At 41.4% G+C, this 72089-nt stretch overlaps 2 protein-coding genes across 2 annotated transcripts; one reads left to right on the top strand and one right to left on the bottom strand.

Moving 5' to 3' along the window:
* Window positions 1–12999: 12999 nt before the first annotated feature.
* Window positions 13000–50897, top strand: st6gal2a (ST6 beta-galactosamide alpha-2,6-sialyltranferase 2a; the record flags this gene model as incomplete). Its single annotated transcript, XM_079170175.1, has 7 exons — window positions 13000–13140; window positions 29311–29368; window positions 29450–30520; window positions 37034–37131; window positions 37862–37963; window positions 42018–42192; window positions 50650–50897. Exons 3-7 carry the CDS (start codon window positions 29530–29532, stop codon window positions 50895–50897), a joined length of 1614 nt encoding a protein of 537 aa, XP_079026301.1. The 5' UTR covers window positions 13000–13140; window positions 29311–29368; window positions 29450–29529.
* Window positions 50898–51463: 566 nt separating this feature from the next.
* Window positions 51464–69519, bottom strand: tmtops2b (teleost multiple tissue opsin 2b; the record flags this gene model as incomplete). Its single annotated transcript, XM_079170243.1, has 4 exons — window positions 51464–51475; window positions 54492–54725; window positions 59525–59850; window positions 69153–69519. 4 exons carry the CDS (start codon window positions 69517–69519, stop codon window positions 51464–51466), a joined length of 939 nt encoding a protein of 312 aa, XP_079026369.1.
* Between the last annotated feature and the right edge of the window lie 2570 nt (window positions 69520–72089).

Raw genomic sequence — 72089 nt, 5'->3', positions numbered from 1 at the left:
ATTATCCCAAACAATAAACCTGCTGACATTTAATATATTTTTATTGTTCCATGTTCAATAGTACTGACAGAGTAGCTAAGCCTTCTGGTGACTAGTAGTTCTCTTGAATACCTATGTTGAATACACTTATTGTAAGTTGTTTTGGATAAAAGTGTCTGCTAGATGTAATGTAAGCCGGATATGTTATCTCTCAAAACCACAGAGCGCTATTAAAAACACATCCTTTAGCCACGCTGTTGCAATGAGTGACATGTTTCCTCTTTTAGGTGAACATGGGCACTGAAGTTTATTATGAGTCAATCCACCATACACCATATTTCTGCTTTAAATACTCACTAGCTCACCAAATGTGTATTCATTCGCAGCTGAAAATAGTTCCGGACAAATGTACTCTTAACTCTAGTTTGAGCAACATTTGCTCAGAAATACAGTGCAAAGCTGTCTTAAGAAATTACAGAGCCTTTGTATAAATAAAACTAGATATTTGTGACCTGTTTTTAAAGTGTCATGTTTTCTGTAAAAAACAAATGGGCTTGGGGCTCGGCAGCAGAGACGGCAAAGAGATTTGTTGACAACTAACCAATACAGCCCAGTCACCCTGAATTAAGGTTGGCATTGTACGTTTCTGCGAACCACAAATACGTTAAATGTGGATGTTTTTGCATTTAGTCAGAGCAAGTGAAGTAGTATATTGAGTGAGTACGATTTAGAGTTCCGCGGCCTACAAAAGTCCACTACTGATGGGTGGGAGGGATAGTGGATGGGTCAAACAAACACAGGACTTTCACCCAGGAGAAAGCTGTTGTTCTGGAAGAGCAATAAAGTTGTTAACACTGTCAGAGGCTTAATAACCGTCACTGCAGACATGTTAATGAGGACACCACGCAGAGACACATTGTTCTGGCTGCTACCCCAACTCAGCTTTCTCCTGTTCTGTTTGTTATTGCCATACCACTCTCTGCCTTCTATGCATTTCATGTGACAGGAGTCTGTTAGGTATTGTTCTGTATAGCCGAGGGAGACTTATTGAGTTCCTAGATGAGTCCTCTTCTGCTGCTGTATTTGATTGTGGATCAAGTACCAATTTCACTATAGTAAAATGTAGGCAATAAATGATACAAGTGTGTGATGTAAAATAGTTTTGAGTGTACAAAAAAAGACGAAGAAGATGGTAAAACTATGAATTCACAAGTCACATTCTGCACAATTTATAAATAACATTCCTCTCTGTCACCCGCTAGATGTGTTGTTATGAGATCATCTGAAATGAGACATCAGGTGACTTCAAATTCTAACCCTGAAAGTCACCGTTACATGGCAGGCTTCTTAGGTTTCTGAGGCTTCTGAGGTGCTTCTGCTTGCATTAAAAATTAAAAAGGTACGTAATTTCAGCCACATAAGCAGCATTGCTTTTGAGATGGCGGTTGGTCCAGCATGGCTGCAGACTCTGCACTGATCAGAGTACATTGTCATAGTGAAAGAAGATAATATGCAGTGCTTTTAAAGGTGAGCGTTTGCCACTTGATACAACACCTACGCTGTGAGGTCAGAGGGCATGCTGGTGGTGTCAGCTGTCATATGAGCATCATGCTTTTTTTTATGCATTTAGAATTAGTGTGTTAGCCGCAAGCAGACACTGAGACACAATCTGTTGTCCACGCTCTGCTAATTAGAGTGACAGTGGGAGATACAATTAGCTGGAGAAAACTGTACATTCACATGGGCTTAAAGGCGTCTTGTGAGGCTTTGTGTCATGTGGTCAGAGTGTAAGTTGTGCTAATGACGACAGAACAAGGATGACATTATCAATTCAGGACGACTTTATGTTACAAAACGAAAGATAACAAAGCCATTCAGTTAGGTTGAGGAAAACCGTCACCAACATAGCTTTAGGCTACAAATCAATAACGACACGTTGGGACATGCGGTGTTAAACACCAGTCTCATGGTTAAACGTCCTGTGTTTATTGAACCCATCCGCCTCCCCTCCTGCTCACTATAAGTATTCCATACTAGCTCACCATCTCTGACCGTCATGTGGTTGCATTTCATTTCGTGGGTCCACCACAAAAAAGGACCCTAGAATCTTAACTCACTCTCTTCCTTCTCTTGGTCACCACAGCTAAATATATGACTGCCATCTATATGTGTCCTATTACTGTCTTCCAATCTCTAACTCTGCTGTGCAAAATCAGTCCTTCTGTCTCTTTTAGTAGCAGGGAGTCTTTCTCATTACGATTTCAAAACCTCTAGTTTGGGTTCCATGTTGCCTCATTATATCTGATGGGGAGTCGGGCTAGTTTGGGAAAAGGGAGGCAGGCATTTAAAGCCTGTACAGAGCTCAATTGAAATTACACAGCGCTGTTCAAAACCACATACTCGTAAAGCAACAAAAGGGGCCTTCTTGATGGTCAATGTGGTGACACACACGTGTGTGTGTGTGTGTGTGCGTCTCTCTGTATTTTGTGCGTGTAGTTCATTTTGCATACATGTGGTGGATGCAAAGTCGTTTCACAGCAGGAATAATCGCGACTGTGCTCTCTAGCAACAGTGAGCCGCACTGGGAATGAATACTGCATACCAACAACACTGACTACCAATCGCGTTGCACACGTCTGATGCTTTACCTTTTCATACTTCACAATAACAACAGTTCTTGCTGTGAAATTATGCAGGAGTCCAAGGCAAATTCATTCAGTCCTCCACTTAATCTTAGTCGCATTTCATGATATTTGTTTTGTCATGCAAATCTTCATCGCCCTGAAACTTCTTGATGGATTAGACAGGTTCTTTGTCAGCGAGGATTACAGCACATCGCTACACTATTCTAAGTAAGCTACCTGTATCACAATAAGCCGAGGAGAGGATGTGCATCATGGAGAAGAATGCTTTACCTTGTGTGCTAAATAGAAAGCCATCAAGTGATTGAAAGGATGTGTTCTCCATCCTAAATGTTTAATTTGGATTTTGCAAATATGTAGCTATTGGTGATGATCATGTTGCATAAAAACTCCTCTCTTGTGTGTGGGTGTGGAAGTCCTGCTCTTCTTGTGAATCACTAACCAAGGCATATGGTGTCTGTGACCTGCAGGTGTTGAGTCACAGGTGTGCAGAAAGTAAAACAGGAGGGGAACCACACCGTCAAACATGAATTTGCTGCGACGCTGTCCAATTACAGTTGCTTCCGCTGCAGTCTTTTTTTGATGATGCTGTTATTGGTGTGTACCGAAGCGAATTGTTAATATTGTTACCTGAGTGGGAAACGAGTGATAATAACAGCATGGTTTTCATGCACTGTGCAGCTAGAGAGGGACGATGTAGGGAAAAGAAGTAAAAAAGCTCATCCTACTTACACAGTAATCCTTTAAAGAGGGCTCTGCTGTCTTTCACACTTTGATACATCCCTTTTGAAAAATAGCTGGAATAAAGGCTGAACCAGGGTTATTTTAAGGGGATTCAGGAAGATAGAGAAGTTTAGAGTTATTTCACATCCCTTGTCAGCATGAAAAAAAAATCTTTGCTGACAGACTTTGAAATCTTTAAGTTTATCCGTGTTGATACTGAAGATGAGTAAACCTTTCTACTGTGTTGTTTTGGCATTAACTACAGATGAGTTGGAGAAAATATTCAATCGTTTACTGAAGTAAATGTAAAATACATACAACATACACTATAAGAGTACTCTATTGCAAGTCAGAGGACTGCATTGAAATGTCACTTAAGTTTTGGTATCATTAGCTAAATGTACTTAAAGTATCAAAAGTATAAGATTACTCATAATGCAGAAAAATATACCCTGTTAACGTTTCAATATGTCCCACTGAAATGAAGTGGTTTAGAAGAATAAAGTAATGTCAAATGGAAATACTTAAGTAAAGTAGAATTACCTCAAAATTGCACTTAAGTACAGTAGCCAGTAAATGTACATAGCTGTACATCTTACTCAGCGATAACGTCACACAACACATGAATATGCATAAGCACACAGCAAGAGGAGGCTCAGAAACGTAACAAGCTGCCATGTTTGAATCTGCAAGCTTTGTGTTTGTTTATTTTCTGTGTTGTCTCATAAGACGAAGCCAAATTTGGTACACGAGCCAAATTCCACACGTCTTTTGTGTCTGTATGTACTGTACTGTGTGAGTGTAGGACTGGCTGTAAAAAAAAGACATGATGTGGGCGTTTGTACCTAAAAGTAGACGAGCTGAGTTCGGTGTGTGAATGCAAATGTTGAATTTCTACAGAGTAGCTTAACAGTGAAAATATCTCAGCACGTGAGCTACAGACATGCTAAATCCTTAGCATCCCGTTTGGATGACAGCAGACGGTGGAAACTCCCACCGCGGACCGGCCACCATACACAGGCCCGTCCATCAAATACTTGGTCGCCATGGAAACAACCTAGTTCCAAGCTAGCGCGAGGCGGGTGCAGCGATATAATGGAAGACCAGACAGAGCCGTGCCTGCCTGGGGATGTGTTGCTTTTCAAGCGACCACCCTCATCCTCGTCGTTTCGACAGAATGAGAGTGGGGGAAAGAGAGAGTGACACAGTATCTGGCTACAGTGCCAGAAATATGCACAGCTAGAAAACAATCCGATGTCTGGCGAAATCACGAACACACAGCACATTTATAAGTGGTTGCTTTTTATTGACATTAGGCCGAAGCCACATGACACCTCTTCCCCCGTTTCTCTGGAAACGGTACGTAGGTTTAGAGAGGTTAATGCAAGAGTTTCAAAGAGCTCAAGAAGGCTTATCTTATCAACAACACGTAATCATTAAAGGTATTACATCCCGCTTACATCACTCAGATAACAGGCAGAGATTACAAGCAGAGCCAGAAAAGAAGAGAAGAATAGGGAGAACACGAGAAAAAGAAAGACAGAGTCAAAGAGAGAAAGATGGAGCCATCTCGCTAAGCTGCAATTAAAAATGTAACACTAAAAGGAAGCAGACAGACTTGGTAAGCTTGTGATGGGATGACGTAGAGTTTCTAAGGAATTGACATCAAACTGTCATCTTATCAGTATAGTGAAGATTGTGACCTCACACTGTCACACATGTAAAAAGCATAATCGCTGTATCAAAAAGTGTGAAGCCTGAAGGAAATGCTGTGACGAGAAAATAAATAGGAAAACAAGCTTGAAGCCCGGGAGACACATACAGAGAGACAGAAAGACAGAAAGACAGAGAGAGAGAGAGAGAGAGAGAGAGAGAGAGAGAGAGAGAGAGAGAGAGAGAGAGAGAGAGAGAGAGAGAGAGAGAGAGAGAGAACTAAAAGTGACAAAAGGTGAGCTGTTGGAGTCTGCCATTGCCATATGGTGAGGCTGTGGGAACGGGGCTGCCATCTCCCATGAAGTGACAGGTACAGTGTGAAGAAATCTCAGGGAAACCTTATGGGATTCAACACTGCTGTGAAAGCAGCAGCACAAATATTTAAAGCTGCAAGTGACAGCCTCTGGCAGGGTTCAAACCCTCTGTGGATCAACTTTAATAAGAATATACATGACAATGTGTTGAACTTTACAGTTCGAAATATTTTCATCACAATGGCACCTTCACATCTGTTTAATAAAATAGTGGAAATGATGTAAAGCAATATTTAGTGAGAATTTCTGCACACAAGAAGAAGAAATGCCCAAGCAATAGAAAAATGGCTGAATCTTTTTACTGCTGAAACTGTTTATCTGTTAATCAATTAGTTGATTTACAGTAAATGAATCGACTGCTTTCCACTGTTGTAATTATAATGGGGGGTTTGGGCTGTTGGTTGAACAAAATAAAACATTTGAAAATGTCCCTTTGGACCCCAAGAAGTCTGTCCATGAGGTCCATTCAGTAGCTGTTCTGAAACTTTTCATACGATTTCCTCAGCAGATGCAGTTTGTCCAGTTGCCATAGAATTGCAAATCTTAACATTTTTCTGATCACTTTTAGGATTTTTTTGAACATGTTGGCACGGCTAACGAGAGTGGGATGGATACAACGCTCTTATTGAGTCCCATGTTTCCTGTCTTCACCTACTGTGTACTGCGTTTTAATCCAGACAAGCTTACAATTTAAAGCTGTCATTAAAATTGCTGTTGTACGGGGCGCCCTGGTAGCTCACCAGTTAAGCTGTTACGGCTGAGTCCTTAATGCAGCCAGGGTAAGGACCCAGGGCCATTTGCTGCCTGTCATCCACACTTTCTCTCCTGCCCTTCCTGTCGGTCTCTCTCCATCAAATACGGCAGAAGTGGCAAAGAAAAATGCTGTTTTATGATCATGAAGTCATCTGACATATTCAACATAAATACGGTTTATGACAATGTCTGCATTGTGTGATTTGCTGCTGAAATGTAAAAGTTGGTGTTGGATCCCTTCCACATCTTGATCTGCTAATCATTCCCTATCTTAAGCAAAACCCCAATGGATGCAACTTCAAAAGAGAATTCTGACTTAACATATAACAAATATCTTGTATTTATCAAATAAATTGTCAAGTCTCTCTGGCTCTGTCAAGTACCCATCACCATAACTAGTATTCCTCTGTTGTGGCGTCAAGTAGCCAGAGGATGGAAATCAGTCACAGGTGGAGCAACAAAAGAAGAACACGGTTGTTAATCTGCATTTACATCCAAATTACTTTCAAGCTTTTATTGGCTTTTATGAGCTAAAAGCGTGTCTGGTGAGTCACAACCAGGTTCACTGGAAATAAAAAAAGCTGCACCAGAGATTTGATCAAGAGTCATAAATGCTACCAGAGTGATTGAATTGTCTCAGGTGGCTGACTGGAAGAGGTTGGTTTATAAAACATGGCTGATCCAACAGTCTTTCCAACAGCCACACTGACAGAAAGTGTTTTATTACATGGTAGCGCTGGTTATTGTCAGGAGATCTAGAGCAGAGGGTCTAAACATGGGATAATAGCTCTTATAAGGGAGCACCATAGAGGTCTTTGTTACATGTGGAGAGCATGCAGAGGTGTCCTGATGACGCGATTTTCCTATATTTTTCCCTCTTGAGTCGTTGAGTTCATCCTGCGATGTTGAGTACCGGAAGAAATGTGGAGAAGAGCAGGTGTAGCCGGTACCACATCGCATCCATCATCCAATGGTCTTCCTAATGCACATGCAATATTTAGGTGGAAAAACGAAATGTGGGAGCAAAGACAGTGAAAGGGAGATAAGAAGCCAGACAGCCACCAGTCTATCTTATTGAATAAATCAAAGAAAGCTTTTTTTCTGTTTGTCTATTCCTTTCTATTTGATAAGTGGCTGGGTCTCAGTAATGGGTTCCAGTGGTGGTATTTCGGGGATGTCTTCAGTATTTTTTATCCATGAATCAAGGTGTGGTGCATCAATCCAGTAAGCCCTTTGGCTCTGGTACCCCTCAGAACAGAATGTATGGAAGGAGCAGTGTGGACGAACATAATCATATCATACCTTCTACTAATTCTGTCTTTTTCCCCGGCTGAAACCCAGCAGGCAGAATCAATCTCTGAATGTCAGGCTGACATCTCTCCGTGGATGTCTGCACACCACCTGAAGCTCGACAGTGACAAGATTTCAAGGGAAGGCATCTCCCGTCCATCACCTCCCTATTGCCGTTGAGAACTCTGTGGTGTCCCCAGCTCGGACTGTGGAGGAACCTGAGCGTGACGCTGAATGATCAGCTATCGATCACTTAGAGGGGGGCCCAGTTACCTTTGCTGCTCTGCTAAACTCTCTCTGTTTCTAAATGTAGCACTTGAAGCAGATCACCATATATAATGAACCTGATATAATTGCATGATTCTTGCAATTGTCTATCCACCTGGTTGAATGCAGTTATAGTAAGTCTCTTTGGATAAAAGCATCGGCTAAACAAATGTAACGTAATGTAGTTGTGTCTTCCGTTATATTGATCTTGAACTTGTGCCTCAGGTATGTTTTAGTCTTTCTATGCCCAAAAAAGCTTAAACTGTAGTTTGTTTAGTGCCAATTTGCAAATGCTAACATGCTTAACTAAGATGGTGAACATGGTAAACATAGCATTGTCATTGTGACAATATATTACAGTGCAGCCCCACAAAGCCGCTAACATGGTCATAGAATTAATCGAATGGCTCTGTTGACTCTCAATTGATCATGGATAATAGTACAACAACTTATTCACACGTTTACACTTAAATGTGTATTAAAAAAACATAATAACTTTGAAAGAAATGCGTTCAAATGAGACACAGAAAGTGATAATTAGGTTCTAGACAATTCACAGCCAGTACCAGCGATCATTTGGCTTCTCTTGCCTCTATATTTACACCACAGAGATGATCTCATCAGGCCCATCAAACGGCCACACGAGAACAACTCTTTGCCCAGTCTGTTAAAGGCAAAGTTACCCACTGGCTATCATTTCAGTTGCTGTTTACTTATCTCTCTGTAGTGTGTGAGGATTGAATATAATCCTGATGAAATGCTCTCAGAGGCTCCATCCTTCAATCCGTCAGCCCTTCCTCAAACACCTCCACCAGCATTCTGTTGACGTGAGAGCAAGCCCATTAAGTCAGCGAGGCTTCCGTGATGTGTTGACTCACATAATTCCCATTTATCAGTCTAGCTATATAGCAATCAGGGGAAACAGATGGCATGAAATGACCAGGACGTTTAAGGCACGCAACAGCAGAGCACATCAGCTTATCGCCATGGAAACCGCCACGCTCTCACAGGTTTCTAATGGCCACAATTAGTTGAGGGGAAGAGCAAAGTGGGGTAGATCAGAGAGACGGCCAGATGTTCGAATACGATTTCAGCAGAGAGCTTTGACTGCTCTGATTCATCTAAATCACACGGTTATGTGTCTCAATGATGATTACGCGGGTAGTGATGATGAGGAGGGTATAGTGCTGGTGGCTGTGCTTTGACTTTAAAGCACAGACAAAAGCCTACACAGGAAACAGCAGAGGGGATGTCAGTGCTGGCTTTACGCACCTTTTGTTGCCCGTCGGAAAGAGCTGTCTGGCAAGGAAGCGACTAAATACAGGGTACTTTTAAACATATATAAATTGTTTTAGGTGGGCCTTTTTTTTTTTTAGGTGGCTAAAATATGTTTTACATCTTCCCCCATCCACAGCAGCTTTCCTCTCGTGCTGGTACTCCTGTTTGTTTCTCAGAACTGGGGGGCGTGCGGACCACCTTCTACGCGGACTGTGAATAAGTGCCTCATACAACCCCGCTTCATCCCTTTAACACCATTTTACAGGTTTTAAAATGAGTCTAGCAAGCAAGAGACGACACTTGTCATTTCACACGACAAAATTGACGGTGTTGGACGAGAAATGAGAGGCTGATTTTGTATCCTTCTGTATGAAATCAGGGACCAATTGTTTGAAAAATTATATACCATACATTTTGAAATTTCTTTTCACTATTATTGTAGACTATATGCTAGAATGGAAAGCTTGACAGCGGGTTAGTCACTAGGGGAGCGGGACTTAGCAAAGGGTTAATTGGTCCTTTTGATCACAGTCATCAGTCATTTTCAGTGGAAAAAGCACTGCAGCTGGGCTGAAAAAAAGAAGAAGCAAAATACACTTTCAGGCACACATACACACACACGTACGCTCCTCTTCTGTCATAACACACATTTCATACTTTCACCTCTTTCTTTCATTGTGAGATTCTTTTTCTCGGTCGTCCACTACAAAGGCAGCTGTATAATGAAGTTTGGCTGACTGACGCGCACCTGGAGAACGACGATAAGCACCTGAGTCATGTGTTCAACAAAGAGCTGCTGACCTGCTGGGGAGCGGTTGGGACGACTGTAGGAGACACTTCAGCACACAGGTCTTACCATATTGCTCTGGGCCAGAAACACAATTCCCACAGCCCACTCACACTCTGCATATTTCCGTCACAGTCTCTGAGCACACCAGTGAGTTTGTGTGAGTCATCTGCCTCCAAAGGCCCCACTATGGAGCTTCACTTTGAAGAGATCAGTATGTGCGGAGCCGATGCCTGTGGTTGCATTATTTTGTGGCAACAGTTTCCGTATCCTTGCTAACCACCGAATCCATATGTATGTGTATTTGGATATGTGTGTGTGTGGTTGTTTGTGGGGAACATTTTGGCATTTTCTACCACTGTGCCTCATTTCCACTTCATGTTTTGCCTCGACCTGACTCAACTCGCTTTTGGTACCAGGTTGTTTTTTCCCACCCTCTCAATGTAGGCAGGATTCTCAGCTGATCGCCACTGTGAGTCAACGGGAAATTGCCCTAACATCATCTTTAACCTGACAATCTTTTCTTCAGCAAACAAACAGAGATCTGCACTTCGTCATTTATATGCCGTAGTGTACGCCATATTTTGGGTTACCATTCTTAAAAATCTGGGTGGAGTGAAAACAAGAGTATTTACTGTAGACGGTATTGTGGCTAATTAAAAATGTTGAGTTTGTGCAGGATGTCCTGTGTCGCACAAGTGACGATTCTAGTGACGATTCTCTCTGACCAATCAGTGGTCTGCAATGTTTTAACTCCACCAATATCAGCTCATCTCGCTTGGAATCTCGACCGAGGTGGTACTTAAAAAATAGTTATCCACAACTTTTGCAATTGGAATACCAAAACAGAGCAAGTCGAGTTGAGTAGAGCCGCACCGCATGCAGTGGTCATCTCTGTCTGTGGTTTATGAGAGTCCCTCCTCTGTTCTCTGATTGGCCATCTGAACATCTTCAAGGGTCTCAGTGGTTAAAGAGGATGTTTCTTCTGTAAACACCATGCATGTTTACTGTATTGGTCTTATGGTTCACAGACAGCTGGTTAGATCTCTTTGTGTTGTGATTTATTATTCATTGGCACATTTGGCTGTGCAGCAGTAATTGCAGCATGCTGCAGCAGCAGCGCCTGCATCTGATGGAGCACAAATGAATAAATAAATCTAGATGGCGGAGCCATTTGAACGTTTGACATTTACTGATGAGGTAATTAAGAGAGCAGGGCACAAATGCACAACCCATATTACACTGGTTGATCCGAGCACAGCACAATAACACAAACTACTAACTACTTTCTCTATCTTACACACACACACACACACACAGACACACACACACAATCGCCAATGGAAAAAACAAAAAGGGTGGCCCCAGCACCAAAATTCTAGATACAATTACAAGATATAACATACATTTAGCAGTATGTTTAGTTCTCATTTAGTTTTCATCAAATTGTAAATTTCCATGTTTGTGTGCACTAAGCTCAACATTTTAGAAAATACCTATTTGCTTTGTTGCGAAGACTTAGATGAGAAGATTGATATCACTGCCATGTCTGCTAATCCAAATTTGAAACTTCAGCTAGCAGCCGGTTAGCTTAGCTTAGCATAAAGACTTAAACTTAAAACTGAGAAAAGGCTCGCCTGGCTCTGTCCAAAGGTAACAAAATCTGCCGACCTACAGCTCTTAAACTCGCTAAATAAACACATTATATCTAATTTGTTTAATCAATACAATAACATACATTACCTTCATTCATTTAGTCTTTCAAAATGAACTATTTCCTTTTGGTTTCCACATCCACCTTGTGACTAAATGCTCCGGTCAGTTGGCTCGAAGCTTGGCAGCAACGTTTTTAACAAGACCAAAGGGACCATACTACCCCACTTCTTGCCTCTCATCTTTGGCTCCCTGTCAGAGTTGAAAGTGAGAGCTTGATATTTGTTTATCAAGGACCACAAATTCTAAAAACAGCATAGCTTTCAGTATGAGGGCCTCTGAGATATGTTACTGTATGGTGACGGAGGTTTCAGTTTCATCAGTAGCTGCACCAAAGTTATGAATCTCCCTCCTTCTGTTTGATGATCTCAACCCACCAACGACTTACAGTTGGAAACGACATTAAACACGCGTTTGCTCGTTAATTTTAATGGCATCTGACTTGTTCTAACTTGATTTATTTGCTTGCATGTTGGGATTTTGACAGTGGGTGTGTTGTGAGAGTGATTCTTGAAAAATGTTCAGATTCACTATTTTGTTCATCAATCTGGATCAGTTAAGCAGCGGTTCCCAACCTCGGGCACCTTTCTAAGGGGTCACAAGATGAGTCTGAGGGTGTTGCAAGATGATTAATGTGACAAAGTTGTGCTCTTAAAATATGTTGTTTTTATTTTATTTCTCTAAATGTAGCTTTTTCTCTTGTAAAGTTGTGGATGGTTGTGATAGTTTGGCTCATGGTTCACGATTCCTAATGCAATCTATGACAAGGCAAGTAGAAACTCCTTTGTTGTAAGATATATATGAAGCAAGGTTAACTTGACGTCTTTATTTCCTATGGGGAAATAGATTTGTTTACTTTCTAGTAAAGAGTTAGTGGAGAAGATCGAAACCATTCTCATAGTTGTTCGGTAAGGATACAGCCAGCGGACTATTTGCTTAGCTTGGCTTTGTGGTTAACATTTGTGTATTAGCAGCTGTAATGATGACAAATTGCCACCGTATAGGTTATCTTGTTTGTTTGATTTATACAAAAAAAAACCCAATATGTCAAAGCAACAATTCACTCTTTCATAGGAGGTTATAGGCTGCACTAATTCTTGGTAGGGAACCAGGCAACCAGTGGAGACCAAAGCTCAGCTGAGCTAACCAGCTGCTGGCGGTTGACTGCACGGTCAGATATGTGAGTATAGCCTCTCAATATTCTCATCTAACATCCAGCAAGAGGTTAGCAGCCAGTTTCCCAAAAGGTCCTTTCTCCTCTTTGAACTGCACAGACCTGCTGGGAAGTTATCAAATTCATAACAAACATGCCATCCTTCCCTGCCTGCTGCTGCTGCCAAGGAAGGTATCAAATTTAATCTCAATATACCTTTCCTTCCTCCCTTCTTTGCTCCCTTCCCTCCTTTCCTTTCCTTCCCTTCAGGACAGCAAGCCACACAATCAGCTCGCTGACTCCGCCCCCCTCGGTGGATGTGGATGGGAGGAAAAAGGCCATCAACAGAGTGACAGACAACACAGCCTCTCCGCGCTGCCCGGCGTAGTGGAGGATATCTTCCCCCGTGAACGGAGGGCAGAGGCGAGCCAAACCGACTCGCGTGCTTGCTGTGCAATAAAGCGAATTGGAGCAAAAATGGACCGCCGGACAGCAGCAGCATCCAGCGAGGACCGACACAGTTTTTAGGTAAGGCTTTGTTCGCTCCCCGCAGCATTTCCATACAAATCTGCATTTGCTGCTTCAGCGCGTTTTGTGCAGGACACGGAGCAGCACAGGGGGTGGATGTGCACGCGCGATGTTTGCTAAAAAAACCATTCGGTATTTAGGGATTCTCTTAAATCAAACCTGATGGGTGAAACATGTTGGAGAAAAATCCTTTGTCTGCGTTACTTTATCGGAGCACGGTTGGTGATCATCATTAGGAAGCTCGTTTAACAGCAGCGGTTCTTCGGGGTGCACACTAACAATTGGTTTGATTAACGTTCGGAGCAACATTGACACATGCGTTTATTAACGTGTATCCGTGAATGACGCTCATATGCCATTGAGTCCTGGGAGAAAAATCGTGTTTTTCTCCACACTGAAGAGTTCGTTCACAGCTCGCGGTGAGAGCAGGCCTGCGCGCTGTTCCTACACTTGAGGAGAAGATGCAGAGGTTTATTGTTCCCTTGACACTTAGTTTTTGTTTAACAGCTTCATGCACATGGTGGCAGTCCATTCAAAACAGGAAAGGCAGGCCAAGACGAGAGCTCCAGGGGAAGTCACCTGAAAGTCATGTTATACAAAATATGCGTGTGTCAGTTTTACATTACATTGATGTTTCATGTTTCATGCATAAGGTCTGTGGTTTTGTTGTCAAAAAGGTACATTTTAGGGGCAGTGTTGAAATGTGTTTTGTTTCACATGGCTGCACTTTTATATCTGCAGCTGCTTCGTAAAGGTAGCAGGCTTTTGTTTGGAGCAAGTTAATTCGTGACATGTCAAACGCCTCAGCCTACGGTCCAAGTGAAACGAGTTTTAAATGAGTTAAACACAAAGTTATAATGTTCCGCATTTGCCTTTTACATCACTTAATTGAGGACAGTAAAAGCATTTACAAGTAGAGGAAAACACAAGTGTCGAGGGCAATGAAATGTTTTTTTCTGTGGGGGTTTCAAGTTCATGTTGTCTGATATTAACAGTAAAGTGGAGGTTTAGCACTCAAAGCTGTCGAGACTATCTCCATGTCAATAAAACACATTATCACATCACCTTCGATAACGGGAGCAGAGGTTGAAAGTTAACAGAAACCCCTTACAATAAGAAACACAATCACTTTCTCACTTTACTGGAATCAAAGGCACCGATCTCTCTTTCGTAATTTGCTGCAAAACAGCTCAAGGAATACACTAACAAGCCTCTTTCCAGGTTATCGTGACATTGCAACAGAAAAGTGTCATTTTTGTTTGTGTGTGCAGCTGCTGAACAAGTATGTGCACTCTGTTTTTCAAAGCTTTTCAACGATTGTGACAAGGACACAATTTAGTAGACGGTGTTTTTAACCAACAGACTACAGCTGAAAGGACACACGTATAAAACTAAAAGTTCAATGATTCATCTTTTTATTTTACCAGGACATTTTTCTTTCATAGTTAGTGAACTATAGATGTCACTACCCCCTCTCTTACGATGTATTATGAATGTGCTAATGGGAAGCCATACCTGATAAATGCGCGTACCCCCCCACCAATGTGGAAAAGAGTTGCGAGTCTCACAGAACATCTGCGTTATTGCTTTTACACAAAAACGATGCAATTACTGCGAGGTTTGCTACACACTGGCTGGCCCCTCTTTGTCTCTCCAGCTGCATATGTATCGTCTCCAACAGGGTGGCCTCTCTGTGCGTGTGCAGACAGAGTACAGGTGTGTAGGGGAGCGGCTTTTATTGTATGCATGAACAGTGTGCCACTATTGTCCTACAATGACATACCGCCATATGGCAGCCCTGCAGCCATTTTTCCTCATTTATATTACCATGTTTTTTTCACAATCTATCCATTCTGAACATTATCCAAGACTTCGCTCCACTATAGAGTTACTGGCATTTTGCTCGGCAAAGCAAGGAGATTCTCCAAACATTTTAGAAACAGGAGGAATTGTCCATGAACATTTTAGTTCCCAACATTGTAATTTGTTTTCACTTGCATTCCTATTCAAATCCAGGTTTTTTTTGTTGCATTGCAACCATTGTAGCTGGCAAACCTCTATATAAACGGACTTGCGGACTGAATTGGCTTTAACAGACGTCGGTTTGGCTCTGTGACTACCTCTGCTGCCGGCTTAGTGGAGAGAAACAATGTGTGACACACTTTGCGGCTCCACTGACGTGTTTTGTCACCATACCGACTAACAATGTGCCTCGTGCAGGAAGCGATATTAGAGCTTGGTAATTAATACATTTCATCAATACGTTTGAATTCAGGGATAAGACGATATTTACAAATTTCAAAAAGATTTTCACTTGCATTTGGATAATTACAGTACGGAACCGCCACCGCTTTCCTGAGCTCTTATAGCTCACAGTAAACGCACAAGTTCTCTTCAGACACAGGTAAAATATCAACATGGCAGCATGCGCTAATAAAAGTGAGGAGTTTGCTCCCCAAAAAGCTTCTGTCTCCTCAGCAACCTCAAGCCAAACGCTGCCTGCTAAGCCACAAAATAGCAGTGAGGACTTGCTGCTGTTCTAAAAATACCAATTGATGAAATGCATAATTGCTGTCAGCGATGACCCAGTAACGGAGGTAACTAGTTAGTGAAAGATTGACTGCTCTGATTAGCATCGCACCACAGGACGTTTGAGAGGGGAGGTGAGTTATGTGGAATAGTGTGCAGTAAGAGACCTTCTCAATCAGATGGAGTGCAGCACAAATCCCAGTGAGGTGTATAAATTGAAATTTTATGCTCTCATTAGTTCAATCAATACTGAGCAAAGCAAAAACATTATGGAACGTGCAAGTGTTTTCTGAGCATGTGTTGGTGTTTATAAGGTGAGTGTGTGTGACTGAATATCCTTACAGCATTGAGGGGAAAATGGAAAACAGATTCCAGGACAGAAAAGGAAGGAGTTATGCTTCAGGGGCACATTTCTGTACTGTCCACTCTGACTGTAAAGGGATACAGACTCTCTGTCTCTAAAAGACAGATGTGCAACGGTTGTTCATCTCACCAGCAGCAGAGTGAAGCATCTTTTTAATCTGGCAACACTGCAGCTTCGAGGCTGCGCAGGACAGTCCCATTGATTTAACCACAAGATGGTATTGTCTGTCATAAGAATGAGGTTAGAAACTGTCAATTTCAAATCAAAAGGTTTTAAATGTCTATAATTTAATATCAATTATGATTGATGGAAAAAATGGGAGCTAATAACAATAACTGGGGTTTTTTTGGGCCACCGGGGGGCAGTAGATGTATACGTTTTAAACACACTATTGACATATCATCACCTTTAAGTTGATTTGGTGAACTTGTCAGCAAACAGTTATTTACATTTATTTTTACATGCAGCATTTACGGAGCACCATTCATTTGTTTCTGGACAACCGATGAATGGAAGTCCAATATTCACTCTCTTTTAGCTCTGTGTTTGGTCTCTACCGACCCCTGAGAGAAATAGATTATTTCCTCATCTCACTCAGTATCACTCAGCTGCTCATAAAACGAGGCGAGGCAAAACTTTTTTTTTACGTCGACACTGTAGCTTCTTTTTAATCCTTCTTAAAATTGTAAATTTAACTGTCCAAAGCTAGAGCTCGACTTTCCTTTTTATCTGTTCCAGGCTGTTTATGTGGAGGAGTGGAAGGATTGCATGGGCAGGGCACTCTGGGAAGGTGGAGGTGTAATTTCAGATGAGCGCTAACCGGCCAGAGCAGCAGTTATCTGAGCTCGGCCTTCAAAAGCCGGAGCGCTGGAGTCATCAAGACCAGCTGTGCCCCTCACTCCTGGCTGAGAGTGTGAGCACTCGGAGGACAGGACTCTTTCATGAGAAACACATGGGCGTCCGGGGTTATTAGCCGTCTTCACGAGATTGTAAACTTCCTGAGAGGAGTTGTTTAGGCCCTCGTTTCTGTGCGTTTGATGTATGGCGCTCTACTCCTCAAGTCGAGTCTTCTTAAACGGCGACATGGGAAGGTTTGAGCAGCTTATTGTGGCGTAGCTTTCAGAGTTGCTCAATAAGTCTCTGATAGGCTGCTAATCTCAGTCTGTGTTTAGAAGCAAGTGTCCAGAGTTCAGGCAGATTATAGAGAGGTTAAGCTGTCTGAAAATGGCTGTAGTGCTGTAGATTAGTGAGCTTGTTTTCTGGGCAGTCAAACATGATTTCCTCCATAAATACAAGTGTGTGTGGAACCCTGATATGAACAAATCCTGTCAGAATCTTTTTTTGAAGCATAAGCATATGTGTTAACCTGTAACATTTGCTGTTATTTTGTGTCTGGACCAGAGAAATGTTGCTGGTTTTAGCTCTTGGAGTCACAACAGCTGCCTAGGCCTCATTTCCCAAACACATGCAGACAGTTTGAACCCCTATGAATATATTCCTAATCATGCAGTCTGATGGTACAAGCATTGTTATGTCCATTCAGTCTCCACAAGAAGCCGAATAGACGGTGAAATGGGCTTTTAGTGGACGCCCTTTACTTTCTCGCATCAAAAGCCCGCCCGCTGTGGGCGTCAGCGCTCCCAGCTGTATTTATGGGCCATAATGTGAGGTGTAGAGCTGCATTTCCTTCGTAGGACCTTGCTGTTGGCAGGCTGTATGGAGAGGGCTCTGTGCACCGTGAAAGCCTGTCATCAAGAACTGCTGCCCCGCGTGATTTATCAGAATAGGATGTGCTGAGAAGGTCAGGATGATTCAACTCTTCCCGGCCCCGTGATTTCGTCAGATGTTCTTTCTTCTTAAGTGGAGGTTACTTTGTGACTTGTGAAGTGCTTTTACAGTAAAAAAAAAAAAAAAAAAAACCCAGTGTTGTTGGATTCAAACTTCTAAGTCTGCCTCCTGTTTACTTTGAACGGCCAGCGGATGTCTGATGGCTGATGACTTTCTCTTTTCCGTCACTCACTCGGAATGAGTCAGAGACATGTATTCTCCCAAGGTCTGTGTCAGGCTGCTAGTTTGAAATGAAACACGTCCTCTGCCCTTGTAATTACAAGGCGCACTAACACTTCACATGGTGCTCTGATAGAAAGAGAGGGGCTAATTGGTAGTGCAGAGGTCTTGTCCAGGTGTGTGTGTGTGTGTGTTACTGTGTCCAGGTGTCAGCTCAGTATTATGGATGTCTGCTCTCTCTGCAGAATGAAGACTCACTGTGTGCACATCCATGTAGCATGTAGACCCTGTCGTATCCTCTTCGTTTTGTGGATCAGGTGGGAATTTTCTACAGCAGATGGACTGTGACAGGTGTGTGTGTGTGAGAGAGAGAGAGAGAGAGAGACTTCTGCCTCCCCGCACCTCTTGGCCAATATTGGGTGTGGTCGCATCTTTAGAGGAAGATTAATGAGTGTCTAAGCACGCCTTTGCGAAAATAGACATTTTTGCTCTGCTGATATAATCGGTGCTGTGGTTGAAGGAGGATAGCAGGGGACGGGACGGACCTAATCTGCCTCAGTGGGATCCGTCTTTAATGGAGTTGGTACTTTCTGCTCTGACCTTGCTGGTGTTACAACCACATGAAGCCACGCCTCATGATTCTGCTACCGTCAAAAGAGAATCGGGATGAAAGATTTCTTGTTTTCCTTTTGATCATTTCACAAGATTAAGACCACGATTTGATGTTTTTGTGTGAATAAATATATATATATATATCTATCTATATATGTCCAGGCAATCGATATAAACTGCTAGATATGCAAGACTAGCAGTTGCATATCGATCGCCTGGACATATATAGATATTATGTATATAAAACGTATATATTTTCTCCTCTGCCATGGAGGCAGAGCTGCCAAGGAGAGTGAAACGCTCACATTGACACGTTGCAGAAAAGCTTTCTTGTGACAGTTTTAAGATGAGCCAGTGTACTGCTCTTGAAACTGCCACAAACCTAACGTCCGATACACCGAACCAAAGAAATCTGTGCTTCAAGGAACAAACTTAAAGCTGCCCTAATTAACATTTGTATATTTACAATGGGTCAAATTGTACCGGATTATCACGAGCTCTGCAGTTCCCCGCTGAGATGATTTTATTTTCGTTGATTCACTCTCATTAGTCTGGTTTCTAGCAGGAAATGCTTTGTTGAAACTGCTGTGCACTTCCTGCTCAGCACCAAAACCGCAGACCGACACAGTTCGCAACTAGCTGGGAAACATAGTGCAAGAAGGACTAACCATGTTTCTGTTTCGGATTCAGTCTTGAAAGCACTGCCATCATACTGGTGGAGAGTAACAGTCATGTTGACCTGCATTACATTCAAGTCCCTGCAAGTTGATTTGTATTCTGGCAAAACTTGGCATGCCTCGCTTTTTTTTCTTTTTTAGATAAGTGGCCTGCTCGTTTATCCTTTTAGCCTCCCAACTTATGAGGGAAAGGCACTGAAACTTCACTTCTGCTTCATTGGATTTGTGGCTACAGCTTGTGCTATACTTCAGATTTCAAAACTGGCCTGTACTTATCTGTGCAGTGTGCATCTGTATGCGTGAGTGCAGCCAATGCGATTGCATGCTCTGCTGTATGTGATTGGCAGGCCGGTGGATGGCTGGAATGAGCCGCATTGCCTGCAGTGGTGTTCTCGGCTCCACATGCTAGGTGCCAGTGATGAGGAGCCAGTTGATTTACTGCTGGTAGTAAGTCACATTTCCACATAGAGACTGGCAGGCAGAGCAACTGTACTGTAACTACACACATGCATGTTTCCTCACATGGTCTGAGATGGAGCAGTGCATGCAGTATTAATTCTGTTCTTTGCGTGGGTATGGCATAACGTTTAAATGACTGACTTTAGAGCAAACGCACATAGACACAGTCGAGTCAGTGGAGCTGGGCTTGCGCTTGCATCTGCATGCACAGCGCCACAGTTAAATGTAGGTCATAAAATAAGGCAGATGTGGGGGAAGGAAAGAAGGTGAGCAGTGGAAGTGAAGGGAGGAGGAAGCCTTTCATTATGTCATCATGCTGGAGCAGCGGCAGGATTAGGGCTCGGCAAGATGCAGAAGGAGAGTTTAACCCCTAGAATTTGAGCTTTTGCCTTGAAAGTGAAAAGTGATCATTCTTTGTTCCAAAGAGAAAACGAGGACTGCATATGTCAACAAAGACACTGTAGATATCATCAGCCCTGTCTTGTTCTCCCTCTGCTTTGGGCCTGGAAACTATGCTACAGAATTAGCATCGATGGCACACACACACACACACACACACACACACACACACACACACACACACACACACACACACACACACACACACACACACACACACACACACACACACACACACACACACACACACACACACACACACAAGTGAAACACAGAAAGTTGGATGAAACGGTTCTACCTGATTGTTTTACAAAGCAAGACAGCGCCTTAGCTTCGGCGTCGTCCTGTTTCCAGGTACTCATTTATATAGGCTTATGTAGCCATTCAGTCTGCAGGCTATTATTAACAGCTGCACTTTGGGGTTTCAAGATGTGATGAAGTGCAGCGGACCCTTCGGAGAGCTCGGACGCTGGCAGTATAATTACACAGGGCTAAGTCTGATGTCCTACTCGGTAATAACCTCCTTGCCTCCTGAGGCTAAAGCAGGAGAGAGAGAGAGAGAGACTCTTCTTTGTCGCTAAATGTTCTAATTTTAGTTCAAGTCTTCTGCTGTCAGTCTTTTCAGGTGTCTGCAGTGTTTTTATCTTTTTTTTGCCTGATCTGCAACCGTACTCCTTTTCATCTCCACATGACTTGAGAAAGCACAGCGGTGTGCGCGATACAATGAAATATTATGCCTCGTATTGGCCGAGTTTGGACGGTTCATATTACGGCAGCCCCTAGAAATGGTACAAGATCGATACCTGTATAAGTGCCTCTGCGTTAATGACCGTTTTGTAACTGGAATTCCATTTGTGAAAAATGATTTCTAGGATTAGATTGCAGGCAGCAATTTATTTGATCTGATGCAGGGCTTATAGAACTATGCCTCGCTCCAAGTCAAACTCAAGTGTGTAAGAACTGGGTGTTGATCAGATGGTTAATTTACATCGGTGTGGTCTCGACCTCATACATATTGAAATGGTGAGATTAAACACTTAATAACTGCTTCACAAGTTAACACCTTGCCCTCGTGCCGAGGGATTAAATCATGATTTCTTTCTCTGCAAACAAGCTATACAGCCTCCCTGATTGAACATGTATTCAAACTCCGCAAAGTTAAACCTGGGATTTACTTATTCAAAGTAGAATCTGTCAAATGTCAGAAGTGTGAAATGTAAAAGCAATGCTTTGAAACGCACTGTTTGGGAAGTTAACTACTTCGTTGTTGTGTGCATGTGTTGCGTGACTCTGAGGTAAACTGTAGAAATACGACATTTACGTTACAGAGTCATCAGGAGCTTGTGTTTGCATTGATTGGATTGACCAGCGTATGGCGGATGGCATCCCGTTGTGTTGCAGCAGCAGTTGAGCCAGGTTGAACTTTGCCAGAGCCCCAAGTGTTGGCACCCCTGCTGCTCAGACGGAGTGGTTAAAAATAAAATAAAGTGAGAGGGATGCAACACACTGCCGGTATGAACGTGGCCTTGGGTTCTACAGTACGATTTTTAGTTGTGGTAACCAAAAAAACCTTCAAATTCATCAACAACTCTGGGCCCCAGTAGTGAAGATACACCGAGCATCTACCTCTATTTTATACTACATTCTGTTTCTAAATGCGTCTCCCTAATGTAATACATTACTGGAAAATATGTGCTTCATACTCTATTTGCATTTTTCTCTTGACTGTCTGTTCACATAATCCAGGGAGACTTTTCCTGGAATTTCAGGCTAAATTAATTCAGAAATTCAAAATATCTCCTGATCACACAGTTCATGTTTCTGTTTGTCTGTCTGACCACAAATGGTTGTTGGACCTCGTTCGGTTGCCTTAATTTAACCCCTACAGTGATGTATTAGTCTGTAGCTGCTTGAACTGCTGCAAGGTGAACATTAAAGTAAAACGTCTTTTTTTTTTTTTTTTTTTTTTCATGGTGAACAACTCCACTCTTGTGTTTAATATTTTATGAGGAACAAGTCCTTTGGTCAGTGTTTTATCTGAGAGAACGTGCACACTTGTGTTCTGTTGCCGTGCGGCGTGCACAATAGAGAACAGCGTGTTCTTTTGTAGAGCTGAATACCTCAAGTCATCCCCTGCCTTCTTTTGTAAAACTGTTGTATTGTTTCCTCTAGTCTCATGACGTGTTAAATGCCACTGATTATTTTTTATTAGACTAATCAGACCCAATCCACTCATTGTGAATGAACTTGTATTCTGTGCTTAATCACAGGGAAGCATTAAGAACATGTTCCTGTGAACCAACCTCGCATTTCCTTTTGTATTGTATACTTAATGTGGCTTGTGCCACGGTCACAACCTACAGAAACTGCTGCTGCTGCTGCTGCTTGGCTATGATTAAAGCATTCATAACATCTCCACCATGGTTCCTCAGCCGCGTGTATACGTAGTAGGTGGTGGACTGAATTATTTTCAGTGAGATGCTGTATTCCCTCAAGGGCTGTGCGAGTACCTCACTGGCAGTCAAGTGGTGGAGTTCAGTTCAGTCACCTCTGGCGATGCCTGGACTGTAGACACATTGAGAATATTACAGCAGGCGGCAGCAGGGCATGCTGTAGGAATGTGGTTACATAAAACAACAAATATATCTATAAATATAGTCTCTACTCTTCTGGTTCTATTGTGCTTTTTGCTGTATTTGGCTGCCCGCAAAAGATGCAGAGTTGTTGTATCATATTCATCAAGTACTTTTAGTTTCAAGCGGTGTTCATTTTGGCATTTTGATTTAGTTTAAGTCAGATTAGAGTTATTTGATTTTTGTTAAATTACATTTAAGTCAACATTTTTGTCACACAGTTTACATTTTCTTTACGTCAACCAAGCATTTTGAGGGATTTCAGCTGTTGCCATCTTTGTTGTGGACTGTTACCATAGTTGCACTGGTCATTGTTGTTGGCACTGTTTACTGCCTCTTCTCAGTAAATCTAGTCAGGATTTCAAAGCTCTGGACTGTTTGATGAGAAGTGCTCTCTGCGTCGTTCCTGCTCACCTCGCACTATCACACCTCTTCTCTTCACTGCAGAGCAAATCCTTCAGAAGCTGGATTCACTCACTTGTTCACTAAAATACAGTTCATTGTCTGAGTTTAGCTCGAGAGGAGAGGCTGAAACGTCAGATGACGCATTGATATTTCTTTAGCAAACATGTCGGAACTTTTAGACGGTCAACATTGGTGGATTGAAAATTAATTTAATCCATAGATGGAACGCAATATGATTCTTATTAATGTAATTCTACTGTTCAGTCAGCTAAACCAATTCCTGTACAAGAGATATTTTTGGGCGACGGACAATAATGTTTCACTGATCTACAGATTCAACAGATGCCTGCAGGTTGTTGAATAAGTTCATTTGTCCATTTGACAGTCTTTCACAGTACGTCATTTTTTTAATACTGTTTTTAGTTTTCAATGGTTTCTCTTTATTTAATTTTAGTCTCATTTTTGCCATAAAAAGGTTGTCAACAAATATTTTTCGTCGATGAAATCAACACTAATTTAAAGCAATAAATATCGAAAGAAATTGATCAGCCTGCTGTTGTTTAATGCAGACTGACGAGACAGACATGGAGGCATGTAATATTATATAACTGCCTGAACTCTATAGATGAAATTACAGGTTAAACGTTTAAAACAAGAACTCCTTAAATGGATAATGTGAAAAACAAAGATTCCGCCTTCAAACAGGAAGTCTAATAATGACCACTCTTAAAACGGCCACAAACCTAACGTCAGATACACCGAACCAAAGAAATCTGATTTATTCGTTTTAGTTGATTCACTCTCATCAGCCTTAGTTTCTAGCAGGCTGCTGTTTACATTGCTTTGTTGAACTTTGTTGAACTTCCTGCTCAGCACCAAAACCACAGACACAATAGCAACTAGCTGTGAACATACTGAAGCATTTAGCAAGTAGGACTGACGTGATGACTTGGTTATCAAAATTGTTGCAGATCAATATCTTTATCTGTTTTTTGTCAGTTGTTGTAGCTCAGAAAGTTAATTATACTGCCTGACGTGTTGCAGGTGTGGCGCTTGTCAATGCTCAGTTTGATGATGTAGTAACTGACTGAAGAGTATCTACATCATATATGACAATTTACCTTTTTAAAGTGAACAAGCAAGAAGGACCAGCCATGTTTTTGTTTAGGATTCAGTCTTGAAAGCACTGCCATCATACTGGTGGAGAGTCACATGATGAAACATTTATTTCATCATGTGATTGCTATTCTTGTAGTCGTCTACAAATCTGCAAAGTATAACACGATCAAATAATACCATGAAGTGAAACTAACACGTCTAGCTTTGTGCTCTCAGATGCTTCCTGATAATATTGAATAGAGTTTATCATGAACGTTCCTGTCGTTTTTGAGAGGTGTTTGTTTGACTTTGTCCTTTTGGAGGATGTAGTTTGTGGTGCTATTGTATTGCATTATACTGAGAGGTGTTTCAAATATTTTGTCCACTATGTTTATAACCGTGAGGGTAGAATAAATGGAGATTTAGAGAAAATAAGAGAAGTCCATACATTACAGGTCAAAATTATATCCAATTACAGTTAAACAGGAACATCTAAACAAACTATTTTTTTCTTCTCTATCTTGGCTGATCATTTCAACTTTCACCATGATGCTCAGTATCTTTTTCGGAGACAAAAAAGTAATCTTTACTACAGATTGTCAGTCGCACATAGTGTTGCGAGAAATCATACTGTAGTGTCAGTTAGTAAAGAAAGCACCGCAGCCAAATTACAACACACTCACAGACAAAGTTAAGTCTTTGAGGGACTAAACCCTCGCATACTTCAGTTGTACATCCTGGGACATGTTCTCTGTCGTCACGTTTAGTCTGAGCAGGACCTCAATCATTTCAATGGTGATTAGTTGACATTTTTCTGACCCTCTCCCTCATTTTAAAGTCTTTTATTAACTGATTGTTTATGGGGTTTTGGACCCGTATAACAGAAAAATAATTTTCTCTCATGTAGGCTTTGCCAATATTATATTCACATCAAGCTCTGAACCGACGGCCGTAAAACCCAAATTGTCTGTCTAAAAGTAAAAATGCAAGTTAATTATCTTATGAATGTTGTGTATGTGCAATGTCAAACTTCACTCCATCAATGAATGTACTGTAAAAAGAAATGCTACATTATCATTTTCTCACATCACATCCATATTGCTATGAACTATGGGTAATCTCCGAAGCAAAGTCTGGTGAAGGACATTCGGACTGTGTGGAAACCTGCCTGAGGCCCTTTGCAAAACCTGATGAATTGTGGATCTGTGCCGCCCAAGGCACTCGTAGTCTCAAGTCCACAAGTCTGCAGTTTCGGACATTTGGATTCAGCCTGTGTGTCACCATTGATGCCCTGTTTTTATCCGACAGTTGAGAAGATGTCACAGTTAAGTTTGTCATGCAAGGTGACAAAGCCCTGCAGGACACAATTTAATTTTGAGGCAGACGTCCAGCACGTGTAAAGTCGCTCCAGAGAACTTCCTTTTTAAACGGCTGTACAAACCCTGTATAGACGCAGTCCTCCACTGTGACGGTGAAGTGGGTGGAGGCAGCTTGTTTTAGACCTGGAATAGCAGCCACTTTGTTTTACTTATTGGCTAATGAGGCGTAAACGGAGCAGGTCACTGGTATAGTTATTTTTTTGGGGAATGTATTGAATTTAAAATGGAGCAGTTACTCCCCATCGTCTTTTCATCACTGTTGGGTTGCCAGGCAACCAACGGAGACTCCCAGCCAAGAAGTCTTCCGGCGCATAACCTGCTGTAAAACCACAACATGTTAGTTTCACACTTACTGATTTGAGATATGTGTTAATTAGTGAGCTTTTTCTTCTTTTTTTTTTTACACCAGGCTAGCTGTTCCCCTCTGTTTTCAGTCTTCATGCTAAGCTAAGCTAACCAGCTCTAGCTTCATGAGAGCGGTGTCAATTTTCTCATGCTTTTGGAGATGTGATAAAACTGAATATTTATATATTGGTCATTTTGAACAATTTTTCTGACAATCACATAATCCGTACAAAAGTTTTTAATTGACTATTTTAACAATTTAGCAGACGATTTATTGCTTCTGTCATTGTTGAAGCAATAAGTGAACCTGAAAAGCTAAACATGGTCTAGTTACGGCTTTTCAAATGTGAGGATTCACTTCTTTTCTCTGTGATATATTGTCGTGTACTGATTGTCTTTGTGTTTTGGAGAGTTGAAGATATAGTTGTGATGGGATGATTCGACCCTACAGAACATGCTTCCTCTGTTCAACATTCATCCGCTCATTTTTTCTCTTTCTTCCTCTCATGCCGCCACATAATTATCCTCCTGAGGGCAAATGACCCGCAAACACTTGACCGATCTCCTCATCCCCAAACGCACAGGCTTCCCCTCTGTTCCTCCAACATATTTCCACATTGGATCTTGGTTTTGCTCTCCCCGAGATCTGTGCTGTATATTCCATCAGGCTCCTTTGTTCATCGCCGTCTCCTGCTAACTAAAAGTAATTTAGTCGTCCTTTGCTGCCAGTGGCTCATTTCCATGTTTCCCGTTTTGTACTGTTTCTTTGTGTAGCCCTCACAAGACTGGCTCTGTCCTCCACCCCCGCCTCTCCATCTGTGCCACCCATTTATGTTGTTTCACCGCAGTTTCTGAAGCACCCATCCTGATTGCTGCCAGGTGAGGCAAACTAGCTGCGCACCCACATGCATGCACGGCATGCCTAAAGGAACACAAATGCACATTTCCACAGTAGGCTTGTGCTCTTTGTTGACAACATTGTCATTTGGCAGCTGTGCGATTTCCTGCTTGTTCTCTTCTCTTTTTGTTTTTGTTTGTTGCTGTTGTCATTTCCAGTTGTTAAATGGCATATTTTCCACTGTGTAACATTTGACCCCAGCCAGGTAGACATGTTGAAACTGCTACACAGGGGATTACTGTCTGACTCCTAGCCCACCTGTCAATGGCTTTAAAGCCTCAGGCAGAACATGCTGCAAGGTTTCAGAAAGTATTTAGATTGTGTGTGTGTGTGTTTGTGCAGATGTGTGTGTGTGTGTTTTGTCGGAGTAATTGCATCAGCGTTATTTTCTTTCTCCCATACTGTCTCTTCACCCTCTGGCCCAGTTGCTCCCTGGTGTTTTCGCCCTGCTTGACCAGGGTCAGTGGATGAGCTTTGGCCTCCTCTGTGTCTGCGGGGCGGGAGGCCTGGATGTCTGGGTGGGTGGAGGAGGGAGGGGGGACCGCAGGTCGCTTGTGCAGCGCTCTGCAGGACCCGGCAGCTACAGAGACAGGAAGCTGTACAGTAATTAGGACTAGAGGAGGCTTAACAGCTTTTTTTTCCCCTCCTGCCACTCGCTCTCGAGAGAGAGAAACGCTCCCACATTAAGAGACAAAAACTCATCATTACGTGTGGTTGAGAGGATTGTAGTTCCTCTGATGTGAGGAAATGTAATGCTTCATTTATTTACCTTCATTGCTGTGTATTTCACTTTGTAAGCCATCAGTGAACCTAACGTGTTGCACACCAGAGTATTGGAGTAAGTCAGTCTGATAATGATTCTTTTTTTAATGATTTGTGGGGGTTTTTGTACAGCAATTTAAATAAGCAACGGTATCATGTTGGATATTTTGAAGTAAAATGTCAAAAACCAAAGTGCATTTCAGTGGAGCACCGGAACAGTGGTTGTTCTAATGATGATAGATAATGGGAATCCCCTCCCTCTAGATGTATATCTTTTTTTAATTGGACCATTCATATCTGTTTTAAAACGGCAATTCCTTGATCAATTGTGGGTTTGTTTATCCCTAAAGTAAGAAAAAAAAAAAAACGTTGTTTTTTTCAGATTCATAACATAATATTTTTAGTGCTGGGCAACGATTAACATTTTTTTGTACAAAAGTACTGCTATATGAACAAAAGTGCAATAACATTTGGTTTGCAAACACTTTAAACAAATAAGGTTCTTTTTAACAGCAGTATTCCCTTTACACAGTAGCAGTTAAAATACAATTATAATGATTCTGATAATAGATATTCAGCCGGTGTTCACAATCTTAAAATGTGTGAAAGAGATGCAATATGAAATATACACCTTGAAAACTGCAAACCTATCTACGTCATGTTTTTTGTGTTTTGTTAAATTCTCAGTAGTGATAACTAAATGATATGCTTATTATACATATTCCAAACAAAAAAAATTAAAAAACTCTAAAAAAATAATTTTAATGAATCATTTATTTTTTGGTATTTTGGTCAGACACATATGCAATGCTGAGTACCGTGTAATATGTGTGGTATTTGTTATAAATGTACGTTGGTACAGGGAGGGACTTAGGACCCAGGGGAATGTAGGTGAAGGAAACGGGAAGAGACAGAAGAGAAGCCACACAAACACAGCTGTTCACCGCTCGCTGCCAGCGGTACTTGTGTTAAAAATGTCCGCTTAATAATGCAAATAAAACTGCGTTAACGTGCCATAAAATAATTGTCGGCATTAATTAATTAATGCGTTAACGCGATAATAACGCGTTAACTTGCCCAGCACTACATTTTTTTTTTATAATTTTGTTTTTTTTATGAAACATCACATAAAGCTTGTTAAGCCTCAGAACGTTTTTGCGCTGGTGTAACATCACAGAGCAAACGTCACAGAGCAAACATCACAGAGCAAACATCACAGAGCAATTAGTTATACATGAGTAATTAAGTGATTGTTTTAACAGTGATCTTATACGAGCGAGTGTGACGACCCCTCCCTTCCACTCATGGTCTGTGTCCTGTTTGCTCTGACGTTTAAGGATGTTAATCAGAGCCTTGTTTGGTCCCAGCAATAGAGGCTCCCTCTGTTCTTTGCCTCATCTCTTTGGCTGTGAAGTTTGATGTCAGCAGAGTTTATTTAATTTAATTAAGAAAGCTGTAACTTGATTCCAGTTAATAGATGGTCCTAAATAATCTCATTTTTGTGTTGAGAGTGGAAAGCAGCCAAGTTCTGGCCAGCAGGATTTTTATTTTTTTTTCTTCATGTTCACTCTTGACTAATAACTTTGACCTCTCCTCTCCTTAGGGTCCTGTCAAATCCTGGAGGACACATGGTTAATGAAGAAATAGAAGCATCAGTTGACGTGAGTGTCTCAAACTTCTACTCTACTAGTCCATATTCTACCCTGAGCAGTTTCATTCTGATCTTTCTTCTTCTTTTACAGGCCCTCCAGCTGTAAGTCTTGGCCGTGGGGCTTTGTTGTTGGTGGGCCGGCTGAACAGGCGTGTATGTGAGTGAGCAGTAATGAAGTCCAGTATGAGGCAGTGGCGGAGGCTAGTGCTGGTGGGAATGCTGGCCTGGGTTCTCCTCTTCCTCGCCCTCCTCTCTTACTTCCTGGACGCTCGTGTGAATGAGCCGCTGGCGTCTGTAGGCTCTTTACTCTCCCAGCACCCAGACACCCGGCGCCTCACCTCTATACAGGCCTCCCACCAACAGCATGCCAACCTGGGCTCACGGCCTGAACTGGCTTCCACACTAACTACAACCTACCCCAGAGATGAGCCAGAGCCGGAGCCCTCTGTCAGCCCCACGACTCCAGAGCTCAGCCTGGATGCGAGCCACAGCCCCAACAGTGCTCCCTACGCCGTTTACGGTAGCCAGGAGACCAGCCACCAGGACTACCTAGACCCACAGAGCCTGGCTGCCTGGTCCTCCTTTGGTACGGAAAATGTGGGTTCTCACTCAGACCCATCAGTCCAGAGTCGTGAGAGAACTTCCCAATACCAGAACCACATCAGCGCCACACGCTACCAAGGTGGGGAGGAAGAAGAAAATGAGAGGGACGATGAAGAAGAACTAGGAAACAGAATGAGGGCTATAACGGGCAGGAGGGTCGGTGGTGACTCCTCTGATCTGGAGGAATATTACTTCTCCAAGTCCATATCTATAGTGCAGCGGTTGTGGCGGGGTCGTATGTCCGCCAACATGCTGAGTCCTCGACTGCAGCGCGCCATGAAGGACTACGTCAGTGGCAACAAACACCATGTTTCCTACACAGGGCATCGCAGGGCCGCCCAGAGTGCCAAGGAGCTGCTGTGTCAAATGAAAGCCCATGCCCGGCTCAGGACAGTGGATGGGTCCGAGCAGCCCTTTTCCTCACTCGGTTGGGCTCGTCTCGTGCCGTCTCGCCCCCTGGAGCGACTTCCCAGAGGGCAGGACCAGAGCGGCTTCAAGACCTGTGCCGTGGTCACCTCGTCTGGTTCCATCCTGCGCTCAGGACTGGGCAAAGAGATCGGTGAGTGGAGAGAAAAAACAGATTGTGAACATAGGCAACAAGGGGCCACAGGGCCTCTTTTGTTAAATGAGGAAAAAGGGTTTTGTAGAAAAAGACACTTTATATTATATTCGTGAAAGCAAGGTGTGTAAAAAAAAAAAGAAAACTGTTTTTACATCAGTGCTAAAATGTCGATTGAATAAGGTATGACACACTGCTACAAAAGATACAAGCTGAAAGACCAGGATTATTAATTATGGTGTTTGTGGTCAGACCACTGGAAAAGTACTTTACCAAGAGGCTGCGATGTCATCACAGCCCACATTAAACCCTGAAAGTGCTGGACAGAACAAACGGCAGCATACTGATGATTCTGGTATTTGTTAAGCCTTTACTAAAATATGTGTTCCTGTCACAAATGTAAATTAATTTCCATCCACCTGCTTTTATGTGCATTATCATTTCACATGAGTGGAAATGCCAGAAATTAGAAATAGAAAGTTTTTGATGCTTGCTGAGATGTAAAAGTTAGTCAATCGATAAAATCCAAATGGCACAACGTGCAATGGAAAAAGGCATAGCGAATTAATCACTACATACATGATGCACATGAAAGGCCACTGACGTTTCCGCTCTACTAGAGGGATGGAAAATACAATCAGATCAGTGGACCGCTAACAACACTAAATTTGGTTCGAGTTTGCACAAAATTTGCATATAAAATTGACTGATATCACGAGAGGAAACGCCATGTAGTCACTGAAATATACAAGATTTACAAGGTTAATCTCCTTTAAGGCAGGCAAGTTTTACCACATTTGATATATCACTATATATAAGGGGGCGACTTAGCGGCCGTGGCTAAATAGAGAGCTGGGCTGTCCTTCAATCAGAGGATCGGCGGATCGAGCTCCGGCTCTGCTAGTCGCATGGCGACGTGTCCTTGAGCAAGACACTTAACCTCAAAAATTGCTCCCGTTGCTGTGCCTACAGTGTGATAGAATCTGAATTGTAAGTTGCTTTGGATAAAAGTGTCTTCTAAATGACTGTAATGTAATAAAAAGCTCAGATTGCCTTAAACACAAAGGGCTCAACCTCAAGTACACGCTGGAATTTAGGTAACTTTCATGGCATGAGATTTGGATATTTCTTGTGTGTGGTCGTTTTGGCCCGTTCATGAAATGAAAGAAAGCTCAAGTGGTCATGAAAATAAAGATCCAATATCATCACACCAGCAAAATTCACAGAATATTTCATAGAATTCATATTTGAGGTCCACTGTCATGGGCAGAACCATGACAGTGGTCAGTGTATCAGTGCGTCGGTGTAGAATAGCGCTACCTGAATAGTACAGGTATGACAAGATTACTGAGATCCTACGTTAAGATGTTAACTGTGGCTCGTCGATGAATCCAGCATTATACATACAAACATGATGAATAAGATGCTGAACTTTAAAGGTCAACCTGGACCTATATAATCCTGCAACAATTTTTTCTTTCCATTTTGTTGCATGACATTTACTGATTAACTTGTCAAGCTGATCATGAACAGGCTCGAGCGTGTGCCTAGTCGGGTATATGTCGTTGTGCTTGAGTGTGTGTGTGTGTGTGTGTGTGTGTGTGTGTGTGTGTGTGTGTGTGTGTGTGTGTGTGTGTGTGTGTGTGTGTGTGTGTGTGTGTGTGTGTGTGTGTGTGTGTGTGTGTGTGTGTGTGTGTGTGTGTGTGTGTGTGTGTGTGTGCTCTCGGTTTAGAGGCTTTGGCAGCTATTTGGTAAGTGGGGAGAGTGTGAACTCAGTGACAGATGGCTCACTCGACAAAAAAAGCAGAGCCCCCCCTCTGCTAACCAATCAGGCTCCTTCACATCACGTATAGCTTCCTTGCATTTTCTTGTGAATTCATCTGCTCAAAGCAAGCAAAAGCTTTAATATTAAGAGCTTTGGGCTTTATGCCTATATATTTACATAATACGTCTGTATACTGACAGCGTTCTATAGACACTAGCTGCCCCTGATAGCACTGTCCCAAAAAGAGAAGCCGATGCAGTGTCAGTGATGCAAACCTGCATCTGCACTTGACCCTGTGGTCGCAGTAGGATTAGCTCGTGGTGCTGTGTCAGCGCTGCAGTCTTTGTACACTGTTGCCTTCACTCGTTGAACGAAAAACGTTTCCGTTACTAAACAAATCTGAAGATTACAAGTTCAGCTTTTCTGCATAGTTGTGATCTACGGACTCTAAAATGCATTCAAGTACGCCTCTAAATGATTGTTTGGCTTATTGATGGATATGGGGGTGTCTTTGATGTTTCAGGTTTCTCTTTTAGTGCTGGAGGAAGAAGAACATTTGACTGAGTGGTGTTCCTTATTTTTAGAAGCAAAGAAAAGAGAGTCTTCAGTTTTGGGCAGCAGGCCGTGGACTTAAACTCTGCAGGTGCTTCTTAATCTCTGTTGATGTATCATCATCCCTCCATGTTGGTTGTTGGTTTATATCCAATAATGTGACCCATATGCCCATGCTGCTAACCAAAGGAAGTGGAAGTGGTCTTTTCTGCACCACACCTGCATCTTTGTTTCCTCCATTTTGAACATGCATACCTTGTAATATTCAATTTGAAGCCTCAAATACGCCCCCAGAGAGTCGTTATGAGATTATCGGAAAGTCATCAAATAAAGAAATGTAATTTATGACTGTTTATTCTCTGAGGGCAAACGCATAAATCTTTATTTCAGGGTATTGGTTCAGTGTGTCATCATGGTATTCAGTTCTTAAGAAAAGAGATTTTGCTTGTCGGGACCAAATGACTTGACGAATGAGATCAATGTTCTGGAGCTGATTAATTATTGAACAGTGTTGGAAAAGCTTGACTTTGTTACATCAATTCTCAGGCTCAGCTTTAACAGAAAATCAAACAGAATTGATCCCCTTCTGTCTGCTTCGTCTCACCCTGCTGTCCGTCCCAAAAGGCTGCACTGCATCAAAACCTACATATTTTTGCATCTGTGAATTGTGACAAATAGCCGAAAGATGAACGTGGCAATCATAGTCTTTGTCTGTGCCATTTGCCGGCAGACTGACATTTAGATTATTGTTTTTTTTCCCAGTGGCTGCAGCACAGAGTTCACCCTGTGAGAGCTTTGTAACTGAGGCTTTGGTTTAGTGTGGTTTGTGTTTGATGTGACTGCCATCATGTGGTGTACAGGATCAACTGCATCCCCAGAACACGAGGGATGGAGAAAATAACGGGACCACGTACAGCATTATTCAGTGAAAGTATTTATTTTTGTGAAGTTTAAAAGTTTTTGATGAATAGTTTTGACTAAACTCACTGGTAATTTTTGAGATCATAGTTTTTGGTATTGATGAGTAAATCCCCTCAGTCTGAGCTGCTGAAGCCTCAGCCTACCGTCCCTCTTTGTTTAAGTTTTTGCTGCAAAACGGCGACAAAAGCATTCATTCAATAACAAGAACGTTTCCATATTGTGTGAAGATGTGTGTCCAAGCACGGAGATGGGTAAAACTCTTCCAACATACTCCGAACACCCAACATATTCTCTCCCTGGTTTAATTTGCCAACATGGAAGTTTGCATCCACACTTTTAGACCGACAAAGACAGCCAACTTTGAAGTAACTAAACTGCAGCTACCACGGGGCAGTTGTATAAAGTTGAAAGCCGACATTGTAAAATGTCATGTGGGAAGAGGAAAATAACATGTCAGACATGAACCAACTGAAATTAAACTTGATTACACTACTGCTCCTCTGTTGACTCAGACACTGACAAATGTACTCTTAAGCTTTAAATGAATCAAACTCTCTATGGCGGAGTATGATTAATGGTCTTGTGATACTGTAGTTTAATCACTGTACGTCTCGCCAGCTTCACATACTTTATGGCAGTTCCTGATGATGTCGAAAGCACAACACGTACTATAAACCTGAACCAGACCAGTGGACGGACCCGTTTGTCTGGTTACAGTTGAAGAAAGCCACGTTTTGCATTTATCCATTAATATGAACAACTCTCAGCTTTTAACATGTTGTTCTGTCTGTAATGCAGTATACACAGTCACCAGAAATATAGAAACACCTGGTTGTTATGAATACTTTAAGACGGGCGCAGTGCCCTCTTGAGACCATGAATTGGATTGTACGGATAAACCTAATAAACTGGAGTGTTTTTAAGACCAACTGCTCCCATTAAAATCCCTCTATTCTTTAAAAAAAACAAATATTGTAGAAAATAAATGTGAAGTGGGTTTCACCCATGAGACATTGCAGTCACGGAAATAGAAAGACGATAATAGGGGGAAACGAGGTGAGGGTTGAATATCGATCCTGGTCTGGTTAAGGTTAATCCAATGAACAAGTGGGAAATGGTGAGGAAAACGTGTTCATGTTGCATAATATGTATAAGTGGTACCTGGGAGTCACGTAACATTTGAGTGCAATACAGAACATTGGTATTTTTTACTTTTGATATTTGAGTGGTTTTTGAATTTCTCCGGAAGTACTTGACAGTTAGAAACCTCGAGGGCTCCTCCGCGAAGAAATCAAATTATTTTTGGATTAGACTGCTCACCACTCTGCCGCCTGTAACAAAGGTCACGAGAAAGGCATCGCTTCATTTTAAGGGGCCATAGTATGATTAGATTGACAATCACTGGCTATGTGAAAAAAATATCCATAGAAATGATTTTTCATGAACACATTTCGACAAGCTGGAACGGCTGCCCTGAGGCATGTTCCATAATTGATGTCACTCAAGCAGTCCTGGTGGGTTTCTCACCATGAAGAGACTAACGGTATATAGGCCTTTCTATTAGTATTTATGAGTAGGCTTGCTTGAACCCCATTATTTTATTCTGTAGCAGTACTATAACACAGTATATGTACTGTATATGTATGCAATAAATACCAATGAGTGTGTACATCAGGCAAAGGCACATTTATTTATGTAGTACAATTCATTGGTTTAAGTTCATTTCAAAGTTCTCAACATGCATTTAAAGAAATACGTCACTGATAAAATGATGGCAAACATGAATGTAAAACATGTAAAACTTGTCTTCAGACAGTCAATACTAGTCAGTGCATCAAAACATGAAAAACGAAATACCCTGGAACAATACAAACTAGAAATAGTAATTAAAAAAATAATAATTACATGACATAGATGCATAGTTGTAAAAAATAATAAATCATAAATGTAACGATACATTGATGAAATATAAAGAAAAACTATAATTTGGTGCATTTTTTTTCTTTTTCACAAAATATTCTTTAGTCTGAATATTGGGTGAAATATTGATGATGTGAGTTTCCTTATACAAGTCAAATTAACCTCAGTTGATTGGACCAAGAACGATCCCTGCTTTAAGAAAACATTCTTGAAAATCCATCATAAGAAACCGACATGTTTACAGTATTGTATTGGAGCAGGAGGGCAAACTCAATGTCGAGCTAGTGTGCCCGTTTTGAGTGTTTGCAATAGGTCGTGTTGTGAATGCCAATCGGTGGTGTAACAGTCAACTGGCTGCAGTGATGAAGGAGTATCAGATCAAAAGCTGCAGGATCATCCATTCTGGTGTCAGATCAACACACGAGAAGCACCCGTGGGACTGATGGTTCGATCCACAGACAGGCAGACGTTACAGGTTTCTAATTATTACTACGACCATCCATCAAGCTGAGGATTTCATGTTGGTGCGTGTGAACTGTGAGGGACACTATATGTACAAAACATACCAAAATGTGGACAGAATTAGTGGTGAGACTGTAATGTTTTCTTTGTATTTATGGTGGTTCATCAGTTTCAGGAGCCAACCACTAGAGAGCACTTTGGTTATGTCTGTAAGCCTGACGATCGTTAACGGTCACATCATGATTTGCAGTGAGCGTGTCGTCATTGTGACTTCACTACAAAAAGATTGTGTGTGTGTGTGTGTGTGTGTGTGTGTGTGTGTGTGTGTGTGTGTGTGTGTGTGTGTGTGTGTGTGTGTGTGTGTGTGTGTGTGTGTGTGTGTGTGTGTAAATGGTACGAGTGGGAAGTCATTCATATGCAAACAACCGTGTTCTTGTTTCAGTGCGCATCATCGTGCCTTTCTATGTAGTTATTCTTTATTTCTTAAAAGTTGCTTCCAAAATTAAAGACTCTGCAGCAAAATCCAAACTCAGCGGTGACCAAACAAAGACCTCGACGAGCTCTTGCTGATGTGACACTTGATTTGAAATTGATGTTTACGTATGTTTTTCTGCCTCGGTTTGTCCCAGTTTGCATTTATCTGAGCAACTCCAGAGTGTGAAACCTAAAACCATATATATTGCCTGATTATAAAGAGCTGTCCGAGAGAGGTTTTTGTGAGGGGAAAAAAACAAAAAATTTCAGCATATTAGGAGGAAAAAAACATTGGTGTCATACTCGTGTATACCCAGCTTTAGTTTTCATATTTCCTGTGTACTTGCGCAATAACATGTATGCTGCAAGGTCAGTTCATTACCAGCTTCAAGTGATGTGGTCTGCGGTTTTTCTTTCAGATACTCATGATGCAGTCTTACGGTTCAACACGGCACCTACGGAGGGATATGAGCGAGACGTGGGCAACAAGACCACCATCCGCATCATCAACTCACAGGTGAGGGAGAGTCTGGCCTTGCATGATGCACGATAATGAATTATTGATGGATGTATAACTCAGCGGGCTGTGTCACTCGCTGAAACGCGTGTAAAACAGATGTTGAAAATATTAATGATTTATGACTTCCCTTATTTCTTGACATATGCAGTGGATGTTGATTTATTGATGTCTTGTTTGCATTTTGTGCTTCCACGGATTCTATTAATTTCAGCTCAGCCACCACTTGAGAATATTAATGATTATCAATCAATAATACTTATTTGCACATTCTTACTCTATAATTGGTATGTATGTATGTATGTATGTATGTATGTATGTATGTATGTATGTATGTATGTATGTATGTATGTATGTATTTATATATTTGAGGATGGTTCAGGTTTTTTATGACACATTATTTTAATCTTGGCTTAAAAATAAACATACTTACTCTGCAGTTCTCCTCAGCTCTATTTTTCTTGTTTCTTGTAAATTTGTGTACTTCCATCGAGAGCGAAGTGGAAACCGGAGTCAAATTCCATGTAGCCTATGCGTACGCATCCATGGCCAATAAAGCTGATTCTGATTCTGTATACTGGGTTAAACAGCTAACCCGGCTCTGTCCAGAGGTAACACAGTCTGGGTACCAGCAGCTCTAAAGCTTGATATTTCAAATGCCTGGCAATGTTGACCAGACTTCCGGCGTCAATACAACTGCCCGTAAAATCAGGACTTCTTGCTTTTACAGATTTTGGACAATCCTAAGCATCGATTCAACACAAGCTCAATCTACAAGAATGTGACTCTGGTGGCCTGGGATCCTGCACCTTACACTGTCGACTTACACAAGGTATGTTTTCTGTGCATCCAATGAGCCTGTTAATCACACAAAACATATAACCACTTCATAGTTGTAAATCGACTAATGATTCTCGGATTTTTTTGCTAATTAAGGAAGTTTAGAAATTGGACCATCATTGTTGGGATCGGACACATCACCACTTGTGTGTAATGGTTCTGCTAAGGCGCTTTTCCACAGAGCTGGAATCGTACTTGTTTGGTTTGAAATGTGAGCTAAGTGGGTGAAGGCGGCATACAAACAGGGAGCAGAGGGACAGGGGAGTAAAGGGAATATTTTCACTAGAATAAAAAAAAAGAAAGAAAATATAATAACTAGAACGTGTGTTTTTAGCTTTGGCCAAAATTAGCCTAATGTGGACAAATTAAGTGGCCACTTAGTTGAAGGACATATGGGTCAAGATTCTCTGCACAAGTGGTTTTGCGTGCTTTTATCCGAAGCAGAACTGTGTAAGCTGCTTACCAAACAAAAAGAGAATTTGTATTCAGAAGAAGCTGAGGCATTAGGGAGTTCCTCTGCTCGATCTAAAAACATTGTATCCATTCATCAATGAATCTAGTGGGAGAGTCGCGATTCAGTCGGCGTGAGGATATCTGGGGAGGTGTCATGTAACAACACATGGATGTCGTACATTTGTTGGAGCCGGCTTCTGATGTTTAACAGACCAAGCCTGTGGTGAAGCTTAAAGTCTTGATGTCCAAGTGTAACACGCTCATTAGAGGTAGCAAAGGGCAGATTGGTGGACGCAGTATAGACACGGGAGGATAAAATAGATTTTTGAAGGAGACACAATTAGGTGGAGTTCTATGCCTGCCTCAACCGGTAGTTTTATGAAACATGGGAATGATCTGTACAATTGACCGACTGTAGATATCTGTAGTGGGAGAATTTGCAGGGTTGTTGGCCGGTCATGGCTTCTCATGAACAGCGGATCAGAAGCATGGGGAGCATGGACATTTGATTCAGTCCTCATAACAAGGTGTGCTCGTATTCTTCCAGTTCTTTAATATATTCCTGGCTGCATCAAGGAAGCCTACAAGAGTTAACCCAAGATATTTTATATATTGTATAATATTGCTGCCATTTTTATCAAACGCAGATGATTTCCATTGTGTGGACGTTTTTAAAAACCTTTGCAATACACGTTCATCCTGTCCTCTTGTATTGTAACCCATAAACTGTACACAGCTCCCTAGTTGGGGGGGGTATTCCCAAAAGTCCGCATTATCTATTAGATTATATCAATCTTGTGATCTGATAGGAGTAGAACACTCCCTTAGCAATAGTGGCTAAACTTTTGGTGTGCCATGCCCTCTGGCAAACATACTGTTTTCTTCCCGATCTTTATCGCAGGATTCCCCCATATAGATGACTTTGCTTTTATTGAGTCAGGCCCAACATTTTATGGACTTTGCTTCAAATCTCTGGTGAGTGCTGCAGTGATGGATTGATATCCCCTTCTAGGGAGGACTGTGATGGTGTTTGATTCAGAGTATCTTACATCTAAAAGGGGAGGTAAGCTACTTCCCTCACCTCTATCCAGCCCAGATGTGAGCCGCTCCCTGACCAGTGTTTGCATAGTTTAACCATTTCAAAAGCAGCGTTGTATAATTCTATATTTGGCAATGCCAGTCCTCCTCTCCCTTCTGTAATGATAAACAGCTTAATCATACAGACTCTCGGTTTCATCCCATTCCACAGGTAATCCATAACTACCTCCTAATACTACTGAAGCACTGATACAAGAAAGGAAGCTTCATGGAAATATAGTTCATCTTTGAAGATACCATCATTCTAACTGCTTTCATTTCCCCCTACAGAGATAAATTCAACATTTTCCACTTGGCACAGCTAGTCTTGATTTTTTTTCTATGTCCTCCTGAATCAATGTTATACACAGATATTTCATCCCCGAAGGTAGACATTGAAATGGAAATACTCCAATGTCAGCAAAGGAGCAACATTTTTGCCAGTTTATCTTGGAGCCTGAATGGGAGGAGAGCACCCACTCCTTTGATCCGTCACCCGTGCTGTGCATATCACAAAAAACGGTGTACTACCAATCCAATGACTTTTAGAACCACTTCAATAAACCCTCTATCCTACCTTGTTGTTATTCAGGGTGTGTTCTGCTGCCACAATCAATAGCATCCAAGACTTCTGCGAGTGCTGAAGTCTTCTGATAGATATCCTAAAAAACACAAAAGCGATTAGCATTCTGCATGTAGCTTTCTCTCTGAATAATTTCCATTATTTGTCCAATTTGTATTATCTTGGAATATTAATTATGTCCTTCATTTACTATTCATTTACTATTATTCATTTGCTTTTGCTATTTCATTTTTTTTCACAAGCTAATAATAGACCCACTTGTCCCTCTAAATGAACAGTGATGACTTTTCAGGCTTTAACCTTCAGTTCCCTGCAGGAGCCGACTTCGTTATGTGCAGCCTGTCTCGTTCACTAATAATACCCTGGCGTGTCGCTCAATACAATGCTGGTAGCAAGCTATTGTTTTGAAGCCCATCACTGAAACGGCTATTTCAAGGATGGATGACGACAAAAGGGTTGATCAGTTTGTCACTGCTCTTGAAAAAATAGCAAAAGTACAAGCGTGTGTTCAGCACATTGTCGTGTAGCTGCAGCACCAGCAACCACGTTACTCAACAACAGACTAGGGGGAAACCGTACAAAGCAAACAGTGACACAGGAAATACAAAGTAATCCCATTAAGACAATTGTTTGATTTAACTACACTGGGGTATTCCCATAAGCAGAGTTAATATCCTTTGTGTGTCTCTATCATTTGTTTTAAATCATTTGTATTTGCAAAAAGGAACACTCTCCATTTTAGTTTTTACAATAAAGTGTCCGATGCAGTCCAAACACGATGTTACAAAATGTTGACTGTAGTTCAGAAACTAGCATGGTTTGTGTTTTGTAATGTGTTTTTGTAGCTCTGATGAAAGTATGCTCTGTCCGTCTGGTGTGAGGAAAGATCTGAAGTGCATCAGAAATATGAGAGAAAAATGTGTGTGTGTGTGTGTGTGTGTGTGTGTGTGTGTGTGTGTGCGTGTGCGTGTGCGCGCGCGTGCGCGCTGGAGGTTTGGGCACTACGTTTTTCGTGATTGACCATTGCGTAGCTCCAGAAGGCTGTGCTATCAATGTAAGAATGTGTGTCATTTAGTTTCGTCCTGATGGACAGGGGGCACCTTGCATGGTAGCCCGAATCATCAGTATCGTATGCATGAATGTGTTTGAATGGGTGAATGCCAACATGTAGTGTAAAGCGCTTTGATTGGTCGGAAGACTAGATACGCAATACATATGAAATGCTATTCATTATTTACCGTTTATTGTTCAATTTCTGATGTCAAAAATGTGCCTGCCTGGCCCTCGCAGCCGCAGACGGCACAGGGCAGAATGCTGCCTGTCAGACTGAGCCAGTCTGATACTTTCAATACTGTGGGAGATGTGAGTGGCCCCTGCCAGCTTGTTTTTGTTGACATCTGCTTTGGCTCGGTCATTTTCACTGCGAACCTACCGAACTGCGAACTATAGTGTTCCAGCTCACCTGGGCTTGCCGGGCCTTGTTTTGATTCAGTGCAGTGGTGACGTGCTTATACAAACTGAGGAGGCAGGTGTCGGCAAGACGCCATAAAGAACACCTTAATAGCTTAAGATTTCCTCTAGAGATGCTTTAAGACAGATGAAACTACTCTGCTTTGTGTAATAAGTTGTGACCGATATGGTCTTTCCACAAAAGAAAATGCAATTACTTGGTATAAAAATCTTAAAATTCCATCTACTCCTCTCTCATTTAAAAAAACCAAAGTTATGAATAAGCAAATATCTTCCAGTCCAAGAGTTTAACTGCTAGAAATATTACGTCTCTTACTTCACTCCATTGACTGAGTGTTTTTGCTTGTTGGATGGGATACGGAGGGGAACTGAAAAACCTGTCACTTCATGACTAACGCATTGATTTCATCTTTCCATCTGAAACCGTGGTCTAAACTGAGGTGTCCGTCTCTTTCTTCATCAGTGGTATGCCAGTCCGGACTACAACCTGTTTGGGCCGTACGTAGAGCACCGCAAGCTCCATCCCGGCCAGCCCTTCTACATCCTTCACCCAAGCTATGTGTGGCGACTCTGGGATGTGATTCAGGGCAACACTCAGGAGAATATCCAGCCCAATCCTCCCTCGTCTGGCTTCATAGGTGAGTACACACATGCATTAATAAAGCCGATATGCATTCAGTGTACGTCTGTTCCTTTCCCCTGTACGCTTATATTTCAATTTCATTGCCTGCTCCGAGAGCAGATGCAAACACACACACACGCACACACACACACACGCGCGCACGCACGCGCGCGCGCACGCGCGCGCGCGCTCTAAGAAATTATGACATTTTACTCTCAGTATATCAGCATGCAGCGGGGCTTTGCGATGCGCTTCAAAGCAGCACATCCGTGCAGGAGTTGGCGGTGATGTGTCCACTGTAATCTCATTTTAGAAGCTCTCCAGCATGTCAATATTGGTCTCTTCCACTTACATTTTCAGACGCTTGAAATGCTTTCCCCCCCCCTTCACAGCCATATGTAAAACAAAAAATGTTATGGTGGTTATACCCACTTTCTCCTCTGTACCCCTCTACGTTGTACAATCACCTCACCATCGACCACGACACCACTGACCAGGAGCATTTGTTTACCTCTGAAGCGACGGACCATTATTCTTATGGTTGATCCGTATAGTGTCGAGTGACACATTCTGTGTCATATTGAGTGTACTCGTCAAGAATGATTCCTCATTGCTGTGGATTCCTCAATAATAGGTTGTCACTTTATTTGGTGCCGAAGACCAAACAACATAACACAGATTCTGGAGCTATATTTCAGTGTAGCTAGTCGCAATGAACATCTTGTATTTATCACAGTATAGCTATAAATCTCACATATCTGTTATTGAATTGCTTTTGCAGCAAGAGAGATAAAACCTGCACACTATATTTTATTTCTCTTTGACTAATGGTTGTGAACCACAACAGTACAATTGTGGGCTAGACAGCTAAACGATGGGCTGAAATGAGCTATCAAGCATTATAAAGTTGAGGGGAGCTGCAGATTTAAGTGACAGGGTAATTTCCTATGGGTTCATCACTAAAAGTGTCTCCTTTGATGTTGTCATTTGATGTGTTGTTACTATGAATACATGAATCATAGCTGCTTTTAAGAAAAGCTGAGGCTGATGGAAATTCCATTGGTTTTTCGGATACTCAAAACCGTTAGCGTTGCTCGAGGCTAAAAGTGGATATCTGAGAGGAAAAACACCATAAATGACATCCTCGTAAAAAAAAATGATTTGCTGTTGACAAAATACCATCAAGATCAGAATCTACTCGTCACAAATCATTTAAGCAAAGCATAAGTAATATAACATAAAAAAAAAGAATAAATGGAACAGAACTAAAAACAATCGAACAATGATAGATGACATAAGCCGATTTCACCAGACACACTTTGATCTGTTGGAACTGAAATAGCCCCTCATCAAACACAGTAAACCAGTCCTGCTCCTTTACTGCACTGGCTCTCAACCACAGTGTGGCTGGTTTTCTGTTCTGATTGCAGTTTAATATACGCAGTCACTGAATAAGATGGCCTGAATCAAAGGCAGCAGGGCTTTAAATTTAACACAACGCTATTAAATTCTAAGGCCTCACTGCTTGCGTCCTTTTTAATTAAACTGTAATGTCGGCGTGTATTTCTTGCAGGGACCCTTTGTTTCTATTCTTGTCGTGTTACCTATATGGTAGAATAAACGTGCTGCAAATTAGACAGGTTTCTGGTTATTTCTGCTTCAGTAAATGCTGTTTGTATAGATTATCCTTTACCCAGCTGTGAGCAGTGAATGACCTTTAATAAAACACAATCCCCCCTCGCTATGTAGTTAGACATTTCCGCCTTTCTTAATTGACAGCTTATCAACTGTTGCTATGGCACACATGGCTGACTTACAAAGGAGTGCAAATGGGAAGGTTTTGTCTTCCTAACACTCATTACTTTACACTACATTCATTTGGCAGATGCTTTTGTACTTAAATAGGTGTGCTCAGAGCCCTTTAAAGAGAGAGTCCGTTCATTTCCGTTCACTCCAACGGACCCGATTTTTTTTTTAATGGTAATTGCTGTTAATAGTTCCCGGAAGTTTGCAGCGTATACTAGCAGCGCCATAGAGATGCAGCGGAATGGAACGTTCGTGATGGACTTTTAACAGGTAAGACGTTTAAAGAAAGATATTTTATGTTATCGCCACAATCAAATGAACATTTGCATGTGCATTACAGCATGTAAGTGGATTTTCCACCACTAAATTAGTAGATTTAGATAATGTTAACTGATAGAAGATTAAGCTAATTAACCATACTGGATAAAGTGAGCAAAACATAACGGTAAATATGGAATAAACAGACTGTGAATTGTAAATTCAGTTTGAATAAGGCCATTTTATCACACGCTGTGTAATCAGAGGGATAAAGGCTTCTGAATGGGATTTTTTTTGCAGGATGGGGGGTTTAAATATGAATATTAAATGTTATATTTTATCAGCTAAATTTAACATTGGGGCATGTGATTGTAGAGTTGTGGATGTAGGTAATGGAATGAGCATATGCACTTTGCAGTAAGAGCCATTATAATACAATAATAAAAGGAAGAGAGATATGTTTGTGATGCACTGCTACTGGTGTGAATTCAGAGTGCATATTTGAGACTTCAAGAAGTCACATTGGGTTGAATTATTTAAGGCTTTGTGACTCTTGATTATTACCCGTCAATATTATGTTGCAGCTCAGCTGATTGATTTGTGGATATGGGAGAGCGAAGTTGGAGGAACTATGTAAGATTGAAAACACAAGGTGAGTTTACAATAGGCCAGCAATTTTGTATTGTAGTAGTATTAAACAACTGCATTATATACATAGTCATATTAAGCATGTATTATATTACTGTATTATGTAGTGAATTTTGTTGGTGTATATTAGTAAGCTACTTGAGGAGCATAGATGCTGCAGGTCAGGAGTGTTGAGTTGACCTTGGTGAGATTGAAAACATAAGGTATGTTTCAAATAAGACAGCAATACGGAGTTATGCTAAACATGTATTATACTGCCATATGATATAAGGGATTATACTAAATATTTATAGTTCCTGTCCAAGCCTATAAAGGTGTGTCTGACCCTTTCTCCTCTGTCCCTGTCTCTCTTTCAGCACAAGAACCACACTATTCAAAGGAGACAACCAACTCATCCTGCACCATGAGTCTCCACTCCCTGGTTTTGCAGGCTTTTCCCTTTTAGTTAAAAAAATAAAAATAAACCCAATCATCCGTCAATCTGAAAACCTGCCAAGATTTCTGTGTATTTTCCCAGTGAGATAAAAAAATGGATTTGAAGACACCCGTTTTGTGAGCTTGACATTTTGATGACTGCGTGTGCGCGTGCGTGCGCATATGTCTGCATATGTCTGCATATGTCTGCATGGGCATCACTAGGTTGCTGGTCCAATTGTAGTGGACATGATGTTGTGTTGTTTCCTTTCACCTGTCCAGGGACTGCAGATGGAAATGACAAAACACCTCTTCTTCTTGTTGAGAATAATGTGTTCATGTACATGGTCCCTGATGTAAATAAACTAAACTATATAAATATGAATCACCCCAATGGTGTGGCCTTCGTTTGTGAAAAAATGCAAATGCAGTGTTTGAATATGAAACCACCATGAATTGAAGAAATGGTAGAATGGTTATGTAATCTGAATATTGATACATTTTCACATCACACTAAGAGTGTGACGTGACGATCGAGCATTTTGAACTTTCATTGACGGGACTCTCTCTTTAAAGGGCTCTGGGTGTGCTCAACCTTCAAAGGAACAAGAGCTACATTTTTCTTTTCAGGAAAGTAGTACATGTCAGCATGGGGCGTCAATTACTCCTACGCCGATGCTATACGTGGAGGGTGCTGTGTGAATTATTTTTATTTTTTTTAAAGAAATACAGTCATACAGCTACAAGAGGGAGGGCATGCACTGCAACATGTTAGTACACGTGTCATTCTTGACACTCTTGACATTAGTTCATTGCTGTCAAAGTCCAAATCTTAACTGATGTCTACTGCTCTTTTTCAGTATCACAGAAAAGACAGACCGCATGTTCAAGCTGTTGATTGGAAAATCCATTGACCGTAATGTGGTAATTTGATTAGAGCCCAACATGTCACTTTTATAAAATGGCATTTTTCATATAGTTTTTTTTGTGTTTGTATTCTTACCATTTTCACAAGGACTTCCACCTTCTCTTAAAATACAGCACCGCAATGATTCTCTTGCACAGCAATACTATTTATTTAAAGAATAACAAACGATAACAACTTGAGACCATCTTGCGATGGGGTAACACCAGCCGCAATGCCAAATCGGGCCAGGGACAACGGCCCCTTCCCCACTCCCTATCCCCCTTCTTGCGGCGCCCTTGCTCGGGCCACACCCGTCTTCAAAGTCAGCCTTCATTTTCATCTCGACTACACGCCTGTAACGTAACGTGACTGCATCTTGCACGGTTGCGATGACAAAATCTGTCTACAGGTGGACACGTTCAACCGTTCAATTTCAACAGTTTGTGTATTCCACTTCACTGATGCTGCTTCCTGTTTGTCTGTTGATAGACTCTCTAATCCACATGTAAACATGTGTTACAACACAGCTGTGTGCTCTGGTGCCTTATTGGCACACTATTACTCCAACTGGTCATACTCAAACTGGCCTCTCTTCCTAGCATGGGAAATTAAAACCAGGTGAAATATGCGCCATTTGCCATCCCATAGAACCTTTGATGTGCTCCTCTTCCTTTGACATGTTGCAGCAGTAATCACCATCGACGCCTCCACAGTAGAAACCTCCCATGGCTTCCACACTCTGTCACAGCTTTTACTTGACCAGTGACTCCTAGAGAAGGTGGAGCTCTTTAATTGGATTACGGTTCACATCGGTGTCTCTCCGAGACATTGTCCTCATTCGGAACAATTTAGAATTTAATGTACAAAAAACATGCAACAAAATCATGCAGTAACACAAAGCAACTATATCAAAAGCGGGAACACAGACATAAAGAAATAATACGCCTACCTGCAGATCAAAATTATAATATTTTAAGCATATACAGCTTGAAAGTTGTGTGAGAACAAGGCTGGAGTAAAGAGGAGGCAAAGACGGCAGTAACATGATTAAAACATCAATCCACTTAAGACACTCATTGAAGAAGCACAACTCTGACTGGCATTTACAGCAGCGCAATGACTTCCAGTGTAATCAGAAGGAAATGTGCTCGGTAAACGATCACATTGACAGGTGAGTTCATAATAAACATGTACATCCTTTAAACCTCTTAATACCAACTATTACAATTTTGAATTGATCAAACAATGAATATTGAAAGGACACATAAAATAAGGACTAAGTACTCTATATGGCCAAAAGTAGATGTCCTTGTGTTGTGTTCTTTTGTGCAATGCTCATTTTGTAAAATGAAGGGGAATCCCAATGCTATAACATACAATAATATTTTAGACAATAATGTGCAGTTTCGGGAAGATCCTTTGCCAGTTTCAACATTACAATGTGCACAAAGAAGACCCAAAAAGAAATGGGTTCCAGAATTTGGTGCTCACCTTGACCCTTCAAACACCTTTTTAGGATGAATTGGAAGCAATACTGTGAGCCAGGCCTCATCACAAAACCTCAATACCCAACCCAACATTGTGGCTGAAGTAGTGCCAAATCTTGATGAAAGCTTTACTGTAAAAGTGGTATAATAATGTGTAATGTTCAGGTGTCCACATACTTTTGGCCATCTAGTTGTTCAGACATTTAGTACTTTTGTGTCTATATCAAAAACTCAAGGACAAACATAAGCTTGCACATAAAATACATTTACTTTTTTTAATGCATTATACTTTAGTTCATATTCCACGCATCTGCTTTGAATGTTATCAGCCGACTGAATGGGCGTTCTCTGCCGTTCTCAGCCTCATAGATATGGGTCCGAAGGGGCCTGATTCACCTACTAGTATGTTCAGAAGGCCTTTGAAATCTATGGTTGATTGCAGGTAGGAATTCAAGATGACGAAGACAACCTCTAGTAGACAAAGGCTGCGTGGTGTTTGGGGTGGATGGATGGCTCAACTCATGTATTTCTTTTAACCCAAACCTCAATCTTTTCACAAACCCAAGCAAGTAGTTGTGTTGTTTTGAATTCACAACGTTAACTTTTACTTTGACGATGCGGAAGCTGCAGGTTGACCCGTCTGAAGCATTAGAATGGTAGTGATAACCACTGATGACAGCCGTTCAATCGGCTGGTAACATTTTGAATGGGTGTTCCACGGCAGTTCACGCCCTAAGTGTGGCTGTCCAGCTGAGTCATTGCTGCTTCATCATGACTGTGTTTCCTGTCCGGTCACGTTGAGAATATTCAGGCGCAGGTTGTGCCCCACTGGGGGGGGCCGGGCTTGTGTGCTTGGTGGCCGAGGTGCTGCCGCACTGGTTGAGAGCGTCAGTGGAGACCTGGGCGGTGCAGGCCACCGTGTTACTGTAGACTCTGCGGTTCAGATGGATCACCGTGGTCTTGGAGGGCATGGAGGTGTTGCGGTTCTCTGCTGACCAGTGATCGCAGTGAAACAGAATCAAGAAACACCTGTAGAACTGAGAAAGAGATGGAAAGACAGACAGTGTGAACACAACATAGCAGCTCAAACGGAGAGTTCTTGGAATCATCAGAGATGGGTTGACCTTGGTTTCATGCTCGCAGAGAGACTCGAGGTACAAGTCCGCTCGGAGTTTGTTTGGGCAGAAATCGTGCCTTAGTGCACTTCCATGTCAACATGATGACATGACGCCTGAGAGTTAAAAATGGTCCCCCAAAGTCGTGTTGTAGTCTGGTTAGTTTGACCTTCATTTAACACAGAAGAGGGAAAAGGTCTGAAAGCTGCTGTCTGAAATATACGTGTTTTCTGGATATTGTGAGGGACTGAGTCATGTCTTTTCTTTCTCTTCTGTCGTCATTCTTTTGCGTCAGAATAAATACATTTGTACAATTTGCGGCGGATGTTTGTCATCACTCACTGCTTGCATATTAATTGAACACATTGAAGGCAAATGTGATATGAGTAACAAACAATTATGTAAGGGTACCTTTTTGTTATGCAATGGGCATTACTTTAGCATCATTGTGCTGATTCGGATGGCTTATCTCCATCTGCAATTGTGGAAAGCAGTGTAAAATCAATGGAAATAAAAATGGTCCTCCAGTTATGCTAAAGTGAAATTTATTTTTTACGTGAAAAACATGTTTTCCTTGGTTTTGTAGGACTGCATTTTAAAGGTTAATGAGATGTATTGTAAACTGGTCTAACGCACATTGTGTCTGACGAGATTTCATTTACACTTGATCCGTGTGTGGTATAATTGTGAGAAAGTGAGGTCTAGATTGGACAAATTAGAGGGTCACACTTCTGGATCTTATTAAGAAATCAATACAGAGCCAACTGGCTTACGAACATGCTATAGAGAAAAGGCTTTAGCAATACACAGGACACGCTCATACATTCTGTAGGAGGGATTTTGCTTGGGTATTCGTGGCGATGTTGATCATGCTGGAGAGCAACAATTGAGAAGGAGAGTTGTGAGCAGAATAACAATACTGAGAGAGAAATGATAAACAGACACTGGCAGGGATGTTCAAAGAAAGGTGGAATGAAAAACAAAAACATACAGTGGAACTGGTTTCTCTTCGTGTTGGCAGCACGTCACAGTGTATGAAAGATATTATGCAGAGCACGCTGTGGCAGGCAAACTCACTGTCGTCGTATTCATATATTATGGATTCAGTTCTATTTTTATCCTTATCTATAGGACGGTTTTGCTGAGCGTGCATGCTCTTTATCAGCACATCCGAACTTCACATTTACACATAAGATAACATTTCCACATTTGAACTGAAGTGTATCTGGTGATGAAAACAAAGAAATGTCATTAACCACAAGGTGACATTAAAGGACTATCTTTTTTTGTTGTTGTTGATGAGTAAGAAAGTTAAATGAGAACAATCATCAATCAATACTTTTCTGGTATGTGAGTCTGGTAAATACAACCTTATAGCCAGCAGTCATTTAGATTAACTTATCATATCCAGGCGTATCTCCACAGTGCTGTATCAGCGATAAAGGAAAAGTCTGGCTGCACTCATTCTGGTATAGGGGGGGGAAAAAAACAACCTCTAGCTTGGTTGTATGTCTTTAACCCAATCACAATCGTCTCGGGCGGCACTAAGCCTCGCATGCAGCAACGGTGCGCTTGCAAAACAGATAGCTGAAGGTGAGTAGAATGCCACGTGAATTACACGGTCAATGGCAGGATTATACCCACAGTGTGCTGCACAGTTGGCCACACTCTATCAGTCTATGGTTGTACTCGGCAGCTTTCAGGTGAGAATGTGTCGAACTGTTTGAATGTGAACAGAAAGATCCAGTTGTGAGTATCAAGTTTTTAAAGTAAGTCAGGAAATATCTTTGAATATGATCACCTGAACTTCTGTCTCTCTCTCTCTGTTGCCGTTGCAGGCATTCTCCTGATGATGGCGCTATGCGAGCAGGTGCATGTGTACGAGTACATTCCCTCCATGAGGCAGACGGACCTGTGCCACTACCACGAGCATTATTATGATGCTGCCTGTACACTGGGTGCCTACCATCCCCTCCTGTTTGAGAAGAGACTGATCCAGCGGATCAACACAGGCCCCGTGAGTGACCTTAGGAGGAAGGGACGGGTCACTCTTCCGGGCCTCAGCACCGTCAACTGTGACATCTGAGATACATAACCTGACCCTCTGAGTCCGAAGACACACGCACACACACACACACTCCGGCCTTTTCTGGCTGACTAAGGGAGAGGTGCAATAAAACCACTGGAGACGAGGAGGCTGGAGCTTACATGTTTCAAATTAAACCCATGAAGAACATAAGCCATAGCCCTCCAGGGAGGGATCAACATGGAGGCTTCTGAAAGAACTTTACTAGACCAGAGACTGGCAGGCAAAGTCTCCCAAGATGAAGCTGAATAAGAAATGACTCTCTGCTTTAGCTGAGCCACGTTAGCTGTGGAGCTGACTAGGGTAGCAACAGATAAGTGTTTTTAGATAGTCAAGTGATTTTTCAATAACTGGGTGTTTCAGTGGTGTAAACGGTGTTTTTCAATATAATGGGTGGTTCTCCGCTCAAAGGGAATGCCACTGTTCAAAACGGTGGATGTCTGTGATTTTATTTTTTACTGGTGCAAAGGGTTGTGAATAAGCAAAGAAGTCCTCCACGCTGAATGTCATAAACGCAACATACGCTGACCGATATACACACTTTCACACTTGCAGAGAGCGGAAACTCACAGAGAAGACTGCACAGAGACAAAGGCGAGCTGTCACAGCACTCGTATAACTGAGCTTTTCATCGCTCTACAGCAGGTGTTCCTGATCAACATTTCGCTGATATCTTCTTGTGAAATCACAAGTTGTTTCGAGTTGTCACGGGGGGGGGGGTTCTCACTACTGATGTTGTTAAGCTGAATGCTAAATTACTTTCAGGTGCATGTCAGCTTGCCGGCTCACAACCACCAGTCTGTCGCTCCTTGTTCACACATTTAGGATGAGTTCTCATCCAGTGTCAAGAAGCCTGCCTCTCAGTTAATAGCCCACGGGAAGAAAGGCACTGGGTGTCATTTTTTGGATTCATCCTTTTTTTTTTTTTAACTGACGGCGTAATTAAATCAAAGTGAATGGGGCCAAAATGATCTTCAGAACGAAGCGGTGCTAGGAACAGCCGTAGCCCTGTGCCTGTTGGTCGACTGAACCCTTTCCTTTGGTTGCCTTGTCACTGTTCAGGTACATGCAGTACATACTGTGGCAGGACTGCAGTAACTTGGAGTTTAATTGCTCTTAGAGGTGTGGAGCAGGGGATTCTCAGTTCTGCCTCAGCAATCACCAGCCCCGTTTTGTGACGGTCAGTTTACTCTTGATTGAATGTAATTCTACCACTGTGTGTAACGGCCAAACCCTCCCTGGAGCTCACCACTGCAGTACATATGGTCTTTAGGGTTCTTTCGTTGTCATGTAACAGCCTGAAGGCCATTTCCTACAACTATTTATGTCTCATATTTCCTGTATTTTTCCTCTATTATTGGTTTGTACCCGTCAGCAGCTCAGAGTGGAGACGATTATAAAAGAGGAATTTGAGCCGGTAATGTGAGCAGATTTGTTTTGTCTCCAGCTGGGATGATTTTTATGTTTACAGTCAGTCAGTGCCACATCTACAGCAAGCTCGAGAGGTATTTGTTCAGCGTGGAGAGGGAGACTGGTTGTGTGGACAGACAGTCAGAAAAATCTTGCCTTTTTTTAAAAGAGATTTCTTTTGCTGAGTGTGCTATTGTATGAAATGTTCTTGTGCCATTGGTTGTGGTTCCATACAAGATGTGAAAACGTGTCTCAGAAATGTTGCCTTGAATAGTCTGATGTATGTTGAAGTAGATGGCTCTGTAGTAGTACTAGTATGTAGATGAATCTGGGGCTTCACATTACTTGTGGTTGAGTAGGGCTGGGTATCATGCAAAATGTGTCAGTGCTACTACAAACACGGGCTGATGTATTTTTTTTCTTTTACAAAGAAAACCCTTTTCAGGGAACACCTGATCAAAGGAGACAATTTCAATGCTTGACAGTGCGGGTGGGCGATATAGATACAAACCTGTTGTGGTATTTTACATGGCAATATTGATATACTGGATATCATGATATAGTAAAGTTTCTGGAAATTCTGTTGAGAAACACTCAGTTGACAGTTTATTAGGCACACTTTACTAAAACTAAGTCTAGTTAATAAATACAAACTCCTTAAAACAAATGGCAGTGGACAAAATATTAGAAACATCCCAGATATACTGTATCACTATAATGCAGAACTTTAAAATGACTTGAATCAACATCTTTCTTCGTGAATATAGGATTGATTGCAGAGGCGATGCGTTAGACGGCATCGCTTTTTGCTAGGTGGACCTAAACTGGAAACTGAGTGGATATAGAGATACATTAACCAGATGGGAATGACTAATTCAGTGAATTACATACATGACAAGTGTTTCATCACATTGATGCAAAATTCTGTAAATCTAATAATGCCACAAAGCAGTTATTCTCATTAATTTGCAGCTGCCTCAGTAGAAATTGTAAAGAAGTAACTCTTGACTGTTGAGAAACGATCTCGCGTTATATATATCGCCCAGCCCTATTCGACAGCTACGGATGCATTTTGCTCAGAATGCAAACGAAAAAGTCGCTAGCTTTGATACCCAGCCCCAGTTTCTGGTGAATTGTTTGTTTGGCTATTAGAAGAGTCTTGAAACAAGGAACCCGGTGAAGTCAGCAACTGTTAAAGGACTGTAAAGGAGGTTTAAAAAAAACAGACTAAAGAAGTTTAAGGAGGTTTATCATTCATTTTGAATCATGCAGGTTTTCACCTCTGCTGTAGGTCTTATGTTTCTCTGTTGACATCAATGATCAACTATTTTATTGCTTGTGATTGTAATACACTGAAGGTGCAAAAACCCTGAACATATTGTACATGTATATTTCTTAATAACGTTGATTACTTTCCAATGCACAGAGCATGCAAATCAGGATCAGGGCTAAGAGTCTTAAACTGTGCTGTACCGTGCTGCAAGTAGACACCATTGTCATTAATGTTGTGTGGCAATTATGCTGTACGATTTACTTTTGGTGTTTTGAAGATTTTAGTGCATGCTTATGGACAAGGAAATCACAACCAGCTGCGGTGCAGCTATTGGTAGTTCCCTGGGAGCACTTGATTCAGTGCAATGCATTGTGCCAAATTCCATTTTTAATTATGTTTTAGCAAGGTGGGTTGAGGACTGATAGCAGGACTTCGAAGGTGCTATTGCTTGACTCCGGGAGTTTAATTACATTTTTAATCAAGACAACAATTTTATTGGCAGGATTAAATGCGAGACATTATGCGGAAACATGTGAAACATTTTTGCACACTGTGTATTTCATTTCCCCCTCTCCGCTCATTACTCTTGAGGCCTATGTTTCATGTCATGTTTTTACTCAATATTTTGGGAATTTCTGCCCCAAACTGCCTCTAATTGATTGTTCAACAGTTAGGTATTTGGACATTTCCCTCCTGCAGCTTCCTGCAACATAATAAGAGTGAAGGTCCTGTTTCACTCGCAACAGCCTTAGGGTGTTCTTCTTGACTCTGATTTGACGGTGAATTCTCTTCTTACACTTGAATTGATATTTAAATCGACCATTTGTATGATTTCAGCTGTTGTAATTTGTCTTTTTTTACTGTGTAAATAAAGCTGTTGTACATGTCAAGTTCTGCTGTTGGTGACTCACCTGTTTATTCATGAGTATGTAGATGAGAGGGTTGATGACAGTGCTGCTCTTGGCCAGTAGTGAGGGCACCACGCTGGCCACGGGACTAATGATGTTGGGCGGGCCGAATGTTGCCATCATGGCCACAATGCCGTAAGGCATCCAGCAGAACATGTAGCAGGCCGCTGTAGTCAGAACCATAAACAGTATGTGGTACTCTCTCCTCCGGGCTGCAGTTTTTCGGACCTTACCCACCTGCGGATGACAGTCAGAGAGGGTTGATGAAGCTGAGAACTTGTGATCGTTCAGACCCTCTGTTCTTGAGGAGCTCCCCTCACATGAAAAACATTTTGTCAAAGCATGACCACTTTTGTTCGTATCCAACCTTCGTGGCAGCTGGAGATTTTGTTGTTTCACTACAGGGGGAAAATCTTGCAGAGTCTTAAACCTTGTAAACTCTCCCCGTTTGTGCTTTATGTTCTGACATCAAAGATTCCCCAATAGCACAAGCTACAAGTCTAACTCCACAAACAACGGGGACATTTAAAAAAAAGTAAATAATTTGTTCACTGTGTTTCAGGAAAGGGATAATTTAAAGGCACTGACTTGTTTATTCGGATGTACTTGTCCCAAACTAATTGAAACTGTCTGTGCCTTTTATACTACAGTTTTGTGAAATTTTAAAGCATTGCCCATTAAAAAAACTTGTTATGATTTTTATGCATCATGTCGCCAGAGGTTTACTGTGTGTCAGATTTGAGAAAGTAATGTGGGAATATACAAAAAATACATAATAATGAGGGACTTTGATATTGTACATTAGGGTTAAGGTTACTTTAGTGGTGCAAATTCCATGACAAATTTGCAGTTAATCAAATTAACAAAATCAATTTACACGCTGTGAACCTTGAGCTTTTCAGGCCCCTGTGTGCAATAAAAGGCAGAGAAAACAGTTTTAAAAATATTATCTTTACACCGGCTTATTCATCAGTCAATGAATTCAACAAATCTACTTTCACTACTTGTCTCTTGATGTATATTTTGAAGATAATTCATCTAGCTGTATCCTAATCCAATTAAACATCACTCTTTGGATCTCTTCACACACAGATGGCTTTTCTTTATTCTTTCTCCATCCTTCTGTTCTGTGGTTGCATTCAAACATAAAAGGAGTTCAGCTCCCTATTGACACACTCTAACACTCTAAACAGCTCACTGAAGGCAAATGATGCTCAGTTTTAACGACCGCTGGGGATTTAACTGGGCAGGAGCTCGGCTCTGCTCATGGATATAATTACTTCAAAAGCACAAGATAGTTACTCATGCAAAAGAAGTCCAATTCACTCCTATTTAAGAGGGAAGTTGAACCGTTGTAACATAAACCCATTTTCACACAAATATGTGCATATATGCAGTATGCAGTATGCATAAAAATAGTTAATCGACTCCTTTCCCCTTGCCAGTAGTTGAGTATGCCTTTCTGTTTTTGTTTTCTGGTGTGTCACGTTCGACGATGAGTTTTGTTTCTGTCGAGGTTGAAAGAAGTGTGCTTTACGACGATCAGCGAGGGAAAAATTACTGTTCGCTCTGACTGGAGTCTGGTGGCTCTGAGGAGAGCATAATAACTGTATGTTAATAAATTATAATTAGTTTCCAAATCCCTGTTGCTTTTATTTATGAGATATTCATTTTAACGCACGTCACAGAGCGTCGCACCACAAAAGGGGCAAAAAATAGCAAAATAAAAATAGCATGGCGTGTCATGTTTCCATCACTGCCGATCAGAGATGGAGGCGATAAATAACCTGCAAGGGGCTTTGAATGCTTGAGTTGAATGCCATAATTTTCTTGTCACCGTTATTCCCTTCCACATCTGATGATCGCCATCGATTTGTTGGGAGTCAGACGGTAGTTGAAGGAGACCGTTGCTGCATTTTGGATGAATTATATGAACTGAGTACTGGACTCCAAAATAAAAAATGACTCCCCGAGGGCCAAAAAAACGGTTCTAGCCCCTGAGTTTACTTCTGCGTTGTGCGGCCCACTACACATACACATTAGTGTTTCTCTCACTGGACCCTGCCTGCTGTCGCTCAGTTTTGGGATGACATCCCACACTTTAAAATAGCTTTCTTCTAGAATCTGGGAACGTTTTTTAAAACCTTCGAAGTGGACGCAAGGCTGAGTGGCAGCCCTGTCTTCACCTGTCCTATGGTGATATATCTATGATCAGTAAAGGCAAAGTTTCGATGTGCTTGCATTATTGCCGTCCGCTGTTTTGTTCAAGCTTCACAATCGGTGACTCATTGACCGGCTGCTTGGCTAGTTGGCAAATAACTTCCAATCATATTCACACGATTGCACTGAGCAGCCTTTGACACGTCTCACTTTTACTCTACAGATATGCTCAAGCCATTTGCTGCTGTATCTCCCTACACCACCCCAACCACCTCTGTTCTGTGTGTGCTGAGCTTGCACCAGATGGCTTTACCAAGATCTGTTTCTTGACGTCATCAGAAAATGAAACCATTTTCTAAGTCAATGGGTCGTTCCACATGCCCGAGACATTTTTAAATACAGTGGTTGCATTCGGCAAAGGAGGCGCATCCAGTTTCCTTTCCCTGATTCTTCTGCCTATTGATAATAATTGTGTACGTAACGTTAATAATTTGTATCCTCAAACCTTGACTAAGACACTGGAGGTTTTAAACTGTAGCACTAACTGCACAAAATTGAATACACTCTGTGAGTCAATGTGAGGTGAAATTATTAGGTATGAAGATGGACCGCTAAATAGGGACGAGTTAGTGTGCTAAATGACAGTGGAGTCCATTTTCTAGGACTGCACAGGTGATTCAAAGAGTGACTGAACAAAGGTAATTAAACTAATTCAACTAATGTGAGTGGCTCACACAGAGGTAATTATAGGTGAGGGGCACTTTGTGAAAGCCGCTTATTGATACCAGAAGGTTCTTACAAACATTTAACAAATAAAATACAAACAAATGTGATTAATTGAAGAAGTAGCCACCCAGCAGTCACTGCAGGAACATCCCTGGGACATGAGACCTGCTCCTGTGGAGCTTGACAGCAATGCCAAGGGTCCTGCAACTATTCCTCCTTCTTTTAAGGGGTCAATGGTTGTTTACTGTCTTTGTGTACTGTACAATCATCTTCTAATAATCTGGATTTGTATAAAGCCTTTTTAAAAAACTGAGGTCCAAAGTGCTTTACAAAAATATAGGATTAAAATGACAAAAAAAAGAACATAACGATTTGTGGGTTTCTTCCGGCTTTCACCGTCACTGCAGCTGATCTTTCTGAGGTAAGGCTGTGATAATGCCCGGCCCCGACCCCCTCTGCCCTCACCAATAAACTATGTAAATCCCTGGGAGCGCAAAGGATGTAACCTGCTTAAGGCAAGTAAAGACTCGCCCCAAATCTCACAGCACCAGTTGGCGTGCTATGGATACTTAAAATGTGCGTGACAGTGACAATGTATACCCTCTTACTGTCATTGGAGCATACATTGTTTAAGTCGAGACAAAATAAAAAAACAACCTTTAAACCCTTTTAGGTCTTATTGTGCACCTATCTAAAAATATGTGCAAAAAATAAATACAAGTCCAATCATCTTTTTCTTCCTGTAAAACAAGATAAGATGTGTGCTTCTGTACGCTAGTACCAACCAATTTCAACCAATAATATCATGACATTCATCCATCAATCAACAACGTTTAGCGACAAAGGAGGTGTGTACGAAGCCAAAGTCCCCTGTAGCTCCCAAATATCAGAAACCCTCAGCTTGGTCTGACGACGGACCAGCCTCTGGGGGCGAGGGTCTGTTCTGATGTAGCTAGCAGATATCCGAGCTAAGACTTCCTGATTAGCAACTTCAGATGCAATACTGGAGTTGGAGTTGAGAGACTACGTGTACGGCCGGATTGTTTTACAAGTGGCGAGTTAACAAGCTAATTATATAAACCCAATAAAAAGTTACATCATCGTCAGACAATAGCCGGTGGGTTCCCAGATTGCATTTCGGCCAATGGGTTCCAACTCTTTCACGCTCCTCACAAACTGTTAACCAGCATTCAACCAAAGCCTGCTTGAATGTGATTGGTCAATACTACTCACACTACAAACAGAAACCAGAATGCTTCCAATACCAAAATCTTGTCCCTTTGCCTACAGATTCTACATATGAATCTGATTAAAGGGATTAGTAGCTCCCTATCGCGCTACATTCTAAGCCTGCCCACTTATTTTATTGTTTCACTGGGAAATACGTGACTGCACAGAAGCGAAATGTGCTTGTTTCACTTGGACTTTAAGTGAAAAATCTACGTATTTGGAAGATATTCAGTGCTTTATAAGCAAAGTAGGGATTTCTGGCACCTACTTCCAAGGTGCATGGAGAAAACTACTGTATGCCTCGGGTATTTGCTTCTGTTTTGGGTTACATTACCTTCATTCACTGGGGTGCAAGAAAAACAAACCGTCCCAGGAGAGAGTGCACACTATTTGGTCCTGGCAGAGGACAGGCAGACTTTGCTTTTTTCTGGAGATATCCTGGTCCTTAATGAGATCAGAAACCTTAAAATGTCTCTTCCTTGTCCTGTACTTTGCACCCATAGAAACATAGGCTCACAGTGCTCTGTTAAAGGGTGAAGCTTGTGTGAATTCATTGAAGATTGTTATACAGTTCGCCTTCAATCAACAGTAGTGGGGTCTTCCACTTCCACTGCACTCCACTTCACCCCCTTATTACGTGGCTGCTGATTGAGCATGCATTTTTTGTATGTCTTTGCTTTGAAAGGTTTCAATGAATATTTTTCACCAGAAAAATGGGACACCGTTGGAGACAGTTGCAAAATACTTATATTCGAGATAACCACCTGCTGTTCTTAATGAAAAAGCAAACCTAGCCTCTTGTCAAGCGTTCAGAGTGTGCTACTTTGGTGGAGGACTAATTTAAGCAATTTGTGGTTTCGCTTTCAACATCAGACAGGAAAATAGCATACACATTCACGCACACTTTGCTGTCTCTCTACCTGTTTGACTGCCCATAACAGCCTGCTATAGCAGTAGAACATCACCAGCATGGGTAGACCCAGGCAGAAAGTAAAGAGGCAGATGATGTAAGCGTGAGACTGGGCCGTCTGAACCGTCCAGGACACAGAGCAGCTGGTTCCTGCCCCCTCTAGGCCATAGCTGCTCCAGCCCAGCAAAGGGGGCACTGTCCAGAACAAGGCGTACAGCCAGGAGCCCCCAATGGCCAGCAGGGGCTTGCGATAGTTTGGCCCCCGCTTGTTGTATACAGTCAGAGTACTGTAGCGGTCGTAGGAGAGGATCACCAGAGAGATCAGCGACACAATACCTGAGAAAGACAGAGAGATGAAGATATCAGAGTGGGCATCTGTAAGTCATCAACACACTATTTTAGATATTCTGCTACAGATCTTGTTGTTATCCTGTAGGATTCAAATGTCGTTAAAAAACTCTGTGCCAATCCATTCAGTTGATATTTCACTGGATAAATACAGACTTCTCAAGCTGCTGGCGCTAGAGGAAATATCAGGAGATCACCAAAGTCATTAGGTGACCAAGAATGTCCGCGGGGATGAGATTAGAGTCTAGACTGAACTGACTGTCCTGTAATTAATTTAGTATTTGATAAAAGCTTCAAAAGTGCCCCCCAGATTCCTAAAGGCTTAACCCGAGTGAGTGAAGAATGAAAACTGTCTGCCAGAATGTTCCTGGCTTTTATACTTTTTTTGATCGCATTCTAAGTCACTCAGCTTCGACTGGGGTTTCCCAACAATTTTGCTTCCCGTACCAACTCACTTAAGTCCACATAGTTAGAGATCTGTGACACTGAATTTCAATCAACATGTCGCCACTTTCCCACTGGACAAAAAAAAACACCAACATCTGGCTTTTGTATTTAGTGGGAAAGGTTGCAATCAGCATTCATTCCTGGGACAAATGACTCAGCAAAAATGACACCCGGGTGGACGTGCACATTTTCGTCCCCTTTACTGGTTTTGCAACTCTTTGTCTTCTCAGCCACAAATTCCATCCACCTCTGTCCAAACAGAGCTCGAACGTCATTGAATAGGTAACATATAAAAAAGAAGTAGCCTAACCTCTGTAATATTTTCACTGTTTACTAAACCTTTTTTCCAGCGCGTTTATGGCGTAGAAAGTGACACACCAGACTAAAAATAAAAAGAAGGCATACTCGTCTACTGCAATAGGAAAGGAGTCTATATTTCCTATTTTTCTGGGTTTTCCCGTGTTTAAAAAACCTGCATATAAACACTAGTTTTGGTGAAAAGGGGCATTTGTGTGTCTGAAAGTAAAACCTGAAGGATTTGGAAACCGGGTGACTAAACAAATAACCCACCTATAACCACCTTTAAACCTATGCCTTTGTTTAAAGGTGCAGTGTGTACGATTTAGCAGCATGTTGCGGTTAAGGTGCAGATTGTAATCAACTGAAACTTCTACCAGTGTGCGAAGTGTGTAGAAGAACTATAGTGGCCGGCATGAAAACAATAATGGTCCTATCTAGAGCCAGTGTTTGGTTTGTCCGTTCCGGTTTACTGTAGACGGAAAAGGACCTGCTCCCTATGTAGATATCAAACGCTCATTCTAGGGTAACAAAAACACGGTTCTTATTTGCAGGAGATTAAACACTAAAAAAACATACTTATTAGTGTTATATTCCATTTCTGCCAATAGAGTGATTAATCAAATATGGCTCATCATTGCCAAATACATGCAATTATTGGCTTCAACATTCTTTTCAAACGTTCTATTCTGTAATAAGTAGTTAGGCTAGTTTTGCTGTAGATAAAACATATACAGCAAGTCCTCTGTTTCTGTTCCGTGTTTAATACACATTCACACTACATGTACTTCATAATTCATCTCTTAGGCCCATGAGTCATCTTGCTTTGAGCCCCTGAAAGCAAGGTGGCAAGACAAGCAGCCACAAATATTTGTTCGGTATCAACTATCATCTTGTGGCGTAAATCATAAAAGACAACCACAAGATGTTCTTTAAAGACAGTGACATTAATAATACATGACTGTGTGCACCACATGGACATGTACCAGGTCCATGGAGTATGAATCTGACTATAAATGAGAAAAAATACCTTTGTTGTAAAGTGTCTGATGTTGTGTAACTCTTTCTGACTTGAGCGTCAATTCTCATTCTCAGGAAGCTCCAAAGAGACGGAGTACAAGTAAAGAGTAAGGCTGAATACTGTTTCCACCTGTGCCACTTTAAATGCAAGATCCAGTTATATCATCTCTTGTCTGTGGCTTACAGTATAAGTCAAACCTCTCCAGCTCTTCAGCAAACTGTGCACTAGTGAGGCTAAAATAAATATTACAGAAAAGCTGTACCTGTTCACTGGCAGTTCAATTTAGTGAATTAAAATGCCATTTTTAAACTCTCCTTTTGTTGCAGTAAAGAAATCAAAGTCTTGTGTGTAATGATGGTTGTTGTCCTATAAATATTAGTGTCTATTCAATTAACCTTTAGTGTCCCTGTGAGTATTTTTTTGTCACGTGTTTAGTCTGTTTTCCTTCGGCATGACGGTGTTTTAGTGCATGAGTGTGCTTGAAAATGTTACAGTTGGTGCGGACTGTGATAGCGATGTATGCAAGTTTCACTCAAATATTTGTCTTCTTTATCTGTGGCTGATGCAGCTGCAACCCCTTCTGCGACATGCCACTGGTTTCCACACAGTGCACACACTGTGATGGAGCAGCAGTCACCACAGGATCCTTTCACCAATGATTTCACTTATGATTCTGTGGTATTGTTTGTACATTATAAATCAATCAGAAAATGTAACAGTGATTATTTAGAGGAGCTTCAGTACATTGTATTGAGGACTAAAATGGCCACACCAAAACCTGAACTTTCCAAATCCAATGCTGTGACCCATCTGTTGGTGTTTCTTACTCTTTGGACCTCTTGACTTTTTTTTTATTTGTCATAAAGTTACCAACAACTGCCATTATAGCCCTGCGTCTTTTGTATTTGCCATAGAAAGCAGGCTTATTGTAATACCCCATGGTTCAAAGTACTATTAAAATGTACTATTACCATCTGGCATCCAAGGAATGGGGAGATAGAGGGCTTACATTCCTGCATCCCTTGAGAAGAAAAACACGGCACATTGAAACCAGGCAGACAAAACACTTGAAGCATGAAACATACAATAAATACAATAAAATTAAAATATCTTGTGCAGCTTAAAATGAGGTTCCGTACATATGAAGCCACATTATTAAAAGACAATGTGCAACATCTAATGGAGAAACATGCAGAAGATTCTCACATGTGCCAACACAAGATGGGAGTTGCCAGGTCAACCAGCCTGCATGAGTTTAGCATGTAGGGGAAGCTCACACAGAGAATATGCAAATTTCACACATCAAAACACCCCCTCCTGTTCAAACCTCGTCAATGTGAGACACCACAAATCACACCTATATTTTAAATGAAATGTTCCAGAATTAATTACGCAAGATCAAATGGTGCTGGAGAGGCGGAGTGTCAACTGACTCATCCTCCCGTTGCAGAGGCTTCACCACACACTGTAAACTTCACCATACAGAACATTAAATCCATGAGCAGTGTGCTGAGATCAGTTCAGATGTCGCTTTGAAGTTTCTGGTGGTTTGTACGCTACATGCATATCTATGGGGATTCTTTTTATTTGACGAGGGTAGCAATGGTGTGGGGTTTGGTGGCCCTGAGAGAGTGCAGGTCCTCCATCAACTTGTTGGGCAGACAGAAGAGAAGCCCCTTGTGAGTTATTCAGATTGCCACCTCAGATTTACGCCTGTGTTCGGTTGTATTAAATTGAAAACCCATCTCCAACATGGTATTCTTATTTGTTTTTGGGGGGAGGGTAAAATATTCGGTAGCAATCTATAACACAATGATATGCTCATTCTAGCTCAAAGGAACTAGTATGACTTTGGCTTTAAAAGCAAAACAATAGGCACCCAGCGTTTGAGCAGTGATTAGGAATTAACCTATATTGCTTGTCTAAAGTGGTCAAGCCAAGTTTATTACTCAGATTGGGTCTGATTCTTGTGAAACTACAGCAGTTTCAGGAAATTATTATTTTTTATATAATTAAAACTATGTATTCCTGATTTATTTTGAATGACTCGTCTCATCAGTCTACACAAAGGACACACAAACTTGGAAGGAAACGTATTCAGAAACAGAGTCGCTGGATAAAACACATCAGGTAAGCGAACATTATATTTGTGCCAGCAAGCCAAGGTAACGGCCGTGTTAGTGTTGGTGACGTACGTTTTGCGAGAAGAGAAATATACTTCACTGAGCGGTTTCACACAAAACTAAATGGTCCTACGACTTTCTTCTCTTGCAAAACAATCTTTTAAATTAACAAACGTCACATGTGTAATTCATAGAACAAATCAAATGGGATCTAAAAATATTTGTCTCTCGCTGTTGACTACCATACATATTTTTTCCTAAATACATTTTGTCAGGATGTTGACTAATCATTCTGCAGAATTAACCTTTGAAAAATATCAAGATTGAAGGTTTTCATTGTAATTGAAAAATAAAATCTTTTGACACATTTCACAGTTTTAAGCACATCTCTTGACTTCTCTTGACTGGTGAACACACCACTTTAGAAAAACTTTTTTTTTTGTGGGCTATTCGCTCCACTGCTTTTCTAAACATGTTGCTGCAGTTAGTTTGAACCCATCTGTCAATGTATATCCACTGATGAAATATTACTTTACTCTCACTTATCATAGTCAACTCTCCGTAAATGGCTGGAAAACTCAAGACTTTGATATTTGCATCAACATGATTGACATATCCGTGGACAGGTGTTGTCCTCTGGCCAGCCCACCACATCACCTTCTGATGAAAAACCCACACATGATGGATGTTCTGTCACTCTCACTCTGGCCATGTGAAACCGACTTGTCATCGATATGTTGTTGTGACCTCCGCCTTACTGCTATCATTTTTCATGCCACCATCTGCAAATTGCAGGTTTTAGCTGCTTAAATGTGCACGACAGCCCCACTGCCTTCCATCATGTGTTAATCATAATGCACCCATTGCAAGATCAATGATGACCACGCACTGGCACTGTGGTGTTTTGTGTCCGTGGAATATTTTAAAAGGATCTTAAGTCATTTTCCATAAAAGTCGCTGTGGGGACATGTGTGCGTAGAAGCAGTCACGTTGATAGTAAAGTCCCAAGGCTATGTCGTATTTTTGTGCAGTTGGCAAACGTATCCCAAGAGACTATAAATCACTCAAAATGCTGTGATTTGATTGAGGAGAACAGTTTGTTGTCTCTTAGCAGAGACATGTTTTGAGCCATGCAACTCTATTTTTAACAAGAGTCTATAGCCATGCTGGAGGCCTGTGGGGCTGTTCTTGGGCACAGCAGGATCACCAAAGTGATGGCAATTTATCCTTAGGGCGACATGAATATGTGTTCCAAATGTCATGGCGATCCATTCAATAGTAGTTGGGACATCATTTAAAACCACAGATTTCAACCTCTTGGTGGTCTTAAAGGAAAAGACCAGGTAGGATTTAAGCTCTGGAGACTATGAATGTCAGTGCATAATTTCATGGCGATCCATCAGAGAGTTGTTAAGCTATTTCAGTCTGAACCAAAGTGGTGGCATTGTCAGAGCGCATGGCTAGAAATGACTGGAAAATGACTGAAAACTCACTTCATGCCATAACACCTTGTCTCAATAGAGCTGTTGCGTTTTTGCATTTGACAAAATCTTTTAACTGAATGAGATGTTTTTTGTTGGAGAATGCATTTGACATCTGTAACATCTGTGAAGCTGCAGTAAATCAATTGAATAAACACAGGTATTAGTCATCCTGCATCTTGCTGGTTTCTGGCATTCTCTCTTCCTTCAGCTAACCAGAGGTAAAAAGATGTTTAAACGACCTTGAGGGTGGTTCTATGTCTTCACTGCTCTCTACAATATGAATAAAATCCTTTGCAAGATGTGTTTTGAATAGATGTTGATGAATGCTGATATTACATGATGGGTACGTTTTTCTATTCCAGCAGTGACGTGGAGAAGCAGCTCCTCCGTTATCTCATCTGAAGGACAGACAACAGGGTGGGGATGGTGGCAGGCAGATTTATAGATGAATAAATGAATCATTCAAGGCAGGCATTAATATGGGTGTAATAATTGTGAATCATGATGTGAGATTGCCTGCGAATGTTTTTGTTTGTGTACATTTAGGCATTACACGCGGCAAAGCAGTTTGACCGCGAGCCGTCACGAGCCAGGAAAGTACACAGCCTCGGAAACAAACAATCCAACTTAAATACACTATTTGTTTTCTAATGTGACTTTTATTGGTCAAATTTTGTGTGAAGAAAATCATTTACTTATATCATTTATTTGTATTTAAAAGATGAGAATGAAAAGAAAAAAAACAGTGAACTGTCACTGAGTTTAAGGTATAAGGTATTTCTGAGAATGTCAAGGTTACATTTGCTTTATGTAGTTTGTTCACAATGGAAGAAATATTAGCACAAGGAAATAGAAAGGTTGGTTTAAAAAAAAAAATACAATGTCTTTTTTTTCTCTGCACTCCTATCAGCTTGTATCTGCATCAGTGTTAATCTTACATAAAGGTTAAGAAACGAAAGCTCTTAATATTCTTATTGCCAGTATGACAATATCTAAATTTAGTCAGCATTGTTGTGATAGATAGATAGATAGATAGATAGATAGATAGATAGATAGATAGATAGATAGACAGATAGATAGACAGATAGATAGATAGACAGATAGATAGCTAGACAGATAGATAGATAGATAGGTACATAACCTGCTTTATCTCTGAGGAAGGCAGGATTAGATCAACATGCTGCAAAAACAAAACCTGCAGGCTACATGAGACAAGCATTGGATGTGTCGACTGGTACTGAATCACTGGACAGCGCACTTCATTAGATAAGCAGTGTATTCAGCATTCAGCCCCATGATGAGCCCAGAGGGGGACTAAGTCAAAATACACCTGCTGATTTGAAAAACAGAGTATAAGAAATATACTTTTTCTTTTTTTCTTTAAATAAAATGTAAATTTCGTCTCAATCAAATTTCTCTTCTCTTTTCTTTATCAGTAAGGCATGAGAAAGCACAGCAGGTGAATAAACAAACAAAGCATGCAAGCTCAACGAAACATAAATACATTTTACCGCCAGATATGAGAGGGTGGAGATACTGTTTGTGAGGACAGAAGAAGAAATGAATTGTGCAAACACAGCACGAGCTGTTATCCAACTGACCGGCATTAGAGAATAAGGCTTTCCTTTACTATATATTTCCTATTGTTAAAATTGTTCTTTTAACAAGTTCCATTGCTGGAGAGATCAAGATGATGCTGGGTGATGTGAGTGTGCTGGATGCTTGTGAACACGTAATCACATTCACTTCACTGAAGTATAGGAGTACTTATTGTGAGTGATGATGCAAGACTGGTTGTGAATGGTTTTGTTTGTTTGTTTACCTTTGGTCATTACACGCTGGAAAGAGGTTTGACGCCATGCCATCACGTTTAAAAAATAAAAACGTAAAAATAGAAGCACACATGTACAAGTAAACAAATAAAACACAGATAGAGGGGCGATATTTGTTTCGTCACGTTTGTTCTCTGCACTTCTATCCGCTTGTATCTGCTTTAGTGTTTATCATAGGAGATGGATGCTCTTTATATTCTTATTGAAAGCTTGCCATGGCTTTTATATAACCTGAATTCAGTTAGCTAGCTAGTTTAATCCAAGATTGAGCATCCTGAACGTCTGTGAGCAACATTTTCACCTCGTTAAATATGAAGACGTGAAAGCGCTATGCATAGCGTCTAAGCTAACAACCAGAAATGTATAAATCTATATCTCATTTTAAACACATGTTGGATTGGAGATAAGATAGAATAGAAGCAAATAAACACATTCAAGAATCAATGAGTCATATTCTTCAAATGTTAAAAGATGTAGGCATTAAGGTCAATGCATCCAGTTTTGTACATTATCACACCACCTCCTGGTAGACAGACTGAACAGTAAACACCGCTGAAAAGCCCAGACTAGACTGCGAAAAGGAGGCACATTTTTCTTTGTGTGGCTAAAAGTACAATTCTTTCAGGTGTTTAAATACAACACGGACATATACCAGTTTGACACTTCATGCACAGAGGGGTTGACTCACACAAGGTGTAGGACTTTTGCCCCGAATGTTCAGAAGTAGAGCAAAACATTCTGTTTCTTTTCAAAAGAGGCCAGTAGGATATTTCATAAACAGTATGCTGCATAAATATGCTGAACAGACTGCGATCCCTTTGGCATTTGAAAATTCTGGAAAAGGTCAGACTACATAGCTAGACCAATAAATCAGCCAGAACGATACCATTACAGATAGAACGGCATATGTTGGCAGTTGAGTAACAATAAATTATACATAAATGCCAAATTGGTTTGAGGTTTGAGATAAACAGTGTCAACCTTACATAGTTTGTCCACCAGAGAGCACTGACAAGTGGATTTTTTTACAGTAATAATTCCTGCTAAATCTCAGCTGGCTCCATATCAAGAGAATTTGTTGTGGATACCCAAACTAATACGACCTCTAAAGGAATACTTCACCCCCAAAATTATTATTTGTATATAAATTACGCACCGTGTGTCCTTGAATGAAGCTTGTGCGGTATAATCCAATTCTCATTTATCCAGTTGTATGCTCACTACTTCCCAAACACATCCATCTTCATTAAAACCTTACAACTTGAAACACTTAGCTCATGCTTGTCTAATACTTGTCCGTGTGAGTACTGTTTATGCGGAAGTGTTTCAAATGCTTTTTTGGCAAAAATGCATGTGTGGGAAGTAGTGAGCATACGACTTGATAAATAAGTCATCCATTATACTGGATGAGTGTAGTTGTGTGACATGTTGGTAAAAAGATATTCATATATTTATATAATTTTGCTCTTGTTAGACGCGGCCCCATTAACTTCGATTCATCAAGACTTTTGTCCGCGTTTTGATTATGGAGGCATGCAAGAAAAGCAAAGCTTCTTTAAGAGTTCAAGGTAATACAGGGTGAATAATGGATATAAATCATCATTTTATTGGGGTGGTATTCCTTTAATGTGTTAGTTTTACTACTGCTCTGACACCACAAATACTCCTTTGTTCCTTTTGCACACCTCCAATAAAACAGCAAGAGCTCACATTACTTCTGCAAATTAAAAAAAGCATTTACAACTTGAATTACCTCATTAAATTAATTAAACGGATGGTGGTAATATGGAATTCCATAGTGAAAACCCACTTTTTATACTAAAGTAGCCATTTTAGGTTGTATCCATTGTCAGTAATGTTTAAAAAAAGCCAAAATAAACTTAAAAAAAATGTAGGCCACAATATAAAGTGATATCTTTATAACCTGGCTTATTTTGTGGCCAGTAAACTGTTTAAAACTGATGTAGCTATACTTATCTAAATTATGAATAAGAAAAAAAAAACGTGTTTGTGATATTTGCTACTCTCTAAGATTACTTTCTCGGACAAACCACTTCAACAGCATCACGGAGCATAAGGAACTTACCAAAGCAGGAGTTGATGAAGCCGTACCAGCTGCAGCCGTTGCGCCCCAGCAGCCACTTGCCTCGGATGCTGGAGGCGAAACTGAGCGTGGTGCCGAACAAACACACCAGCATGTCGCTGACGCTGATGTTGAGCAACAGCATGTTCACCGGTGTTCGAAGCTTCTTGAATTTGCAAAACAACAGCAGCACAATGAGGTTATTGAGGAAGCCAAATGTCATGATGAAGCCCAGCATCACCGACAGCACTACGAAGCCCGTCGGAGAGAGCTTCACCCTGCCCGCAGACGCGTCCACCAGCTCCCGGTCATCGCTCAGGTTGAAGCTGTAATTCAGAGCAGCCTGACCGGAAAACATCCTGCTGTCCATTCATCGGAGCTTGTCTTCCTTCAGTCTGGAGCCGTTTTGGTTGTTAAGGTTGGTCACTTTACGGACGTGTAAAGTTTATGAGCAGCAGCCACCTTCTTAAGTCTTTCTCCATGCTGTTTCTGGGACATTGAGACTTCAGCGCTTCATGTCTTCATAACGCACATTCCTCCACTGCTGTTGAGAGCATGAAGCTGCAGGCTCGTTCCTACAAACCTGTCACTGTCTCAAAGGCTAAAAAACACATAACCATAAAGTGCCACCTGTTACCTCAACGCATCGCGCGTACCCGCTTGTCCGGATTTAGCACATTTAAGTGAGTGCGCCAGGTTCTCTTGACGCCTTAAAAAAAATGTTGGCAAGGCTGTCATTAATCCTCACATTTTATGACGCGACTCTACCTTCTCCAAACTGTATTATGTTTGGGGAAGTTTGTCATCTCCGAGTCACCACTTTTGGTTGTATTCCGCACTCAGTGAGGCTCAGGCAAGATGCATTGTTGCGTAAAGTGCCCTCTGCTCCGCTACCAAGCCTCTTTTAAGGGCGACTCTTACGTCACGAGACATACTTATGACAGGGGCCATAAGAGGTGTGTGTGTGTGTGTGTGTGTGTGTGTGTGTGTGTATTTACCCGGCTTGTGGGGACTCTCCCGGGGACAAGATGTACGTCCACATGAGGTAAATCATTCCATTTGTAATACTCCAGGCAGAACACATGTGAGCCGTCCTCTTTGTTTACCCTTTTTTTTTATGTCTCCATGCGTCCACTGGTTACCCCGTGTTTAACGTCACATTGCAATGATTTGTGGGTATACCCTTAGGCTAAGTCCATGCTGACTTACGGTAAGGGTTCATAAAGGGCTCAAAATGTCTGCAAGAGAGCCCTCAAACACTCGACGATTTGACAGTGGGACAGTCCTAAACCCTCACGGACTTCGCGGGAGTGCGCCTCAAAGTCCGTGAGTCCGTAAGGGGGGACATTGGGATTGGGCCTCAGTCTTACTCACGGGAGAAACACACCTAGGTCACAACTTACTCGTCACACCGGTAAAATACACACTGGTTCACTTCTGCTTCCAGTTGGATATCCGTTCATGTTGACCTGTTAGCAAGGTTATTTGGACAAAACACATACAAAATACCCAGGTATATACAGGACTGTCTCAGAAAATTAGAATATTGTGATAAAGTTCTTTATTTTGTGTAATGCAATTAAAAAAACAAAAATGTCATGCATTCTGGATTCATTCCAAATCAACTGAAATATTGCAAGCCTTTTATTCTTTTAATATTGCTGATTATGGCTTACAGCTTAAGAAAACTCAAATATCCTATCTCTAAATATTAGAATATCATGAAAAAGTATACTAGTAGGGTATTCAACTAATCACTTGAATCGTCTAATTAACTCGAAACACCTGCAAGGGTTTCCTGAGCCTTGAAAAACACTCAGCTTGGTTCAGTAAACTAAATCACACGTATGGGGATTATCACAATATTCTAATTTTCTGAGACAGTCCTGTATGTGGACAATGTCTTAGTCTACAGAGCCATGAGGTCCCGCTCTCGCTGTTGCATAGAGTGCTGGTCACTTGTTTGATCAAAGTTTGTTGATATTAAACGTGCTGCGTGTACAAATTGCACCAAATTCGACATGGACCACTTGTGTCCCCAGAAATACACCCGCTTAGTGTGAAGAAGATTGGATGAACGGTTTTCAAGATACGCGAAAGACATAAAGACTGACATACAGACAGATTCCTTGCTTTAAGCCAAAAAAACATTAGGCGGCGGCAAAATGCAGCTCGCCACAATACTTATTTCTGCGGCCAGGAGACGTGTTGGTGTGTTTCAGGCAGTAAGACATTCTTTGTAACATAAGTCAGCATAGGTTTAATAGCAGTCCAGGACAAAGTTCACTAATCTCTGTCCCCAACTATTAGTTTGGCCACTTTGCCGCTGAGCTCGGAGCGGCCGCCGCAGCTTTACATATACACTGCATGGCAGCTTGCCGCAGGCCGGCATTCGTTGCTGCTCTGGTATGTTGTCGGGGTTATAGTTACATAAGGCTCCGTGCAATTAATGCCAACACAGCCTGAAGTTTATTAAAGAGATTGTGTTGAAAATGTGTGGGCTGCTGATAAGTCAAGCCTCCTGATAAAGTAGGAATGAAAGACGTTTGCTCACTTTAAAGAAAAAACATCCAAAACAACAATGTAATGTAATTTAAAGCAGGAGACTGTTCCACAGTAGCATTAACTGCAAGCGCCACTTTCCTTACCTTACATTACAGCAGATGCTTTTATCCAAAGTGACTTACAATTCTATCACATGTCTACACCGTAGGCACAGCTAGGGGAGCAATTTTGGGGTTAAGTGTCTTGCTCAAGGACACGCGACTAGAGAAGCCGGGGATCGAACCGCCAATACTCTGATTGAAGGACGCACCTGCTATCCACTTAGCACACAGTCGCCCCCAAATATACACAAATTACATTTACATGACAGTCATTTACCAGACACTTTTATCAAAAGCAAATTACAATTCAGTATCTATACACCGTAGGCTACGG

This window comes from Pholis gunnellus (genome assembly GCF_910591455.1).
Source record: "Pholis gunnellus genome assembly, chromosome: 12".
Lineage (NCBI taxonomy): Eukaryota > Metazoa > Chordata > Actinopteri > Perciformes > Pholidae > Pholis > Pholis gunnellus.
Note: the sequence above shows the minus strand (reverse complement) of the source record. Positions and strands in the feature narration are given on the sequence as shown.